Here is a 72,089-nt window from a genome sequence, read left to right as displayed (position 1 = left end):
ATTGGAGGCCTCCCAACCATAACATCATCTTCTAAAGAACCATTCAAGAAATCATGCTTTAATGCCAAGGCAGTAGAGATATATAGGACCCTGTGCATAGTCTTCGAAGAGAACGAAGAAGATTTTATTCTGGTGAGCTTCATGTATATGATCACCCAAATCTCCTCTTTTGGTGTGGAAATAATTTTTGATTTTTCATCTTACTTGGCAAATGAGATTCACCAGGGATTGGTGGGAATTGCAAAGGGCAAGGTGGAAAAGGTTTGGGGTCAGTACTCCTTATTGATGCATATGTTTCTTTTTAAAGGGGCCACTTATTTTGGTAAAGAAATGGTTTTAAATAGAGAACAAGAGGGGGCGGCACTGCCAGTCCAATTATGGAGTGCAGATATGACCTAGGAAGTAGAAAATGCTAGCTTTGTTAGATTTGATAGGCACTTTGCCTCCAAACTAAGATGCCTCATATTGAGTGATAATCCCAGAATCCCTAAGGTGTTAATGCACCTTGTTAGGCCTATGGACAAACCCCATAATCTAAAAGTTTCACATAATTGGGGAGATATTATCCCATATTCAGTCTCAACTGTCATCAGGGTCTATGGATTCAAAGGAACACCCCACTTGCTACCCTATCAAGTACCTATTGGATACAATTGATAATTGCATGATTGTCTTTGATGTTATACAAATGTCATATCAGTCATTAGACAGAGTCTACCGAGCTCAGAAGGTAAGTACAGCTGTTGACAGAGTTTACCGAGCTTGCAAGGTAAACAAAGGAAGTTCAGTGTTTACCGAGCTCACTCGGTAATCAAAGGATTTGTTGTCGAAAGACAGTGTTTACCAAACTCACTCGGTAAACAAAGGATATGAGATAGGTTGTCAGTATTTACCGAGTTGACTCGGTCATCAAAGAAAAGAAGCAGACAGTGTTAACCGAGATCAGTCGGTCATCGAAGAAAAGAAGCAGACAGTGTTAACCGAGCTCACTCAGTCATCAAAGGAAAGTCGGAGAAATCGGTGTTTACCGAGTTCACTCGGCGACTGAAGGATTTCACGAAATTCTCTGTATTAACCGAGCTCAGTCGGTTAACACAGGAATTATTTTATGTGCAGTATTTACCGAGTTAAGTCGGTCAGCGAAGGATTTCTCGAAGGTTAAGTAATTAAAATTAATTACTTTATGTAATGTATGAAGCTGACTTATAGCACAATTATTTATAATTGTAACTTGTATTTGAGCCGACTTGATAATCTGAAAGGTATATATGAAGGATCAAGTTGCGAATTCAAGTAAGAAGTATGAATGTGAAAAAGCGAGCAGATATGATTGAATATCTAATATGCGAATTATAAGGAAGGTCAGAGCAAGTTTTTGAAGGATCAGAGATGTAGAGTTGCATTTGATCAGAGAGGAACAGAACAAAAATCTGTATCAGCAAAAGATAAGTTGTATTTATTTCAGATCACTCATTGTTACTTTCTAACAATTGTAACAGTGTTTTCAAATCTCTTAACAGAGTGGGTTTAACAGCCTTTTGTAAAATCCTCTAACAAGGTGGCAATTCAGTTGAATTGATCTGAAGACCTCTTACAAGGCCACTCCTAACAGGGTGATTAAATCCTCTAACAGGGTCACACCTAACAGTGTGTTTTGTAACCTTTAACAGGGTTGGCTCCTAATAGGGCTCACTTCAGAAGAGTGAAAATTGGTGATTAGTTGCTGGTGGTTTTTCCCATATTGGGTTTCCACGTTAAATCTGGTGTCTCTTGTTTCTTGTGTTTTCAGTTTGATTATATGAGTATCAGCAATGAGTATTTCCTTTGACATCTTAAGGGACTTGTGGGAAAAGTTTTTGTAGTAACTGATTCACCACTCCCCTCTCAGTTACTCCATTCTCATTTCCAACAATTGGTATCAGAGCTTATTGATGCTTGCAGGAAAAGATTTCAAGGATCTAAGCCAAAGATCAAGATGTCTTACAAGAGAGAAATTCCAAGACTCAACAAAAATAACTTCTTTGCATGGCAAGGATTGATGAAACTTCATTTGGCTACTATTGGTGATACCGGACTGAAATATCTTGATGAAAAATACAAAGAACCTTCCGGCACATTATCTATCAATGATATTGCTGAAAAGAAGACTCATAACAATATGATGATAGACATTGCATCTGCACTAAGCTATGAAGAATTTGATGATATCAAGGATTGCCAAACCGCTTTTGACATGTGGAACAAGCTGAAAGAAATCTATGGAGGAGATGACAATGTGAAAAGAGCAAAAGCAGAAAGTCTAAGAGGACAATTTGACCAAATGAGAATGAGAGAGGATGAAAACATTGCAAAATATGTTGATAGAATCAAAGCATGTGTCAGTGCAATCAGGGCATCTGGAGGTGATATCAAAGAAGAGATGGTTATAAGCAAAGTTCTCAGAACCTTGCTTCCCATCTATGCAATCAGAGTTTCTGCAATTCAAGAAAGAAGGTGTGAAGCAAATCATAATATCAATTTGGAGGCTATAGTTGGAAGACTAACCGCATTTGAACTAGACAATTTTGACAACTATGTTCCAGCTTCCAAAAACACTGAATCAGCATTTGAGGCCAAACTTTCACTCAAAGATAGAGGCAAAAAGAAATTAGAGTCAGAAAGTGATGATGAATCAGACCAAAGTTCAGACAGTGATCTTGAAGTAATTGAAGATCTACTGGCAAAGAAATACTCCAGAGGCAGAGGAAAATATAAAGGTAAAGTTCCTCTAATCTGTTTTTCATGTGAAGAAATTGGTCATATTGCAGCTAGGTGCCCAAACAAGTAGAACAATGATGAAAAGAAGGGTCATAAATGGAATAGAAAGAAAGATTACAAATCATTCAAGAACAAAGGTAAGAAATCATGTTTCATGGCTGAAAATTCTAAGGATTCTGATAATAGTGAAGATGAAATTGTTTATATTGCTGTGAAAGATGATTCTGATAGTGATGAGGAAGATAAAATGGCTCTTATCTCTCATATAAGTATGAATGATACATGGATTATTGATAGTGGTTGCTCTCATCATATGACTGGTGATAAAACTAAGTTTGATCAGTTTGAAGATTATGATGGTGGCAGTGTAAGGTTTGGTAATAATGAACCTCGTTTCATAAAAGGAAGAGGAAGAATCTCTCTAACCAAAGAACTTATATGCAACAATGCCTATTGGGTTGAAGGACTTAAAAATAACTTGTTAAGTGTGGCACAGTTACTCAATACTGGATTTAAGGTGGAATTCATGCATGGAAAGGCAAGACTATTAAATGAGCAAGGAAAGCTGATAGGATCTGGCACACAAACTAAAGGTAACTTGTTCTACCTAGAACTTGGTGAATGTTCATGTTTTATTGCTCAAATTGAAGAAAGTTGGTTATGGCATAAGAGGTTGTGTCATGTCAATTTTGATAATCTGGTGAAGATAAGCAAATTCAAAAAGGTAAGAGGCATTCCTAATATAAAGAAACCTGAGGTCGGTTTATGCAAGAATTGTCAGATTGGTAAAATGGGAAAGACTAGTTTTAAAAGTAAAAGCTATCAGTCTGAAGATATATTAGAAATTGTGCATACTGATTTACGTGGACCCATTGGAATTGAAAGTTATACTGGAGAAAAGTTCTTCATTCTTTTTGTTGATGATTACTCAAGAATGATGACTGTTATGTATCTAAGGAATAAATCAGAAGCTTTTGAGAAATTCAAATGGTACTTGGCAAGAGTAGAAAAAGAAACAGGGAAAAGATTGAAATGCTTAAGGTCAGACAGAGGTGGTGAATTCATTTCACATGAGTTCAATAACTTCTGCATTGAAAGAGGAATTAAAAGACAAGTTTCAGCACCAGGAACTCCAGAACAAAATGGGATAGCTGAAAGAAGAAATAGATCCATTATGGATTGTGCAAGGACCCTAATGATTGAAAAGAACATTGCTATCAAATACTGGAAGGAAGCTATCAGCACTGCAGTTCATACCTTGAACCGAGTACAACTGAAAAAGGACTCATTCAAAACTCCCTATGAATTATGGTATGGCTACAAACCCAATGTAAGTTATCTGAAAGTATTTGGAAGCAAATGTTATATTCTGAAAGAATCTAGAAAAGGTAAATTTGATGTAAAAGGAGATGAAGGAATATTTCTAGGTTACTCTTGTAAAAGCAAAGCATATAGATGTTTAAATCTATCTACTCACAAGGTCATAGAAAGTGCACATGTGAAAGTTGATGAGTTTGCAGAGAAATCAGAAGAAGAAAGCAAGAAGGTTCCTGAAGACTACAGAAGATTTATTTACATTGAACCTGATACTATACCAAGTACTCCAGTTAATCAGGAATCCTCAACTCCCAAGTCATCAATGACCGAGTTGCAGGAAGTTCAAACCGAGACACAGGAAGTTTTTACCGAGCTAAAAGAATTCGAGTCACTTTCAGACTCTACCAAGCAAGTATCTACCAAGTCTGAATCTACCGAGCCAGAACAGCAAGAATATGAAGTACAAAGGGACAACAATGAAACTCATTCAAGAAGTAAAGAACCTGTGTTAGCTAAATATATTAGAAGGCATCATGCACCAGATCAGATCATTGGAGACAAATCTGAAGGAACTCTGACAAGAAGTAAGTTAAAAGGCACTTGTTTACTTGCTGATTTTGAACCCAAAAATATCAAAGATGCATTGGCAAATGATAATTGGATTGAGGCTATGAATGAAGAAATAGAATAGATAGAGAAAAACAAAACATGGACTCTTGTATCTAGACCCAAAGATAAGAATGTGATTGGAACAAAATGGGTATTCAGAAATAAACTAAATGAAGATGGAAAGGTATCAAGAAACAAAGCTAGACTAGTATGCAAAGGATATGCTCAAGAAGAAGGTATAGACTATGGAGAAACCTTTGCTCCTGTTGCAAGATTGGAAGGTGTAAGAACCTTACTTGCATATGCTGCTCACAAAGGATTCAAAGTTTATCAGATGGATGTCAAGTCAGCATTTCTCAATGGAATACTGGATGAAGAAGTTTACATTGAACAACCTGAAGGTTTTGTTGATCCAGATAAGAAGAACATGGTCTGCAAATTACACAAGGCACTATATGGTCTAAAACAAGCTCCTAGAGCATGGTATGAAAGATTGCATAACTATCTTATTCAGATTGGTTTTCAAAGGACTAATGATAACAGTAACTTGTATATAAAAGAAGGTCCAGATAATAAGATTGTTTTGGCAGAAATATTTGTAGATGACACTGTTTTCACAGGCAATGATGATCTATGCAAAGAATTTTCAGAACAAATGAACAAGGAGTTTGAGATGTCTATGTTTGGTGAGATTAAATTCTTTGTAGGTCTTCAAATCCAACAAAGTAAGAATGGCATCTTCATCACACAATCAAAATACATCAAGGAGATATTTAAAAAATTTGGTATGGAGGATTGTAAACCAGTTGTAACCCCTATGTGTACTGGATTAAAACTTACCAAGGAAGATGAATCCAAAAAAGTGGATCAAACACTGTATAGATCTATGATTGGAAAGTTGCAGTATGTAGTACATACTAGGCCAGATATTGCCCTTGCAGTCGGTATTGTAGCAAGATTTTCAGAAAAACCAAGAGAAACTCATATAATGGCAATCCAAAGAATAATGAGATATTTGAAAGGAACTGAAGATTATGGGTTATGGTATAAATTTGGAGGTAATTTGGATTTGAAAGTATTTACTGATGCTGATTGGGCAGGAAACCTTGATGACAGGAAAAGCACAAGTGGAGGAGCATTCTTTCTTGGAAAGAGATTGGTTTCTTGGACAAGCAAAAAGCAGAATTGTATATCCCAATCTATAGCAGAGGCAGAGTATGTTGCTGCAGCAGTAAATTGTTCAAATATTGTTTGGTTTAAGCAGTTATTGCAAGGAATGAGGATGGACATCAAAGAACCAGTTGTTATGTTCTGTGACAATACTAGTGCAATCAATATATCAAAGAATCCAGTGATGCACTCTAAGACCAAGTATATTGCAATCAAATATCATTTTGTCAGAGAATTAGTACAAGACAAGGAGATCAGATTGGAATATGTCAATTCAAAGGAACAAATTGCTGACATATTCACAAAGCCACTACCTAAGGATGCATTCTTGTATCTCAGAGGTAAGTTAGGGGTTACACCCCTATCCGAAATTCACTAAAAACAAGTTTTAGTGATGCATCAACACATACCAAAATGAAAATCTATCTGTTGATGCAGTCAAATCTGGAAGCTTTGCATATGAATCAGTACTAAAGGTACATTACAATTCATTTTACTTCTATTGTCTTTGGCATTTGTTGTCAAAGAGGGAGAGATTTACTTTACTGTCATATCTTTTTCAAATTTGTGTGAAAAAGAAAGTTCTTATGTAATTCCTTCACAGAGGGAGATTACTGAAAGAGGGAGAGTCTATCATCTTAGAGGGAGAATTGTTTTGATGAAACATTATGCTGATAAGGACTTGTTTTCAAATTTCATTTTGCTATGACATGTTGTGTTGCCATCAATGCCAAAGAGGGAGATTGTTGGATACAATTGATAATTGCATGATTGTCTTTGATGTTACACAAATGTCATATCAGTCATCAGACAGAGTCTACCGAGCTCAGAAGGTAAGTATAGCTGTTGACAGAGTTTACCGAGCTTGCAAGGTAAACAAAGGAAGTTCAGTGTTTACCGAGCTCACTCGGTAATCAAAGGATTTGTTGCCGAAAGACAGTGTTTACCGAACTCACTCGGTAAACAAAGGATATGAGATAGGTTGTCAGTATTTACCGAGTTGACTCGGTCATCGAAGAAAAGAAGCAGATAGTGTTAACTGAGATCACTTGGTCATCGAAGAAAAGAAGCAGACAGTGTTAACCGAGCTCACTCGGTCATCAAAGGAAAGTCGGAGAAATCGGTGTTTACCGAGTTCACTCGGCGACTGAAGGATTTCACGAAATTCTCTATATTAACCGAGCTCAGTCGGTTAACACAGGAATTATTTTCTGTGCAGTATTTACCGAGTTAAGTCGGTCAGCGAAGGATTTCTCGAAGGTTAAGTAATTAAAATTAATTACTTTATGTAATGTATGAAGCCAACTTATAGCACAATTATTTATAATTGTAACTTGTATTTGAGCCGACTTGATAATCTGAAAGGTATATATGAAGGATCAAGTTGCGAATTCAAGTAAGAAGTATGAATGTGAAAAAGCGAGCAGATATGATTGAATATCTAATATGCGAATTAAAAGGAAGGTCAGAGCAAGTTTTTGAAGGATCAGAGATGCAGAGTTGCATTTGATCAGAGAGGAACAGAACATAAATCTGTATCAGCAAAAGATAAGTTGTATTTATTTCAGATCACTCATTGTTACTTTCTAACAATTGTAACAGTGTTTTCAAATCTCTTAACAAAGTGGGTTTAACAGCCTTTTGTAAAATCCTCTAACAAGGTGGCAATTCAGTTGAATTGATCTGAAGACCTCTTACAAGGCCACTCCTAACAGGGTGATTAAATCCTCTAACAGGGTCACACCTAACAGTGTGTTTTGTAACCTTTAACAGGGTTGGCTCCTAACAGGGCTCACTTCAGAAGAGTGAAAATTGGTGACTAGTTGCTGGTGGTTTTTCCCATATTGGGTTTCCACGTTAAATCTGGTGTCTCTTGTTTCTTGTGTTTTCAGTTTGATTATATGAGTATCAGCAATGAGTATTTCCTTTGACATCTTAAGGGACTTGTGGGAAAAGTTTTTGTAGTAACTGATTCACCCCTCCCCTCTTAGTTACTCCATTCTCATTTCGAACAGTACCTTTAAAGGTAGGGATAGCTAAATTTTTGTGGCAGTTGGGAGGAGTGGAGGAGGCCTTTTTGCACAAAAGGGGGACAGGATCAATTTTTCCTACTTGTACTATAGCCCACCAGTTTGTGATAACTAAAGAAGGGTGGATCTTTCTCCACAAAATTTTGGATCAATATAAGATGGCAGTGTCTCACTCTAATTTTTGTGATACAAAAGGTTTCTTTAACTCTGCTCTTAGATTTAGAATCAAGCTTCATCCAGTTCAGCATGAATTCTATTTTCCTGAAGATATAATAAGAAATGAATATTCTCTCCATGAGCAAGAAATAAAGAAAGAAAAATGGAGAGTCTATTCAAAATTTTTGGAATTCATTAATTGTTTTGACAAAGATTACAGTCCTCTTAGTAATGTTGCAACCAATGCAGATAAGATAAATAATCTCACGAGTACTTTCTCTGAGATAATGGAAGTAATGAATGAGAAGAAACAACATTTTATTAATTCTTTTCCAGGTAAAGCCAGAAAAGTTATGAGAAAATTGGGTTTCACCCCCAACATTGGAATGGGTCCACTGGTGGTACGAAAGAAGACAGGATATACTATTGTTCGACAGCAGGTGCCCATTGTACACAAAGAAAAATAGATAGTTGAATCCACTATTACTATCCTGGAAGAAAGACCCCCTGAACCTTCTCCCAAAAGAAGAAGAATAATAAGGGAGGACGAATCCCCTGATGAAAGTTACTCACCTTCTCAAACCCCAATAAGAATTGAGGAAGAATAGCTCACCAATGAGCAATTTGAACAAATGGGGTCACAAGGAGAAATTTTTGTTACACAAGCAGAAATTGATGAAGGGAACCCCCAGGAACCTCCTGTGCCAAGTTTTGAATTAACTATAGCAGATTTTAGAGGAAGGGAATTGGACCCTATTTTGGAGCAAGCCAGTCAGCATTTTTTGTCTGATAACAATTTTGTAAGATCTAGGGCTTTCCATCAGTTTGCGCGGAGGGTAAACATGCACATTTTTGAGCAAAGGTGTAAGAATATGAAAACAGAACATCCAAAAATGGATGAGACCTCCATTCAAAATCAAATAAAGGAACAAATGGTGCAAGAGTTCCAAAATATAACCCCTGATGAGGGAAGACAGATGGTAAAAAATGCTAATGTTTTATTATTGCCCAATTGGGATATTGTTGATGCATTAATTTTTAATTCTGTTTCAAATAATTTAGGACTCTAGGATCTAAATAAAGAGGAATTCTTGGGTACAGCATTCAGCAATGATCAAGCTGCCCTTGTTATGTGGTCCCTGAGAAGAGGATCCAGAACTACTTCATCACAGCCTGATGATTCAGGACTAACAAGGAATATCATTGTAAGGAGAGCTGCTGATACTTCAAATGTACAGGCAGCCCACATGAATGTGGATTATTCTTAATTTGCCTTGGCTACTGCGGAAAGAGAAGAGAGGGAAATGATTGATATGCATAATAAATATGAAATAGTGGTGGATACTTATAACCAAGAGGTAAAAAGGAGAATTGAGTTGGAAAACAGGGTATCTCAATTAGAGAAGGTACTTGGAAAGAGGAAAGTGGGAGAATCCAGTACACTGAGAATTGCATATCCTCCACAGTCATCTGTGGGATTAACCCCTATTATTGAGATACCTGACACCCTTAAAAGACCCCAATTCTATACTGCAGAGGAATTTGAAGCAGAAAAAACCAAATTACATGAGTGGCAGATAGAATTTAGAAATCAACAAGAAGAGAAATGGAGGCAGGGTGTGACATATTTGAGAGATAAAATACAATGGTCAACTTTTTATGATCAGTTGACAAGGATTGTAACCCTCATGGATGAGTTGAATAAAGAAAAGGATGGACTAGATTCTCTTGCACAGAAATGGAGACAGAGAAATAATGATGTTACAATTATATTTATATCTACAGTCCAAATGCCTTATCATCAGGTTGAAAGGATTTTTGATTTATTGAATCAATTAGATAATTTTGAGAATAAAAGAGATTCTTTATAGAGAAAATTGATACTCTGTTTTTCAAAATATCTTGCTGAAAAATTCACCCTATTTCCTTGTGCTTTAGAATCTGTTGATATAGTAAAGGAAAAAGAAAAATGAAAAAAGTAAATGGATGAATTATTCGATAACAGAATAATAAACATCATCAGTGAGACTGGCCATTGGTTTTGGGCAAAGACAAATGAGGAGCTGGTAAAAGTACAATTATATTATGCTGCTATGAGAAAAGAATTCGATGATTTAGAGGAAAATACCAATTCTTTAATAAAGATACAAAGAGAAACCCTAAGTTTTGATTGGCCAAATGATGATACTTTTAATAGATGGAAAAATCAATTTAGTGAGCAGATGTCAGGAGACGATGACGAAGAAGATGTAAGAGTAATAGTTACTTTTGTAATCGGCAATGATGACATAGAAAATCCTCAGGTTAAAGTGAGTTTGCAGGTAACAGAAGATGATACATCACTTACAGACCTTGTGGGTATGTACTCTGAAGATGAAGAATGATTGTAAGATCAGATCACAACAACCAAGAAACATAATAGAAAGGGACCCGCCAAGAATTGTTGTTGTAATTAACCTTTCTATTATTTTTGTTTTTGTCTTTCTAAAGAAGGACAACTGTCACCTTCTTTAGCCTGAAGCTTGTTGCATCTCACACTATTTAAGTGAGATCCCAAGGCTAAAGAATGGTCCGAATTCTGTTTTTACTAAATATTGTGCTTAGTTCTATTTTTGGTCCAAACATTTTGAAAAGGAAGTTTGTAGTATACTTTTCTATCAAAATTTCTGAGATTTAGATGAATGTAGAAAGAACTGTGCTTCTTCTCTGAAGGTCTTTCTGGGTCTATTGTAAAGGATATACCATTTTCAAAGGAAATGAATACAAATTATGAACTGTCCCCATATTTGTTCTTTTCTGAATCTTGTCTCCTTTTAAATACTTAGCTACCTTGATGTTGTGTGAGTAAAAGCTTATGCAATTGATTGCAATATATTAAGGTTGTACATCCATTTGTTATTGTTGTTAATTCAATGGATTAAATAAAGGCTCTGATGAATGTGATGAGGTTGCTTAGGTGTTAAAAAGTATTTTTGAATGATAAATTTTGGTAAGAATTGCTGATAAGAATTTGTTGCAAAGCAACAAATTAGATCTAAGAATTTACTTGACTCTGAATCCCCAATGGATTAGGCACTGATCAAAAGTATTTCAGCCAAAAGAGAAGTATATTATGACTAGCTTTTTCAAACTACATCATAAAATCAATTTTTACTTATATTTCCTGTAAGATATTCAAAGTTGGCCAGTACTTTCCTGCATGGATTGTTTTAGCTTCATTTAGCCATTGCTGTTGGAAACATCTACAGAGCTATAGAAGATTTCTTGGCCATATCTGTTCAAGGGATGTGTTTATCAATTCGGTAAGATTTACGTATATGTTTGAGGATTTAGAGATGAGAATCAAAATGAAACTAAGAATAATTCTCATACAATTGTCCCATTTTTGAACCATCCCAGAGTACACCCGCCCTGGTTTTTACAGAGCCAAAAGAGTAGAAAATCGTCTAAGGTTTTGTTGGAGTTGGGTCCTAGTACTTTGCATATGCAAGTGATAATGAGAATTGGCTATTTTTTAGGTTGTGTATGTACTGATATCTAGGTATTAAGCCTTTTGTCGCTTAGTAGTTTTAGCACTGTTTTAACATCATAATAAAACACCAACAAAATAGCGACTCTGTTGGGGACTGTCTAACACATCTGTAAAAAGTACTGCAGTTGTCTTTAGTCTTACTGAGTATGTATGTGTCGTGTGATCTTTATTTTTCCTGTAGCTATAAGGGAATCTTTAGTGTCAAAACTTGAGGATTTAAAAAAGATATAACCCAAGTACCATTGCTACACACTGACGCATCCAGCTTATCCAAGTGTCTTATCTAACAAGCAAGAGTTGCAGTCTTACAACATCAGTGATTGGTCTGTCTGTGCCGTATTTTTGTTCCTACTTGTGTATTGTTTTTTTTCTGTCAGTAAGAGTGTTATTATATTTTCTCGAAAGAGGGTGGCGACTCAGTCAAGGTTTTGAAGCGAGTGCTTATTGTAACAAAAGAAGAATATGGCTGACAAGAGAAAGAACACAAGGGCTTACATGAGAGCCAATCCCGATGTATTAATGTATACTGATCTACCCCAAGGTGGTAGGAAGAACCAAAATAAGAAAAGAACAGATCCAAATCCTACTTGGAAGCCTAGAGGTAATGCCTCTGTAAATTTCCATTATCAACCAATAATAGCAAGAGAGTCATCTTCGCTTAGCTCTGAATCCAAAAATACAAGACTCTTAGGAGGTATTTTCAGTACCCCATTACTAGATCAGAGAGTTTTTCAAGACAAAGACGTATCTACTATGGGAATTGCTTCACTAAGACTAGAGCCTGTAGCAGATATAAATTGTAGGCTAGGATTTAGGAGTTCATCTGATAACCCTTTTAATCCCAGAGTAGCCCCGTATATGGAACCAAACCTTATAGATCTAGATGACCCTGCTAATTCCGAGGCAACCTCTGTTGATTCTAAACAAGTACAATCTGAAATAGGATTTTTGAAGAAATGGATTGCTGAGGAAGAAGGTAAACACATCCATCTTAAAAAGGAGAGGGAGCGAGCCACTTTGGATGCAATAATAGAAAGAGATACTCTGCTAAGAAGGATGGCTGCTTTGAAAGAGAAAAATAAAAAATTAGAAGAGAATACCCCCACTCTCCATCAGGACATCTTTAGAGATGTTGATAATCTAAGAGCTAAAGTTCAACAACAGGAGAAACACCTAAATCAAAGGCAAGAACCAATTATTGCTCAAGTTCAAGCTTATAAACCCATTCAAGTTGATCCAATAGAGCCCACTGGAACAGTTCCAGATAAAGGGAAAGGCAAGGCTATAGGAATCCAAATAAATGAGCCTCAAGCCATACCGAGAAAACCTATACAACCCTCCATATCTAAATTAGATCTAGATCTAGAGAAGGCTTGAAAGGAGAGGGAAGACCTTGCAAAAGAACTTGAGAAGGTTGAAAATGAAGCTCAGGCCGCAGAAACTAGAAGGAAAATCCAATTCATAAAGTCTAATTCTGCATTGAATTCATGGCCTAGTTTGTCTATCCCACCTACAAATCTTGCACCAGTTAGTGGTCCCATAATCCCAACTCAGAGAGTACCCCAATCTGCTCCTACCTCATCTTCCAATATTGGCACTCAAGTCCCATTTGTCCCACCACAGCTGTCCCAAGCTGCTCTCCTGAGTCAAGCTAATACAGCTAGTACCTCTAATGTTCCTGGTTTCCAGAAGAAACCTATATACCTCAAAAAATATAGACAAATATCATTTTCCAGTATTCCTGGTGCCCCCCATCCCATATCTTTTGATTTAAGGGATAAAGTGGTTAAGTTTTCTGGAACTAATGCTATTACTGGTGAAGAACATTTGAGAATTTTCATTGACATGCTCAATGATTATGAAGTTGAACATGAGGACATGATGATGAAATTATTTGTGCATTCACTCACAGAGGATGCAAGGGATTGGTTCAGGAGGTTGCCTGATGATAGTATTACTTCATGGAGTGATTTGGAGAAATTTTTCAAAGAACAATATGGGGACAATACTAATGCAGGATTCATGTTGAATGAGTTCAACAATATCAAGAAGAATCCAAATGAATCCACATTCGATTTCAATGTGAGATTTTAGAAGGGGATGTACAAACTATTTTAGTTTATGCGGTTAAATGAAGACGTCTGTCTCACAACCTATTTCAATGCTTTTGATAGCAAAATGGCCTACCAACTGAGAGATAAGGATCCTAAAACTTTAAGAGATGCCTATAGAGTTGCAGTGAATATAGAAAATAATAGAAAGGCCTCTGGCAAATTAGGGAGGAGGGATGATCCTAAGCTTTTCAATCCTAAGAATAATAATAAAAGGGAGGGTGACAAAACTCCCATAGAAAAAAAGCCTGTAGCACCTACTATAGGCCATGTTTTAGAAATGCTCAAGAAGATGAATCCCACTATTTTCAACAAGACAAATGTTACTGAGAGAGCCCCTATGAATAACAACAATTTCAATAAACAGCCTAGGATGCAGAATTACCCTTACACCACTCAGTGGAAAGATGGTAAACCAGTTCCCAACCAGACCCAAAATATGAAAGATAAGGGTACTCTAGACCCCCTGCAAAGGAACACTATAAATATGAATGATGATGTACCATGGTGCATTATATGCCAATCACCTCATTCTTCTGATTATTGTGTTGTTGCCCAGTCGTTCGCCCAAGCTCAAGGAGTGCAAGTAGAAGAAGAAACTGAAGAGAAAAACCATGATGATATAAGCTGCAATATGGTGAACACATCTGATGATTTGATAGATTCTGATTCAGAAGAACTTGAGAATGATGTTACTAGCCAGAGAATTACTTACCAGTTACATCATCAGCAAATATTTTCAAATGATGAAGAGAATGATACAGATAAGGTATGCAATACATTTTCTGACATAGGTCTCACAAACCTAAAAATCCCCTCCAAGGAGGAAATTGATAGAATTATAGCCGAGATGATTTCACAAGTCCATAGTAATTACAATTTGAGAAATAGAGCAATAAATAATGATGCAGGAAGGCCATCTAGTGTGTTCATCAAAGACACCACTCATAAGACAAATGATCAACACAAGAAAGTCAGTATAGATGTGCCTAAGATCAAAGAGAAAAAGGGTCAGAAATGGGAACCAAAGAAGAAGGTTCAATTTCAGATAGGTGAAGCAACAAAGATAGTAGTGCAACCAGAGAAATCAAAACCAGATGTTGTCAAGCAAAAAGTGGTGCCCACTACTCAAAAGACTCCGTTTCCAGGTACTATTGTAAAACCTACTGTGGTTGAACCTGTTGATATGATTGCCATGTTATCTCAAATTACTATGAAAGTACCCTTGTCTAAGATTTTTAGAATTGAAGAGCATAAGAATAAGGCTTTGTCATGGTTGGGTGGAATAGCAAACAACAATAGTATTGATGATCAAGCTGTAGCCCAACAGACCCCATTAATAATAGAGAAAAATGGTATTATATCCCAGATTCCTCAGATGTTTTTAGATGATTCAATAGTTGCGTTCATAGAAGATATTGATCCTTTTTTCCTTAGTCTAATCATAAAAGGGAAAACCTTGAAAAATTGTATGATAGACTCTGGAGCTTCCAACACTATAATGCCCTTCAAAGTAATGGAAGCCCTAGGATTGAAGGTGGATACTAAGCAAGGTAGATGCTGAGGGATGGATGCTAGAGAGGTTCCAGTAATAGGTACTATAAATGCCTTACCATTCAAACTGGCTGCATTTCCTGAGGTAGAATTAACCATGTCTGTCCTTGTGGTGGATATACCCCCACACTATGGGATGCTACTTTTCAGAAAATGGAGTGCTGCCATGGGGGGAAGCCTATAATGTGACCTTACTTATGCCACCTTCCATATAGGGGACAAAGCTATCAGGGTAAATAGGGAACCAAGGGTTAACCACATCTTAGGTGAAGAAATTGACAAAGATACCACTTGTTTCCTAGACACTGGGATTAATGCTTTCAGGGCTGAATTAATTATTCAAGAAGTGGAAAACTTGCCTGCTATCATTGAAAATGAGGTTGAATGTTGCATGAATTCACCAAAATTATGGACAATGTTCTTTGATGGGGCTAGTTCTAAAGAGGGTGCAGGGGTAGGTGTAGTCTTTGTGTCCCCTCAAAATAACACCTTCAGGTATTCATTCACCTTGAAGTTTGCCTGCACTAATAACATCGTTGAATATGAAGCATTGCTACTAGGACTCAAAGTGGCCACACACCACAAAATTAAGAAATTGTGTGTCATACGGGATTCTGAATTGATCATCTCTCAGATCAAAGGAACCTACTCCTCAAAAAATAGGAGATTAAAACAATATAGAAATGTAGTCTAGGATCAAATAGAATTCTTTGATGCATTTGGGATCTCATGGAGAGATAGGACCCAGAATAAAATGGCTGATCTTTTGGCCAATGTAGCTATCAAACCAAAAGAAATATCATTTGCAGGAATCTCCCAGATCGAGGTCCAAAACAAACCTTTTATACCTGACAACACTGAAAATTGGCAGGTGTTTGAAGATGACAAAGATATTAAAAATTTTTTGCTAAATGAAGACAAATACCATGGTCAGGAGATGGACTGCAATGGACTGATTGAAACCATAAATGGGAAAGAAACCATTTTTGGTCAAGAAATCATGCAATTAAAAACAAATAAGATGCCTAAGGGGTTGGTAGTCTTGGAGAATATTTTTGATAACCAAGACAGAGTAAAATCGGGAGTAAATGACCCCAAACCCCAAGAGCTAGAAGAAATGAATTTGGGAACGGATGAATTCCCTAAAAGGGTTTACATCGGCCAAGATCTGCCTATTCAAATCAGAAAAGCATTGATTGACCTACTTAGAAAGTACAGGCATGTTTTTGCTTGGTCATATGATGACCTTAAAGCTTACAGGGAGGACCTTTTCTAGCATGTCATACCGTTGAAGGAAAATGTAAAACCTTTTAGGCAAAAATAGAGGCCAATCAATCCTACCCTTGCCCCAAAAATGCAGGAAGAACTGACAAAACTGAGAGATGGTGGAATAATCAAACCAATTAGGCATTCCACTTGGGTTTCAAACCTTGTTCCTGTGAGAAAAAAGAATGGAGATATTAGGCTTTGTGTGGATTTTAGAAATCTAAACATTGCATCTCTAAAAGATAATTATGGCTTACCTAATATGGAAGCCATGTTACAACAAGTGACCGGTTCTGAATTGATGTCAATGATGGATGGCTTTTCTGGATATAATCAAGTTCTGGTAAAAGAAAGTGAACAGTTCAAAATAGCTTTCACAACCCCTTGGGGAACATATGTGTATGTAAGGATGCCTTTTGGCTTGATTAATGCAGGAGCTACTTTCCAAAGAGCCATGGATGTAGCATTTCATGAGTATATTGACAAATTTATGGTTGTGTACCAGGATGATCTTACAGCGTATTCTAACAAGGCTGAAGATCACTGCAAACACTTGGAAATTTTTTTTATAAAAGCCCTAGAATATGGGGTATCTTTAAACCCAAAGAAATGCTCATTTGGGGTCACAGAAGGAAAGTTATTAGGACACATAGTGTCTAAGGATGGGGTAAAAATAGACCCAGAAAGGGTAATAGCTATTGATAAAGTCCCCAAACCTAAAAATGTGAAAGGTATACAGTCCTTTTTTGGCCAAGTTAATTTTTTGAGGAGGTTTGTTACCAATTTCGCTGAAATTAGTAGACCCATTTCAAAAATGCTCAAGAAAGGAGCTGTTATAGATTGGAATGGTGAACCTTCACAGGCATTCCAAGATATAAAAACTGCAATAAAAAATGCTCCAGTGTTGAGGACCCCAGATTATGCAAAACCCATGCATATTTTTTTTTTGCATCATTCCATACTATAGCTGCAGTTTTATTATAGAAAAATCAAGAAGGGTATGAGCAGCCTATTGCCTTTTTTAGCAAATCCCTGCAGCATGCTGAGTTGAAGTATGATATAAATGAAAAACAAGCATATGCTTTGGTAAAGGCTGTAAAAGCATTCAAAAGTTATTTGGTAGGTGCTACTATTATTGCTTTTGTAGCTAGTGCTGCAGTTAAAGATATTTTCTCTCAACAGGAAGTGTCAGGAAGGAGATGTAGATGGATCAATAGAATCCAAGAATTTAACATTGATATGCAGATAACTAAGTTAGTAAGAGGTCAAGGTTTGGCCAAACTCATGGCCGAAACTAACCTAGAAGCTAATCAGATAAACCTAGTAAATGATGATCTCAGAGCTGACTTCTACGACATGGACCAGTGTGACTGGTACACCAATGTTATATACCACTTGCAACATATGGAAGTTCCTCTCCATCTGCTTGATAATGAAAAAAGTTATATTAAATTACAAGCCATCAGGTATGTAATTGTTCAAAATAACTTATGGTGGAGAAACTTTTAGGGAGTTCTGTTGAAATGTGTTGACAAAGAAAGGGCAAAAAAGATTTTGAAAGAAATGCATGCTGGAGTATGTGGAGGACACTACATGGCCAAAACTACTGCACATAAGATAATGAGAGCTGGTTTCTGGTGGCCTACTTTGTTCAAAGATGCTCAAGTTATGGTTAAGAAATGTGATCATTGTCAGAGATTTGCTAGAAAGCTGAAATTCTCAGGAAATACTCCACTGAAGCCAGTTGAAACTCAAGCACCTTTTCAACAATGGGGTCTGGACTTCATAGAAGAAATTTCTCCCAAGTCCAGCGCTGGCTATTCTTGGATTCTAGTTGCTACTGACTACTTTACAAAATGGGTAGAGGCTATCCCTACCAGAAATGCAACAAGTAAAGTGGTAAATAATTTCCTATTGAATAATATCATTTCCAGATTTGGTTGTCCACAGAGAATTGTCACAGATAATGCTATGTGTTTTAGGTCTGAGGAGTTCATCAAGTTTTGTGATAAATATGGAATGACAAGAACATCATCTGCTCCATATCATCCACAAGGGAATGGACAAGCTGAGTCCACAAATAAAAGCCTATTGAAAATCATTAAGAGAACCTTGGATGATAATAAAAGGGCATGGGACTCCAAGTTACAGTTGGCAATATGGGCTGATAGAGTAACTGTAAAGAAGGAAATTGGGGTGGCTCCATTTGATTTAGTGTATGGAATTCAAGCTAGAATGCCCCAGAACAACTTGATGGGATTATACAATTACATCCAGTCATATGATGAAGATACTACTGATGAAATGAAAGAAAGAATGGATGAATTGGTAGGATTGACCGAAGCCAGAAGAGAAGCATCTCTGAGGAATCAAAAGTTGCAGTTACAAGTCAAAACACTCTATGATAAAAGAATTGTAAACAAGAAATTTGAAAATGGAGACCTAGTCTTAATGTGGAATGCCAGAATTGAAGATAAAGGAAAACATGGCAAATTTGATCCCATTTGGTTAGGCCCATATCTCATTGAGAATGCTTGGGGTAAAGATTCTTACATAATCAAAGATATATTTGATAATATTCTTGAATTGCCAGTTCATGGACAGTTCTTGAAGAGGTATTTTTCTTGAAAAATACTTATTTTCTTCCATGAACAATAGTTTTAGGGTTTCCTATCGTCCTGTTTTCTATAAATCCTTGTACAGTCTGGGTTTTTTGTTTTTGTGTGTTTCTTTGTGCTCTCTGAAGAAGTTGTCACTTTACCAGATGTGTGGTTTGCTCTCCCATAGATTCTGAATCCTTGCATAGACTCAAGTAGTCTATCATCCCCAGACAGAGCCACTTTTGGTCTGACTTTTTGTGTAGTAAAAGTTTTCAGTTAAATCATAGAAAAGTCAAATGTTCTATGCCTAAGTGAAACATAGGGTTTTGGATAAATCATGCATAAGAAATAATCGTCATATAAACCCTATATCATCTCTATTCATAAATTGTCGGGCACGAAATTTTGAATTTTCAAAAGAGATGAATATGTTGTCATATTCCTTTTCCTTTCTCCCGGGTTACCTTTCTTCCTATTTGTCCCAACCGTCAGATCCGATTAGATCTACCGTTGGTATTACCTCGCTATGACGAGTTGCATGCTTATTAAGTATAGCGAGATAACAAGTATTGAGTATTTTAAGTAGTGGGACCGTAAAGTGAAGATGCGGCGATCGGAGATTTGCTTATTAAATGATTTATTGTGCAGGTACACTTTGCAAGTTACTGACCAAAAGGGATAGGGACCCACTAGAATATCTGACATCAGAGCCAGAATGATGGTTTTTTCGGATGTTCTGCCACCTCGCTATCAGAAAATTCAGACACTTCACCATTAGCGAAGTAGCGAGGCCACGTGAAAATCTGAAAATGATGACATTGCATCTTGCTTGTATCATAATTACACCAAGCGGTATGACAAGTCATAAATACCGTTGTCAGAATCAGTTTTAATTAACAGAAGTAATTACTAGGTAACCCTTGCATTTTTCAGCACAAAATCCTTTTAAGTGCCGGAGCTCGCCACCTCGCTATCGGAAAATTCAGACACTTCACCGTTAGCAAAGTAGCGAGGCCACGTGAAAATCTGAAAATGATGACATTGCATCTTGCTTGTATCATAATTACACCAGGTGGCATGACCAGTCATAAATACCATTGTCAGAATCAGTTTTAATTAATAGAAGTAATTACAGGGTAACCCTTGCATTTTTCGGCACGAAATCCTTTTAAGTGCCGGAGCTCGCTACCTCGCTATCAGAAAATTTAGGTGCTTCACCGTTAGCGAGTTAGCGAGGCCCCGTAAAGTGGTAAAAGATTGGCAAGATCTTTGATGACGTGGAATGACAGATGACTATGATAAATTTTGACATGTGCCAACTACGTAGAGATCCGATTCTCATTAATACCTATCTGACTGAATGTACAAAAAATCTTGAACGTTAGCTTGAAGTGGATCAACGGAGCTCGCTACCTCGCTATGACAAGTTGCATGCTTGTTAAGCCATGCGACATAGCAAATATAAATCAGGAGATTTTGTGTTTCTTCTCCACCTTTGATTTGGTAAGTGATCAATGGTTGTCGTCTCCTCGCTATGAAGAGTTGCAAGGGAGATAATTATAGCGACATAGCGAGTTGGGCCTGCCGCCTTCTTTCTTAAGAAGCCCTGTAGCATATCTTTTGATCATTTTTTGATCTGATCAATGATTGTCACCGCTTTGCCATGGCAAGGTGCTTGTTCTTTATGCATAACGAAGTAGCAACATGCTGACACGTGTTCTCTGTTGTCAGTGGGTCCAAATATAAGCGCCATCAAAAGAAAGAATTCTGTACGTGGCAAGTTCTTATTGAGTAAAATAACTGACATGGCAAATATAACTCCTAGTTGTTCTCTCTGTACTGCATGATCGTAGGATCTTTGAAGATCGACGATGCAGTTTTAAATGAAAAATGTAGTGCCACTCTCTGTATTAATTAGACAAGAAAGCTTCGTCCGTGAGGAAAAATAGAGTATAATACAGAGAGATTTCATCAGTTTCATTTCACGCGAGAAAAGATTTGGAGCCATTCTTGTGCAGAAGCCATTACTGAAAGAAAAGTGTGCCAAGGTTTGATAAAAAATTGTCAAGTTGTCTGTTTGCGAAAAATTTGCAGGAATACAGAGGAGAATTGAGACAGAATTCAAGTAAGTAAAACTACCATCATCTTCATGAGCTTTTAAGTTCTAAAAAGATAGCCCAAGATGCCTTCGAAGAAGGGATTTACAGGTGCAATAAACTACTTGGATAGAAATGTGCATGATGATTTGCTTGAGTTACTTCCTGAGTCTACTGTAGAAATAGTGCAAGTTAAGAGGTTAACCTCACTGAACCCTAGGCTAAGGATAGCTGATGGATTGTATGATAAGGGTAATTGGGTCTGGGATGCTCAAACTTCTCAAACTAGTTTGAGTTTATTCAAAAAATGGTTTGCGGAAAGGAAGTTATATGCCCCTCATGCCAATATATAGAATTTTGATCTTGGAAAGCTTGTTGTCCCCAGCGTGTTTATGGATTTTGACCTGCTTGAAGCTATAGCAAAAAACTATGACCAAGCCACTAAGGTAGTGAGAAGAATGGATGGTGAGGCTTTAGTTACCATCAGTCCCGAGGAGATTAGGAAGGTTTTCAGTCTAGGACCTCTCACCATCTATCATGTGCCCATTAATTTGGTAGAGTTAGAAAAGGAATATATATCCAAAAGGGATGTAGTTAGACAGGGTGCACTGAAAGCCCACATAGGCCGGATTGGAAGCCTCCCAACCATAACATCATCTTCTAAAGAACCATTCAAGAAATCATGCTTTAATGCCAGGGTAGTAGAGATATATAGGACCCTGTGCAGAGTCTTCGAAGAGGGCGAAGAAGATTTTATTCCACTGAGCTTCATGTATATGATCACCCAAATCTCCTCTTTTGGTGTGGAAATAATTTTTTATTTTGCATCTTACTTGGCAAATGAGATTCACCACGGATTGGTGGGGATTGCAAAGGGCAAGGTGGAAAAGGTTTGGGGTCAGTACTCCTTATTGATGCATATGTTTCTTTTTAAAGGGGCCACTTATTTTGGTAAAGAAATGGTTTTAAATAGAGAACAAGAGGGGGAGGCACTGCCAATCCAGTTATGGAGTGCAGATATGACCTGGGAAGCAGAAAATGCTAGCTTTGTTAGATTTGATAGGCACTTTGCCTCCAAACTAAGATGCCTCATATTGAGTGATAATCCCAGAATCCCTAAGGCATTAATGCACCTTGTTAGGCCTATGGACAAACCCCATAATCTAAAAGTTTCACATAATTGGGGAGATATTATCCCATATTCAGTCTCAACTGTCATCAGGGTCTATGGATTCAAAGGAACACCCCATGTGCTACCCTATCAGGTACCTTTAAAGGTAGGGATAGCTGAATTTTTGTGGCAGTTGGGAGGAGTGGAGGAGGCCTTTTTGCATAGAAGGGGGACAGGATCAATTTTTCCTACTTGTACTATAGCCCACCAGTTTGTGATAACTAAAGAAGGGTGGATCTTTCTCCAAAAATTTTTGGATCAATATAAGATGGCAGTGTCTCACTCTCGTTTTTGTGATACAGAAGGTTTCTTTAACTCTACTCTTAGATTTAGAATCAAGCTTCGTCCAGTTCAGCATGAATTCTATTTTCCTGAAGATATAATAAGAAATGAATATTCTCTCCATGAGCAAGAAATAAAGAAAGAAAAATGGAGAGTCTATTCAAAAGTTTTGAATTCATTTATTTTTTTGACAAAGATTACAGTCCTCTTAGTAATGCTGCAACCAATGCAGATAAGATAAATAAGCTCATGAGTACTTTCTCTGAGATAATGGAAGTAATGAATGAGAAGAAACATCATTTTATTAATTCTTTTCCAGATAAAGCTAGAGAAGTTATTAGAAAATTGGGTTTCACCCCCAACATTGGAATGGGTCCACTGGTGGTACGAAAGAAGATAGCATATACTATTGTTTGACAGCAGGTGCCCATTGTACACAAAGAAAAATAGATAGTTGAATCCACCAGTACTGTCTTGGAAGAAAGACCCCCTGAACCTTCTCCCAAAAGAAGAAGAATAATAAGGGAGGAAGAATCCCCTGATGAAAGTTACTCACCTTCTCAAACCCCAATAAGAATTGAGGAAGAACAGCTCACCAATGAGAAATTCGAACAAATGGGGTCACAAGGAGAAATTTTTGTTACACAAGCAGAAATTGATGAAGGGAACCCCCAGGAACCTCCTGTGCCAAGTTTTGAATTAACTATAGTAGATTTCAGAGGAAGGGAATTGGACCCTATTTTGGAAAAAGCCAGTTAGCATTTTTTGTCTGATAACAATTTTGTAAGATCTAGGGCTTTCCATCAGTTTGCGCGGAGGGTAAACATGCACATTTTTTAGCAAAGGTGTAAGAATATGAAAACAAAACATCCAGAAATGGATGAGACCTCCATTCAAAATCAAATAAAGGAACAAATGGTGCAAGAGTTCCAAAATATAACCCCTGATGAGGGAAGACAGATGGTAAAAAATGCTAATATTTTATTATTGCCCAATTGGGATATTGCTGACGCATTAATTTTTAATTCTGTTTCAAATAATTTAGGACTCTAGGATCCAAATAAAGAGAAATTCTTGGGTACAGCATTCAGCAATGATCAAGCTGCCCTTGTTATGTGGTCTCTGAGAAGAGGATCCAGAACTACTTCATCACAGCCTGATGATTCAGGACTAACAGGGAATATTATTATAAGGAGAGTTGCTGATACTTCAAATGTACAGGCAGCCCACATGAATGTGGATTATTCTAAATTTGCCTTGGCTACTACGGAAAGAGAAGAGAGGGAAATGATTGATATGCATAATAAATATGAAATAGTGGTGGATGCTTATAACCAAGAGGTAAAAAGGAGAATTGAGTTGGAAAACAGGGTATCTCAATTAGAGAAGGTACTTGTAAAGAGGAAAGTGGGAGAATCCAGTACACTGAGAATTGCATATCCTCCACAGTCATCTGTGGGATTAACCCCTATTATTGAGATACCTGACACCCCTGAAAGACCCCAATTCTATACTGCAGAGGAATTTGAAGCAAAAAAAACCAAATTACATGAGTGGCAGATAGAATTTAGAAATCAGCAAGAAGAGAAATGGAGGTAGGGTGTAACATATTTGAGGGATAAAATACAATGGTCAACTTTTTATGATCAGTTGACAAGGATTGTAACCCTCATGGATGAGTTGAATAAAGAAAAGGATGGACTAGATTCTCTTCCACAGAAATGGAGACAGAGAAATAATGATGTTACAATTATATGTATATCTACAGTCCAAATGCCTTATCATCAGGTTGAAAGGATTTTTGATTTATTGAATCAATTAGATAATTTTCAGAATAAAAGAGATTCTTTACAGAGAAAATTGATACTCTATTTTTCAAAATATCTTGCTGAAAAATTCACCCTATTTTCTTGTGCTTTAGAATCTGTGGATACAGTAAAGGAAAAAGAAAAATGGAAAAAGAAAATGGATGAATTATTCGATAACAGAATAATAAACATCATCAGTGAGACTGGCCATTGGTTTTGGGCAAAGAAAAATGAGGAGCTGGTAAAAGTACAATTATATTATGCTGCTATGAGAAAAGAATTCGATGATTTAGAGGAAAATGCCAATTCTTTAATAAAGATACAAAGAGATACCCTAAGTTTTGATTGGCCAGATGATGATACTTTTAATAGATGGAGAAATCAGTTTAGTGAGCAGATGTCAGGAGACGATGACGAAGAAGATGTAAGAGTAATAGTTACTTTTGTAATCGGCAATGATGACATAGAAAATTCTCAGGTTAAAGTGAGTTTGCAGGTAACAGAAGATGATACATCACTTACAGACCTTGTGGGTATGTACTCTAAAGATGAAGAATGATTGTAAGATCAGATCACAACAACCAAGAAACATAACAGAAAGGGACCGCCAAGAATTGTTGTTGTAATTAACCTTTCTATTTTTTTTGTTTTTGTCTTTCTAAAGAAGGACACCTGTCACCTTCTTTAGCCTGAAGCTTGTTGCATCTCACACTATTTAAGTGAGATCCCGAGGCTAAAGAATGGTCCAAATTCTATTTTTACTAAACATTGTGCTTAGTTCTATTTTTGGTCCAAACATTTTGGAAAGGAAGTTTGTAGTATACTTTTCTGTCAAAATTTCTGAGATATAGATGAATGTAGAAAGAACTGTGCTTCTTCTCTGAAGGTCTTTCTGGGTCTATTGTAAAGGATATACCATTTTCAAAGGAAATGAATACAAATTATGAATTGTCCCCATATCTATTCTTTTCTGAATCTTGTCTCCTTTTAAATACTTAGCTACCTTGATGTTGTGTGAGTAAAATCTTATGCAATTGATTGCAATATAGTAAGGCTGTACATCCATTTGTTATTGTTGTTAATTCAATGGATTAAATAAAGGCTCTAATGAATGTGATGAGGTTGCTTAGGTGTTAAAAAGGATTTTTGAATGATAAATTCTGGTAAGAATTGCTGATAAGAATTTGTTGCAAAGCAAAAAATTAGATCTAAGAATTTACTTGACTCTGAATCCCCAATGGATTAGGCACTGATCGAAAGTATTTCAGCCAAAAGAGAAGTATATTATGACTGGTTTTTTCAAAGTACATCATAAAATCAATTTTTACTTATATTTCTTGTAAGATATTCAAAGTTGGCCAGTACTTGCCTGCATGGATTGTTTTAGCTTCATTTAGCCATTGCTGTTGGAAATATCTGCAGAGCTATAGAAGATTTCTTGGCCATATCTGTTCAAGGGATGTGTTTATCAATTCGGTAAGATTTACGTATATGTTTGAGGATTTAGAGATGAGAATCAAAATGAAACTAAGAATAATTCTCATACAATTGTTCCATTTTTGAACCATCCCCGGGTACACCCGCCCTAGTTTTTATAGAGCCAAAAGAGTAGAAAACCGTCTAAGGTTTTGTTGGAGTTGGGTCCTAGTACTTTGCATATGCAAGTGATAATGATAATTGGCTATTCTTTAGGTTTTGTATGTACTGATATCTAGGTATTAAGCCTTTTGTCGCTTAGTAGTTTTAGCACTGTTTTAACATCATAATAAAACACCAACAAGGATTATCCCTCCAGACCAACTCATCCTTATTATTACTAGGGATCAAAAGCATTAAGCATAGTCATTATCGGTTTCAAGTCCTTGGAAATGAGGGAAAGGTCTCTCCAATCCTAACCAACCCTATAATTGCTTACTTTAAACCCATATAGCTTCGTGCATTCTTGCAACCATCTCTCAAAAACTGGGTTGCTAGAAAGTTGGCCTTGACATGACCACCTGTCAGACCAAAATTGAATATCCTCCCCATTGCCTAGTTTCCAAGAGACCCTTGCCTTAACCAGGTCCCTGGCCTTCAAGATACCATTCCAAATAGTCAACCCTTTAGGGATGTCCTTATTGAATAAAGTAAAATGAAGAGAGGGTCTTCTGAGGTATTTATTTTCGAGAATGTCTCTCCATTTACCAGTGTTATTGAAGATATGCTAGATTTGATTTACAAGAAGTGCCTTATTGAGATGGGTAAGATTTATAATGCCCAGACCTCCATACCTCTTACGGAGGCAGACCTTCTCCCAAGCAACAAGAGGGTACCATTTCTTTCCTTCAAATCTGGTCCGTAGAAAGTCTCTTTGGATTTTCTCCATTTTCTCTGCAAATTTCATAGAAATTCCAAAAAGGCTCAGAGGATAAATGGGAAGGTTTTGAAGAGTGAATTTGACTAGTAGACATTTCCCAACCTGGCTGAGAGAGGCACCTTTCCATTCTACCATCTTCTTGTTGAATCTGTCTAGAATACCATTCTAGAAAGAGTCAGGGGAAGAAGAGCCCAAGGGGAGTCCTAGATAGAATGAAGGGAGAGAGCCCACCCCACAACCAAGGATTTTGGCAATTTTCCTTTGTCTTACTTCAGGGGTGTTAACAAAGAAGGTCGAGCTTTTGTTCCAGTAAATTAGTTGACCAATCCCTCTGGAGTAAGTATCAGGAACCTCTTTCAAGGTCTTAGCTTCTTTCATAGAAGCTTCCCCCCCATTATAGTGTCATCCACAAATTGATGGTGAGTGAAGGGTTCATTTCTCAAAGAAGGCTTAATCCCTATAAGACTTCCATCAGACTTTTTATGTTCAATAAGCCTCCCAATGTAGTCAGCTAAAATAATGAAGAGGATAGGTGATAGGGGGTCTCCTTGCCTGAGAACTGTAGAAGGTTTAAAGAACTCAGAGGGGGCTCCATTAATCAGAATAGCAAGAGAGGAGGTAGACACCAATTGAGAAATGAGTTTACACACTTTATTGTCAAAACCAAAGGCCTAAAGGACCTTTCCAAGAAAGGACTAGTCCACCCGATTATAGGCTTTTGAAAGATCTAGTTTGAGCAACATACCTTCCCGCTTGGAAGCTTCTAAATAATGAATAACCTCATGAACCATTAGCACCGAGTCCAAGATTTGTCTCCTAGGAACAAAGCCTGATTGTTGCTGCAAAATGATTAGATGCAAGATTTTAAGCATTCTGGAAGTGAGAACTTTATAGATGATCTTGTAGAAAGAGTTGCACAAATTGATGGGCCTGAACTGGTCAAAAGAGTTAGCCCCTGGGGATTTAGGGATGAGAACCAAGAAGGTAGAATTAATCTCCTTAAGAATACTTCTAGCTCTAAAGAACTCTTGAACAACCTCAACCACATCCCCCATGACCATTGGCCAGTACATTTGGAAGAAAAAGGTGGGAAACCTATCCAGACCAGGTGATTTGTCACCAGGTAGGGAGAAAAGTGCCTCTCTAACTTCTAAAGCATTAGGAATAGCATACAGAAGTTTATTATGGTGGGGTTGAATAATCTAAGGAATATAAGAGATGATATCCTCTTGATCCACCTTGGAAAGTAGGGGGTCCTCGGAGAGAAGAGAAGAGAAGAAGGAGATCACTTCAACCAAGATAACTGGATCTTCAGACAACAACACCTGCCCCTTCCTAATTCCAGAGATCCTGTTGTTATCCCTATGTTTTCGAGTGGAGAGATGAAAGAACTTTGTGTTTCGGTCTCCATCCTTTAGCCATGAGATTTGATATTTTTGCCTCCAGAACTTTTCCTCCCTGCTGATGATGTTATGAAGATCAGACAGGATCAACAGCTTAGCATCCCTATTACTCTCATTATATCCTTCCTTTTGTATACTATCTTGGATGACAGATAGATTTTCTAACAACTCCTCCTTGTCATGGAAAATATGACCAAAATTAGACTTGTTCCAAATTTTTATCATCCTCTTCACATTTTTGAGCTTTCTAGTGACTCTGAACATGGCTGAGCCATCAACACCAATCCCCCACCATCTTTTGACATTATCCAATAGGTCAAGGTGAGTGGTCCACATTTTCTTGAACCTGAAAGGGAAATTCCTCTTGGGCTCAAGAGGGGATACCAAAAGAGAAGTGGGAGAGTGGTCAGAACCAACTCTAGAAAGTAGAGATAATCTATAGCTAAAAGAGTGTAACCAATCCGAGGAGATTAAAGGTCTGTCCAATCTGACCTGAATGCAATCCTGACCAGCTCTCTTGTTAGACCAAGTAAAGGTACCCCCTAAGAGCTCCAAATCCATTAGAGCTAGGTCATTGATGAAATTGGAAAGATCCTACTTGCTTTCCCAATCTAGGGGCAATCCTCCCATCTTCTCCTTGTCCTCGAGTGGAGAGTTGAAGTCTCCCATGATAATGCCTTTTTTAATGTCACTGGCTTGCACCAACTTTCCAACTTTGACCCAGTAATTTTTTCTATCTCTCTTGTTGTTGGGATCATAAATGTTCACTAAAAACTAGCATTCATTAATTTGCAAATGTTGTACTCTATAGAAAATGATGTTATCCTCATCATACTCGGGCACAATATTGAAATGTCTACTATTGAATAATAGCAGCAACCCTCTAGATGCTCCTTCTAAGTTTGAGGCAATTCCATTCATGTTGCTGTTGAATCTAATATTTTCTAGATTTTCTTTCTTCATTTTTATTTCTTGAATGAGAAATATATCAGGCCTATGATCCCTTATCATATTCCTTACAACTTCTTTCTTGTGGATTCCATTGAGTCCACGAATATTCCATGAGAGGATCTTCATGCTTTAATTGATGAGTAGGCTTCCTGGATGGTGCATTGCATTCCATCCATGATGTTTCTTCTTGCTTCCTCCTTCCTAATTTCATTCTTGTTTTTCCTTCCCACCGGGTTGGTTTTATGACCATGATCTGCCTTGGCCTTGCTTCTAGTTGAGCAGTAGAGGCAAGAGAGGGGTCCCAACTATTCTTCTTCTTTCTTCTTCTGACTTCTATCTAGGGTGGCTCTTCTTCTTCATTACATAAGTCAAACAAAGCATCTAGCCTGGCCAGTTGTTTTGATGTTGGATTATACAGTCGTTCTAAGATTCTATTCACTATTACAAGAGGTTCCCTACTAACCGGGTTTGTGGAGTTTTGAGATAATGGTTCCCCTTCCTTTTGTTCCTCCATAGAGCCTGAGATAGAGGAAAGGTTCAGATCAACCTCCTCAAAACTCTCAGGGATTTGAGAGTCCAAAATACTTGCCTCTTCGAGATTATCCTTGGATTCCTAAATTTGGGAAGGGTTGATTTTTTCCTTAGTTGTCTTATTCCCTTCTCCTTCTAGTGCTTCCACTACAACCTAGAGGTCCCAGGGTTCAGCTTGGAGGTCAGGAATAGAATCATTAGCTTTTTCTTCAACCTCTCCATTTTTCTTGACTTGCATTTCTTTCTTCTTCCAAGTCTTTTTGGGAGCATGAGCAGCTTTCTTCCCACTATGAGGGTGGGCCTTTCCCCCCATTCCCTTTCCTTTGAATAGAGGGTAGAATCTAGCCTTGTGGTCTACCTTCTTACAATGGAAGCACACAAAAGGCACACTTTCATAGTCAATCTTTTGGATTCTGCTTCCCAATTGAGATTGAAATTCAATAACTTGAGGCATATCCTGTCCTTCGATCACTCCTACACATATCCTTACATAGATAAGTCTCTTCTTTGCTACCGTTACAATATCAATGGAAAGAAGCTCTCCAAAAGACTTGGCAATGCCATCAAAGACATCCTCATGCCAGTATTCCATGGGCAATTCTAGGAGTCTAATCCATACTAGAGCCTAGGATAGAAAGTCATTATTCAAGTCTAGATCAGAAGACCATTTCTGCAAGATTAAAGTAGATCTCCCTAGAGACCAGTTCCCTGCGCACATGATTCTAGAAAAGTCTCCCGAGCAAGAAAACTCAAAAGTCATGAAACCTTTTTCCATTGCTGTCACCTCTACATGCCCCTTTAAATGCCATTTTTTTCTGGTAAAAACCCTCACAACATCAATGTTGGGCCTTGGCTCGACAAATTTTCCCACCAGGGTATTTGCCATACTGAGGATATTGTGGTCTATAATTTCTTGAGGAACTTCCAGAGCAAAGATACCCTTCTCCTTGTCTGATTTATCAATGACTTTTGAGAATGTCGACTTACCTGATGGTTTGACTCCAAATAGGTTCGACCAGTGCCCCTAGGCCCCAGGTGGCCCACCACCCAAGTGAAGGGGAGGAATCTTCTCACCTGGGTGAGGCATGAACTCACGTGGGTCCCCATCATTTGAAGCGTCCACATCATTCACCTTTGATTCCTACCCTACACCTGCAGATTGCCCCCCAACGCTCATGTTCTCCTGATTCTCACCTAGCTGCTAATTCAAAATCCCATTCCCACCTTGCTACTGATATGAAAACCCATTCTCGCTCACTCCGCATGCTCCAGTCATTTTGTTTAACTTAACCTTTTTTTGTCATTTTTTCATCAATGTTTCTTGCCCAATCTGCATCAATAAACACTTTCAAATCCATGTCACCTCCAAATTTGTACCATAATCCATAATCTTTAGTTCCTTTCAAGTATCTCATGATTCTTTTGATTGCCATCATGTGATTTTCTCTTGATTTAGCTAAGAATCTAGCTAGAATACCAATTGCAAGGGCAATATCAAGTATTTTATGAATTACATATTGTAACTTTTCAATCATAGATCTATACAATGTTTGATCTACCTCCTTTGATTCATCATCCTTGTTAAGCTTCAATCCAATACACATAGGAGTTCCAATTGGTTTACAATCCTCCATATGAAACTTTTTTAGTATCTCCTTGATGTATTTTGACTGAGTAATGTAGATACCACTCTTACTTTGCTGAATTTGAAGATCAACAAAGAATTTGATCTCACCAAACATAGACATTTCAAATTCCTTGTTGATTTGTTTTGAAAATTCTTTGCAAAGATCATCATTCCCTGTGAAAACAGTATCATCTACAAATATTTCTGCCAAAACAATTTTATTGTCTAGTCCTTCCTTGATGTACAAGCTACTATTATCATTAGTTCTCTGAAAGCCAATCTGAATAAGATATTTATGTAGTCTTTCATACGATGCTCTAGGGGCTTATTTCAGACCATATAATTCTTTGTGTAACTTGCAAACTATGTCCTTCTTGTATGGATCAACAAAACCTTCAGGCTATTCAATGTATACTTCTAGAATACCATTTAGAAATGTAGATTTGGCATGCGTCTGATATACTTTAAATCCTTTATGTGTAGTGTATGCAAGTAGGGTCCTAACTCATTCCAATCTTGCAATGAGAGAAGAAGTCTCTCCATAGTCTATTCCTTCTTCTTGAGAGTAACATTTGCATATTAGTCTAGCCTTGTTTATTGATACCTTACCATCTTCATTTAACTTATTTTTGAATACCCACTTAGTTCCAATCACATTTTTATCTTTAGGCCTGGGTACAATCATCCATGTTTTGTTTTTCTCTATTTTCTCTATTTCTTCATTCATAGCCTCTATCCAACTTTCATTTCCTAATTCATCTTTGACACTTCTAAGTTCAAAATCAGCAAGTAAACAAGTACCTTTCAACTTACTTCTTATCATAGTTCCTTCAAATTTTTCTCCAATGATCTGATCTAGTGCATGATGCCTCCTAACATACTTGGCTAATATAGGTTCCTTTCCTTTTGAATGCTTTGCACTTTCATCCTCTTGTACTTCATCTTTAGATTCTGGCTATTCTGGTTCGATAGATATTAGCTTAGGTCCTTCAAATTTGGTAGATATTGGCTTAGTAGCAATAGAATGGGACTCAAGTTCCTATAGCTTAGTTTGAACTTCTTGCAACTTGGTTACTGAAGACTTGAGAGTGGAAGATTCCTAATTGATAGGTGTAATTGGTATTGTGTCAGGCTCAATGAAAACAAATCTCTTGTAATCTTCAAGTTCCCTTTTATTCTCTTCTTCAGTCCTCTCTGCAAACTCATCAACTTTCACATGTGCACTCTCTATGACTTTGTGAGTAGACAAATTCAAACATCTATATGCTTTGCTTTTGCAAGAATTACCTAAAAATATTCATTCATCACCTTTCACGTCAAATTTTCCTTTTCTAAATTCTTTTAGAATGTAACATTTGCTTCCAAATACTTTTAGGTAACTCACATTAGGTTTATAGCCATACCACAACTCATAGGGGGTTTTGAATGAGTCCTTAGCTTCCTTCTAGTATTTGATAGCAATTTTTTTTTTCAATCATTAAGGTTCTTGCATAGTCCATGATAGATCTATTCCTTCTTTCAGCTATACCATTTTTCTTGGGAGTTCTAGGTCCTGATACCTGTCTTTTGATTCCCCTTTCAATGTAAAAGTTATTGAACTCATGGGAGATGAATTCATCACCTCTATCTAACCTCAAACATTTCAGTCTTTTACCTATTTTTTTTCTACTCTAGCCAAATACCACTTGAATTTTTCAAATGCTTCTAATTTCTCTCTTAAGTAAATGACAATCATCATTCTTGAGTAATCATCAACAAAAAGAATGAAGAACTTTTCTCCAATATAACTTTCAATTCCAATGGGTCCACACAAATTAGTATACACAATTTCTAAAATTTCTTCAAATTGATAGTTTTTACTTCTAAAGCTAGTTTTTCCCATCTTACCAATCTGAAAATTCTTGCATAGACCAACCTCAGGTTTCTTTATAGTAGGAATGCCTCTTACTTTTTTGAATTTTCTTATCTTCACTAGATTTTCAAAATTCACTTGACATAACCTTCTATGCCATAACCAACTTTCTTCAACTTGAGTAATAAAACATGAGTATTCACCAAGTTCAAGATAGAACAAGTTATCTTTTGTTTGGATACCAGATCCAATCAACTTTCCTTTTCCATCCAATAGTCTTTCTTTCCCATGCATGAATTCTACTTTAAATCCATTATTGAGTAGCTATACTACACTCAATAGATTGTGCTTTAGACCTTCTACCCAATAGGCAATTTTGCATACAAGCTCTTTAGTTAGTGAGATTCTTCATCTTCCTTTTATACAACAAGGTTCATTATTACCAAATCTCACACGACCACCATCATACTCTTCAAAATGTTCAAACTTAGTTTTATCACTAGTCATATGATGAGAGCAACCACTATCTATAATCCATGTATCATTTCTTAGTTTTATCACTAGTCATATGATGAGAGCAACCACCATCTATAATCCATGTATCATTTCTGCTCACATGAGAAATAAGTGCCATCTTGTCTTTCTCATCATCATCAGAATCATCTTTCATAGCAATCTAAACAATTTCATCTTCACCAATGTTAGAATCCTTAGAATCTTTAGCCATAAAACATGTCCTTTTACCTTTGTCCTTGAATGATTTGAAAACTTTCTTGCCATTCCACTTGTTTTCTTTCTTCTCATCCTTGATTTTCTTGTTTGGGCACCTAGCAGCAATATGACCAATTTCCTCACATGAAAAATAGATTAGAGGAACTTGACCTTTATATTTTCCTTTGCCTCTAGAATATTTTCTTGCTAGTAGAGCTTCAATCACCTCAAGATCACTGTTTGAACTCTGTTCTGATTCATCTTCACTTTCTGACTGAGATTCCTTTAACTTTTTACCTTTCTCTTTGAGTGAAAGTTTGGCTTCAAATATTGATTCAATGTTCTTGGAAGCTGGAACATATTTGTCATAATTGTGTAGCTCAAATGCAGTTAATCTTCCTACTATGGCCTCTAAATTTATCTTATGATTTGCTTCACATCTTCTTTTCTAAATTGAAAAAACTCTAATTACATAAATAGGAAGTAATGTCCTAAGAACCTTACTTATGACTATTTCCTCCTTGATATCTCCTCTAGAAGCTTTGATTGCATTAACACTTGCTTTGACTCTTTCAACATACTTTGCAATGTTTTTATCTTCTCGCATTCTCATTTGATCAAATTGACCTCTTAAACTGTCTACTTTAGCTCTCTTCACATTGCCATCACCTCCATAGATGTCTTTTAGTCTATTCTATATTTCAAATGTTGTTTTGCAATCCTTGACATCATCAAATTCTTCATAGCTTAGAGCAAATGCAATGTCTATCATAATGGTGTTATGAGTCTTTTTCTCAGCAATGTCATTGACAGATAGAGTGCCAGAAGGTGTCACATATTCTTCATTAATATATTTCAATCATGTATCTCCAATGGAAGCTAGATGGAGTCTCATGAGACCTTGCCATGCTGAAAACTTATCTCTGTTAAGCCTTGGAATCTCCCTCTTGTAAGACATCCTAATCTTTAGCTTAGATCCTTGAAATATTTTCCTACAAGCACCAAATGCTCTAATACCAATTGTTGGAAATATAGAAGTAACTGAGAGGCGGGGGGGGGGTGAATCAGTTACCAAAAAAAAATTTCAATAGACCCTTTAGATGTCTTAAAACACAAAATGTTGCAACTCGGTAGCCACACAGAAAAATACTATAACTCGGTAGATGATCATGTTAACTTATTTAGCCTTCACAAAGATTTAACATGCATGCATAAAAGAAATAAAATAAACACAAGAGACACTAGATTTAATGTGGAAACTCAATATGGGAAAAACCACCAAGTAACTAGTTACCAATTTCTATTCTTCTGAAGTGAGCTTTGTTAGGAGCCAACCTGGTTAAAGGTTACAAAAGACACTATTATGTGTGACTCTGTTAGAGGATTTAATCACCTTGTTAGGAGTGGCCTTACTAGAAGTCTTTAGAACAATTCAACTAAACTCTCACCTTGTTAGAGGATTTGTAAAATGGCTATTAAACCAACTTTGTTAAGAGATATTGATATCACGGCTACAATAATGAAAAAGTAGCAATGAGGTGATCTGAATGAGATGCAACTTATCTTTTCTGATATAGATCTCTTATCTACTTCAATAGATCCTCACTAATCAAATACAAATTTGCTACTCTTTAGGATATCTGATCCTTGCAAATTTCGCTCACACTTTCCTCTTCAACACACTTGCATAGTCACTCACATATTTACACTTGAATTCACAACTTGACCTTTTATTTATACCTTACAAATTTGTCAAGTTGGCTACATTACAAGTACATTAACTAATAATTATCACACCAGTCGGCTAAAAATATTACATTAAAATAATAAACTTTATTTCATAGAACAATGAAATCCTTCATTGGCTGACCCAGCTTGGTAAACATTGCTTCAGAAATAATTTCTTGAGTTAACCAACTGAGACTTGGTAAACACTGCAAATCCTACAAAATCCTTTTGCTGTTGAGTGAACTCGACAATAACTGAATTTTCTTCACTGACCTTGTGAGCTCAATAAGAACTGCATTCCCTTTGCTGACCTTGCCAACTTGGTAAGAACTATATTCTGACACTGAATTTCTTTTGCCAACCATGAAAGTTTGGTAACAACTATCTACACAAGATAAAATCTGAGAATGTTTGGTATACACTGTATGACTTCCTGCTAACCAACTGAACTCGATACACTTTGTCTGATAACTGATATGACATTTTTGTAACATCAAAGACAACACAAAATTGAATAATTGTATCTAACAATAATGAAACTATCCTCACACCAAGGATGACATGTCAAATGAAGGCATAAATCATAGCTTTACCAAAAACTCTAATAGTCCTAAAGATGCAACCATCTCCACACACCATGAAGATAACCAAGAACCCCATGAGTTCTCATGATATAACCATCTTCACACACCATGAAGTTAACAAGTTTACCATGAAAATTTCAAAGATGCTTCTACAACAAAAAGATCTAAGACAAATCTTCAACATCTACAAACACTCAATAAATATATCAATGTTAGGAACTCCCATTCAACTGTGGTATCGAGTAACCCATTGTAGTGCCTGCCCCTAGGTCACATTTTTGTTGTCATTGTTGAACTCTTTTAGAGTTAGTTTTATATTGATGGTTAGTAACATTGTTATGAGATTATCAGATATTGTGCTATGGATTCAGTTGATATGTGATGAGATCACTTAGACTTTACATTTCATGTATGCATGATGATTATTACATTATTTTTAGTTATTGAAGGTGATTAGATTAAATGGTTTATTATCATATGTGTTTTCTTATGGATACTTACCCCATACTTGCATGTGTATGGTGTGCATGTTTGCTCTTATGTATGGCGTGTCTGATGTGGTTAAGGAAGGGAGTCGTAGTCACTTTCTAGTCGGGATCTACACGATGCACCACTTCCTTCCATTACTTGTTTAGCTTAGTGTATATATTGTGCTTGTACATGCATGGTTTTTATGTAGGTTGCAGGTACCGGGTATCGACTTCTCTGAATTGCCAGGATGAGCGTACCTTATCACACTATCTCAATGATAAGAGAGGGGAGATAAATTCTCAAGTCCAAATCCCAACCCTTTGAGCCATTTGTCCTACTTAAAAAATTAGGACAAGTATCTGAGTTGAGTACCCTCCGAATGCGTTAGATGACGTAATTTGCGATATAAACCCTTGGTTTGATTTTGTACGTATTTTGGCTATGATGGATTTTCATATTTTATTCCTTGTGAGTCTTTGGAGTATTTTTTATTAATTAAGCCTAATTAAAAGATTTAATTAATGGTTTAATTTAATGAAAAATTAATATGATTTTTAATATTTATTTTATTTAATTAATTAGAAAATTAATTAAATAAAATAATTAAATTTGAAAATAAAAGCTATAAGTTTAAATTTGGAATGTGGCAATATTTATTTTAATAATAATATATTTAGAGTTCATTTTCAAATAAACGACTAAATAATATTATTATTAAAGTTAATAAATATTTTAGCAATTAAGTTTTGGAAAATAAAATTTAAAAGTGAAAAATATATTAAAATTATTAAAAGATTCTAGATTTCATGTGATTAAAATATAAATATATTAAGATTGAAAAGTGGAATTATTAAAGTTAGTGCATGAGATTTAATAAATAAATAAATTAAATTGGAAAGAGTAAAGTAAATATTATATTAATGATTGTGCATTATTTTAATATTTAAGAGTTTGCAAATTTTTCAGAGTTGTCATGTAGACAACACAAGAGTTTGCACTCTAAGAATGCACTAGTTGTCTACACTTAGGAGTTAGCATTTTATTTGAGCACATGGTGTCTACAACCTTATGACTTATCTAGAAGGTTGAAGAAGAATCATGCTTGGTTGTCATGTTTATCTTCTAGTTGTTTCTAGACACATTCTGGATGCATCTTAGAGGCCTTTAAATAGAGGCTCTCCTAGTGTGTTTGGTCAAGCTACAAGCAAAAATGGAAGCTTCAAGCTTCAAAGCTTACATGTATTGGAGAGGCTCTTATACTCATTGGTTTTCTACTTGCTTCTATGCTTCTTCTAGCACTTCTAGTCACTTGGAGGTTTTCAGTTGGCTTGGGTCTTGGTGGAATTGTGAATCTTGGAGAAGGAAGGGATTTTCTATGGACTTCTGAGGCATGGCAAATTAGCATTAGTGTCTAGGTGCACTCGTTATTTTTGCATACCTCTTTACACTCTTTCTCTTCCTGTCTTCATCATGTTTATTAAATGTGTCTGATTATATTCCATGAATGAATCTTCAATTTTGAAATTGAAATCTGGATATGCTATTTGGTTGAGAAGAAAAAATTAGAAAATCTTAGATCCATTTAAGGAGGAAATTAGATCTAAATGGGTTTGAGTTTGAATTAGAATCAAATTGATAAATAAATTTGAAAAGGGTTTCTAAATCTATAGTCAACCTATTAGAGAAATCTATGGTTAAATTTAGAGAACAATTATTCTAAAGAGAAAATTCTTAATTTAAAGAATTTTAAAGCTCTTCTTATTTAAAGTTATATATATATATCTGTGTTCTCTTTCTAAAATATATATAAAATCTACAAACTTTTATATATAAATATATATATAAGTACATATGTATATTTATATATTTCCATCACTGTGATACTAATTTATAATATATATATATACACACACACACACACACACACACACACACACACACACACACTAACACACACACACACACACACATATATGTATATAATCACAGTGGAAACTCTTTGTATTAAAACTGAAATCGCAATTGTTAAAACGTTTACAAAAAATATATAATAAAATCATTTTAGTTGAGGAGGGGCGGGATTACCCACCCTATACCCCCCTTTGTCTCATGTGTCGACGGGTACTGCGGTCGAGGGTACCTGCATACTGTAGGGTACCCGTGACAGACCCCTTCTACTACAAAGATGGTAGGGGCATTTTTAATAGAGCCTGCATTGTATTTCAAGCACAACCATGCCGGCCAATGATTGAATATCGCTTGTAAATTGTTTAATACAATAATGATATATGGTGGGTACAACATTTCGAAAACCCGTGGTTGCATTCTCCATATGTATTGCAAGTTTATAATGATTAAATTATATATATATATATATATATAAACATATATATATGAATATATATATATATGTAAATATATATGTATATATATATATATATATATAAGATTTAATTATAGTAAACATAAGAATATATATATAGATTGATTATTTTATAAATGTTACTTCATGATGGATAATTGTTAAATATGAAATAACGATTTAACAATAACTTGTCAATTATTGTTAGTCGAAAAGAAACATTGAATTAATTTTATTTAATGTATACTAAATAGTTTAGAGATGGTAATTAAATATTACGAGATGATTCTAAATTAAGAAACTTAAATTTTAATGATATTGGACAATGGGTCATTGTTACATTTTGACCGTGTTATAACTTAGCTACATTTTGAATTATTGTTATGATTAATACGTTATGTAACTTAATGATATAACTTAATGGCGTTTAGAGTTAGTAAAATGTTAGCTAATGAAGCTTATGTAAAGGACTCTCTAAATGGATTATTTATAGATGGGTTTACTATTTATTAATGTTTGTTGGGTCTAACAAACTATTAATAAATAATAGTATAAATGGTTAATTCGATTAGAGTTAATCTAGAAGAGATTATTTAAAGATTAAAGTTTCGTAAAAGATAATAATTTTTGGATTTGGATTATAATTAATTTTAATCAATTGATATTCATCGAGTTGATATTATAACTATGATATTAATAATAAAGTTGTGTGATAGAGTCTTATTTGAATGATTATTGACAATACTAATTCGTTGAGGAAATATTAGTATTCATTAAATAAGGTCATTATAGTTTTTCTATAACTTGTTATTAAATAATAATAAGCCGTTATTAAACTATTAATATGAATATTAGAGAATTGAGTTATAGTTGACTTTTAACTTACAAAATTATAGTTAGTTATTAGTCAATTGATATTCATTGGAACATTGCCTTGGATATGTAATTATTAATTAGAGTTAATTAGATTTAATTAATAATTAAGAGACGTAATAAAGATTTATTTGATATCGATTCCTCTAGCAAAATTGTAAAGTATTTACATAGAAGTTGACAAGTCGTACTCTCATGGCTTGAATAATAACTTTAGATATTTTAATGGTGAAGACTTAGTAATATTTAATTGAAAACTATTAGAATGTTAACAGGTCATGGATTGTGTACCTATGTTAATTGATTGATCTAATTGATCATTTTAATAAAGTTATAATCTTCCTATTTGAAGATTGATAATTGGCTCTTTTATAAATGAATAATAATCCTTTAATTATGTTGAAATGTAGAAGTAACATTAAGGAAGAGTTATTCAATTTGTAATATGGATCTTAGCAAATAAAGCTAATGATTTAATGAGTAAATATTTATCCTTAAGTTATTCTTAGGATAATGCTATCGGAGAACAAATGGGTTGACTTGTAGGTCAAATGATGAAACTTAAGACACTTGAAGTATACTTGCAAATAGAAAATTGGAAACCCCTACACTGAATTCAACTATGTGATATTAGTAAACTGAAACATGTGTTTGCATCGTGTATTCTCTATGCTTCTTGTTTTGGGTTTTTCGGTTGACTAGTGTTGACTAGTCCTAGGTTGTTATCAGAGGCTCGAAGGTTATGAGATGTGTTGGCATGTTGATCTTATTTTGTCTCGATCTTTATAAGCCCAACCATGGTAATGTGATCGTATGCTATATAAAATGTTTGTATTTACTGATTGTTATTGTTCATCAGTCTTCATGTGTGAAGCTGAGATATATGTGTATGAGACACTTGAGCTAATCATTTTTGAGTCACTGATCAGTTATCCTTGGATTACTTTCTAGTCGCTATGATGGGACTGAAATGTTGATTTATTTCTTGATGATGTCATGACATGTTTGACTCAACCATTTTGGAGTCTTTGATTAGTATGATTTTGAGATATTCTTGGTTGCTTGTTGAGAACCAATGGATATGGTGATTTATTTTGAAATATATTTTGGTTATTGAGAACCAATGGATACTTATGATTATCAGTGATGCCTTCAGTTGCCAATAGAGAATTGTTGTGATCATGATTTTCTATGGATTCTTTTCTAGATGCTCATGGAGATTTGATGATTCTTATCTTGGAGATTTGATGATTCTTATTATGGATATTTGATGATTTTTTTTTATGGATTTTCTTTATAGTCACTTGTACAGGACTATGGTGATTTTATGATTCCATGAGCTTAGGGTAGGTAATCTACTTGTAGTGTCGAGATGTGGCTTGCAATGGGGGTCAGGGCCCTAAGTGGCTGCCAGGGTAACTCATTGTAAGTTTGGTTAATAAGTGATAACATTTACACACTAAATGGGGATTAAATGAACCTAAAAAGATAATTGTTTTGGTTCTTGCCCATACCTTGAGTGCTTGTACAAACTAGGATGGGAGTAGAGAGAACGCAAGGTTGTGACCTTGCATTTCGTAGTATGCCTCGTTAGTATGAAAGGATACTAGTGGCCACATGAGATTAGTATGGACTCGTCGAGTTTAGCTAATTTCCAGGGTAACTTGTACATGATAAATGCGATGACACTTTCACCCTTGCATAGTATGTTTCCTACATGTCATTGTTGTGCCTCTGGGAATTAGATGTCAATTTTGTGTGATGGAACCTTTGAGTTAGTATACTTTTAGGATTTCTGGACTTATAGAGATTTGTGCTTTGTGGTTTTGATATCCCATTTGGGACTTGAGATTATCTCCTCAGCATGGTGGGAGTGGACCACTTAGGTTCCATGTGGTCGGGTGGTAGTGTTTTTCCACTCTTATCATTTGAGATCCATCCAAGACACCTCGGTTGGAGTATTCTTGATTGGTATTTATCTTCATTCTGTTCTTGGAGCATTATGATAGATGATATACCTTATGATGGATGTATTTACTGGTATGTTTCTTATATTGATGATTTGCATATGTTAGTTGATGATATATTATGCTTTACTTTGCATGTTAGTAGGATGTTTTTAGGAGTGACATTCCTACTATGTTAATACCAATGATCTCTTCGGTGCTTTGGAATGTTATGCACGGAGGGATGGCTAGGATCCACAATGGTCTAATGATGCTATTTACGGTTGGGAGGAACTATGCACTTAATTATTTATGTTTTTGATATATGGTTATCTTTTATGATGGATGTTTATATCTTCTATGATGATGTATCATGTATGGTTTATGGTTTCATTTATGTTATTGCATCATAGATTAAAGTTAGATGATGTACTTTATTTACATGGATGTTTATTCTTTTAAGCTTTTCATACCTTGTGACATGTACAATGGATGATTGAGCTATTCTAAAATGTAATTACAAAAAGACACTTGTTATTGTTTAAATACATTGGATGTATCATTATTATTTTATGTGGATGTAGTACTAGTTGGTATTGTTAATAGTTATGATTATATGTAATTCAATGTTAAGGGGTCTTTAAAGAATGTAATCTGTTATGTATGTTATGTTTACTTGATTTGTTGCTATTGCTTCCATTACTATGTATAAGTTGTGAATGGTTTATCTTTCATGTATATATAAAAAAAAATTGTTTGCTAAACTTAGTGAAATTCTTTGGATCTCTTGGCAGGGCATTACATTTGGTATCAGATCCTGATTTTCAACATTGGGAGCTCTAGGTATATTTGAATGTCACTAGTCATTAACTAGTTGAACAAAATGAAAACTTTGAACTATCATGTGTATCTCTTTCAAACTGAAAACTTGAAACTTATTCTAGTTGCAAAACATGTATCTTTTATCTATGATTTAAGGTAGTATGCCCTTGATTATCCTTGAAAGCATTAAGTTTCTCTTGTTTAGAATGTATTAGGGGATCTATTTTAGTAGTTGTTAAAAGAATGAATATTGGATCGATATGGTTTTTGGTTTACCACTAAACCAGAATCATATTGCTCTAAGTGTATTGTAGTATTCTCAATGGAATCATATCCTCCTATAGGGGGGAAAACGGTTCAATGGGATGTGCACAGTGAGTTTTTCAGTAATATCATTCATGTAGGCTTCCAAGAGTAAGCCTAATCCAAGGGGGGGTGAATGTAGTTCCTGCTCCTAGGTCGCATTTTTGTTGTCACTGTTGAACTCTTTTAGGGTTAGTTTTATGTTGATGGTTAGTAACATTGTTATGAGATAATCAGATATTGTGCTATGGATTCAGTTGATATGTGATGAGATCACTTAGACTTTACATTTCATGTATGCATGATATTACATTATTTTCAGTTATTGAGGGTGATTAGATTAGATGGTTTATTATCATATGTGTTTTCTTATGGATACTTACCCCATACTTGCATGTGTATGGTGTGCGTGTTTGCTCTTATGTATGGCATGTCTGATGTGGTTAAGGAAGGGAGTCGTAGTCACCTGCTAGTCGGGATCTACATGATGCACCACTTCCTGTCATTGCCTGTTTAGCTTAGTGTATATATTGTGCTTGTACATGCATGGTTTTTATGCAGGTTGTAGGTACCGGGTATCGACTTTCCTAAATTGCTAGGATAAGTGTACCCTATCACACTATCTCAATGATAAGAGAGGGGAGATAAATTTCAAGTCCAAATCCCAACCCTTTGAGCCATTTGTCCTACTTGGAAAATTAGGACAAGTATCTGAGTTGAGTACCCTTTGAATGCATTAGATGACATAATTCATGACATAAACCCTTGGTTTGATTTTGTATGTATTTTGGCTATGATGGATTTTCGTATTTTATTCCTTGTGAGTCTTTGGAGTATTTTCTATTAATTAAGCCTAATTAAAATATTTAATTAATGGTTTAATTTAATGGAAAATTAATATGATATTTTAATATTTATTTAATTTAATTAATTAGAAAATTAATTAAATAAAATAATTAAATTCGAAAATAAAAGCTATAAGTTTAAATTTGGAATGTCGCAATATTTATTTCAATAATAATATATTTAAAGTTCATTTTTAAATAAATGACTAAATAATATTATTATTAAATCTAATAAATATTTTAGCAATTAATTTTTCAAAAATGAAATTTAAAAGTGGAAAATATATTAAAATTATTAAAAGATTCTAGATTTCATGTGATTAAAATATAAATATATTAAGATTGAAAAGTGGAATTATTAAAGTTAGTGCATGAGATTTAATAAATAAATAAATTAAATTAGAAAGAGTAAAGTAAATATTATATTAATGATTGTGCATTATTTTAATATTTAGGAGTTTGCAAATTCTCGAGAGTTGTCATGTAGACAACACAGGAGTTTGCACTCTAAGAATGCACTAGTTGTCTACACTTAGGAGTTAGCATTTTATTTGAGCACATGGTGTCTACAACCTTATGAATTATCTAGAAAGTTGGAGAAGACTCATGCTTGGTTGTCATGCTTATCTTCTAGTTATTTCTAGACACATTCTGGATGCATCTTAGAGGCCTTTAAATAGAGGCTCTCTTAGTGTGTTTGGTCAAGCTACAAGCTACAAATAAAAATGGAAGCTTCAAGCTTCAAAGCTTACATGCATTGGAGAGGCTCTTATACTCATTGGTTTTCTACTTGTTTCTATGCTCCTTCTAGCACTTCTAGTCACTTGGAAGTTTTTGGTTGGCTTGGGTCTTGGTGGAATTGCGAATCTTGGAGAAGGAAAGGATTTTCTATGGACTTCTGAGGCATGGAAAATTAGCATCAGTGTCCAGGCACACTCATGATTTTCACTCTTTCTCTTCCTGTCTTTATTATGTCTGTTATATGTGTCTGATTATATTCCATGAATGAATCTTCAATTTTGAATTTGAAATCTGGATATGCTATTTGGTTGAGAAGAAAACATTAGAAAATCCTAGATCCATTTAAGGAGGAAATTAGATCTAAACGGGTTTGGGTTTGAATTAGAATCAAATTGATAAATAAATTTGAAAAGGGTTTCTAAATCTATAGTCAACCTATTAGAGAAATCTATGGTTAAATTTACAGAACAATTATTCTAAAGAGAAAATTCTTAATTTAAAAAATTTGAAAGCTCTTCTTATGTAAAGTTATATATATATATATATATATTTGTGTTCTCTTTCTAAAATATATATAAAATTTGCATACTTTTATATATAAATATATATATAAGTACATATTTATATTTATATATTTCCATCGATGTGATACTGATTTATAATTTGTATATATATATATATATATATATATATACATTATAAATGTATATATCTATACATATATACATGTATATATATATAGATATACAAATACACACATATATATATACATATATATATGTATATAATCGCAGTGGAAACTCTTTGTATTAAAATCGAAATCAAAATTGTTAAAATGTTTATAAAAAATATATATATAATAAAATCATTTTAGTTGAGGAGGGGTGGGATTACCCACCCTGTACCCCCCTTTGCCTCATGTGCCGGCGGGTACTGCGGCTGCAGGGTACCCACGACAAACCCCTTCTACTGTCGAGATGGCAGCGACATTTATAATAGAGCCTGTGCTATATTTCAGGCACGACCTTCATGATATGCCATCCAGCGATTGAATATCACTTGTAAATTATTTAATACAATAATGATATATGGTGGGTACAACATTTCGAAAACCCACGCTTGCATTTCCCATATGTATTGCAAGTTTATAATGATTAAATTATATATATATATATATATATATATATATATATATATATATATATATATATATATATATATTGATGGGGACACCACCCAAGCTCAGAATGGATACAACAGAAAAGGGGAAATTATATTAACTAGAAAAATAAGCTAGTACAAATAGTACAGAGAAAATAAACTTCAAAACATGCCCTAAGGGCTTACAATAGCATAATTCTGGAGATAATTTCTCCTTTCAGTACCTCCTCTCTAACTCCATTCCGAACTGCCTTTTACAATGCCAAAAATCTCCTTAAATAGACCCCAAAGGGTTAAGGACTAGGAGTACATTCTAGAAAGTGCTAGTAGGCATCCACCGACCAAATAGAAGGCTCCAAAAGCTACGTTAGAAGTTGATGCAAATCTAGAAGAATCCAGAAATGGTAACCAAACTTCTGGGAGGCATAACTTTTGAACCGTAGCTTTGATTGATGAACCATTTACATTTCTGGAAAGCTCTCAAAGTGCTCTATAGCCCTATGGACCAGCTTCACTCGTCCCTCAATTTTTGGCCCTTTTTGAGGTCATTTAATGCCCCTAACATGACTTTGAAGAATTCTTAGGAGGTCTCCAAAACCCAAAAAATTATAATAACTTTCAAACCATGGGGCCTTTTGACCTGATTCTTTTTTTGGAATGCTCTAAATTACAATTACATTCATCTGGCCAATTTACACCTCCTAGTTCACCAAAATGATGGCTTAATTACATGCTCCTATTTTTTTGAGATTTACCCGAACATTGATAGTGGAACTGTGAGAGTTGGAACCTTTATTTGACCCAAATGGGTATCAAGAAATGAAAACACATAAAATAGAAACTAAGTCTAAGTACATTTTTTTTGGTGATACAGGATTGCCCTTATACCTCTAGATGCTCCTGCATCAGACACCCAGGGTAGATTGAAAAGTGACCCTGTCAATTTATGAAAGGTAGAGGAAATCCAAAATGGGAAACCTCAGCTGCTGAAATCCAAGTTGAGTCTTCTATCAGTCATCCTTTCCGCTTGACCAAATACTCTTCATAGTGCCTATTTCTGGTACTCCTACCCACACGATGATCTAGAATGTCTTCTATCTCCTCCTTCTTTGAAGTAGGAATTGGACATGGCTCTAACACCAGCTCCTCATTTGCACCATCATCATGATACTCTGTTAAGTCTATGTTGAAAATAGGAGAAATGTGAATACCATCTGGCAACTCCACCTCATATGCATTTCCTGAGTCATATTTCTTCAAAATTTTGCAAGGGCCAAATTTCTTCATTTTAAACTTGTTGTAAGTACCAGCTAGAAATATTTCTTTTCATAAGTGCACTATGACTAAATCCCCTACTTGGAATTCCTTATGTCTTCTCCTTTGATCAGCCCTAGCTTTATACTCTTGATTTATCTTGGCAATGTGTGTCTGAACCTCCTCATGTAGACACTTGATATGTTCAGCAAATTTCTCAGCTTCAGCACTTGTCCTCTCTCCTTGTTCTATCTTTCTCAATTCTGGTGCAGTCCTTGGGCCAATTCCATATACAATTTGGAATGGTTATTTACCTGTACTCCTATTTACAGAGTTATTGTAAGCAAACTCTACCTGTGGTAGAATCAAATCCCATCCCTTTGGCTTATCCCCAACTAAACATCTTAGCAAATTGCCCAGACTTTTGTTTACCACTTCTATTTGGCTGTCAGTTTGTGGGTGATGTGTGAAACTGAATTTTAGGTTGTTCTCAGCTTCTTCCATAATTTCCTCTAGAAATACCTCGCAAATTTAGTATCTCTGCTAGAAACTATACTCCTTGGGAGACCATGTAGTCTCACCACCTCTCTGAAAAATAAGTCTGTAATTTGGACAACATCATGAGTTTTGTGGCATGGAATGAAATGTGCCATTTTGGAGAACCTATCAACCACCACAAATACTGAGTCATTACCCCTTTGTGTCCTTGGCAATCCAAGAACAAAATCCATAATTATGTCCTCCCATAGCTTTGATGGAACAGGCAATGGCTAATACAACCCAGTATTGTGGCTAAATCCCTTGGCAACTTGACAAACCTGGCAACTCTGTACAAACTTCTTCACATCCTGTGAAATCTAAGGCCAAAAATAATATTCTCTAAGAATGGCAATGGTCTTATCTCGAGCAAAATGTCCTGCCATCCCTCCACTTTGTTTCTCCTTAATCAGATTTTCCCTCATGGAACTCTTTGGAATGCACAATTGACTACCCTTGAACAACATGCCATCCTGAATCAAATAGTCTAACCACTTGGTTCTATCTACAGAAATAGGCTCTTTACAAGCTTTCCATGCTTCAGAAAAATCAGGATCCTCAAGATATAGATTCTTGAGTTCATCAAACCCAACTACTTCAACCTACATTACTGTAAGCAACAATTATCTCCTACTTAGTGCATCTGCAACCCTATTAGATTTTCAGCTTCTATGCTTCAAAACAAATGTATAGCTCTGCAAGAACTCTACCCACTTCATATGCCTCTAATTCAATTTACCTTGGCTATTTAGGTACTGTAATGCCTAATGATCAGTATACAAAAAAAATTCCTTTGGCAATAAATAATGCCTCCATTTCTTTAAGGCCTGAACTATTGCATAGAACTCTTGATCATAAACAGAATACTTCTTCTTTGCATCATTCAATTTTTCACTAAAATATGCAATAGGCTTACCTTCTTGGCTTAATAAAACCCCAATAGCACTACCACTAGCATCACAATCCACCTGGAACACCTTTCTAAAATCTGGAAGTGCCAACACAGGTTGTTCTATTACCTTCTTCTTCAGCAATTCAGAACTTCTCACAGCTGCTGTTGTGAGGCCTTGCCCCAACCCATCGTAGTATAGTGATACATTACTCTTATTTTTGTTATCCGTGACTCGAGATGTCGAGACATTATCTAATGCTTAGAACATATTTTATTATTTCATGTTGTGTGATGTTATTTCTAGATATATTTGATGATTGTCATTTAATGTTCATGTATATGTATGTTGACAAAATCAGTAGATGTAGGATTGAGATTTGATTTACGATATTTCAAATGGTTAAGAATTATGAAGGGAGAAGAAACTTTATTAATGTATGTTTTAAATTATGAAAAATTCTGATACATATATGTTTATATACATGTGATTTTACAGGACTACTGATGTGTGCAATGAGTGTGCAGATATTTAGCTGAGAAACCCTACGGAGGAACAAAACTGATCTCCATGTGCTAAAATTTGGAAACCCTATTGTTCGTAATTATGCTCTTTCAGTGTCGCTTGACACTCGTAAAATGTTTATGTGCTTAATTTTCTAGTTAGAATTGTTAGATGGACCTATTTTATTCCTAGATTTTATTTTGTCTCTAAACCTCTTTCCTAAGGCTTTTAACATGTTTTTATTCTAACCAAAGGGTATGGGTATGGGTTAGGGGTCTTTTCCAACCCCTAAGCCCCTAGCTTTGACTTTTGAGGGCACTCAAAAAGTCCCTTTTTGCCTTTGTGCCAAAATTGCAAGTGGTTTTCATGAGTTGTCTTACCCCACCTCCTTTTAGGGTTTAACCATGGTGTAGGTTGAGTTAGGAGTTTCTAGAGTGGCTAGTGGGTGGAAATAGTTATTGCTCCTTTTGGGTGGTTGAGTTGGAGGCTTATTTAGAGGCCTTCCTTGGTCTAGTGGGGGGGGTTACCCAATCTCTACATTTAAAGAGGTTTTCTTGAAGCTTGAAGGAAGGAGGGATACTCTACTCAAACTGGTTCATTGCCATTACCTCTTTGTGAAGGTAGGAAACTCCCATCACCCTTATTCAGTTTTTATGTTTTGTTTCATGTTCTTTTTACCTTGTTGTTGTTTTACTGTTGTATGGTTGTGGGTATGTTGGGAAGATTTGTAAACCATTTCTTTTGGGTTATTTTCCTTCTTGTTATGTTTGAAATTTTGAGTTTTCCTTGCATGGGTGTTTTGGTATTACTCACCCTAGGAGAGGGCAGAAGTGACCAATTTTGGGAGAGGTCTGTTTAGTTGGACTCCAACCTTTGTAGAGTCTCTTCACAGGATGAGAAGAGGGATAAAGGGTAGGGTGTTATGGGCCCCTACCCGTCAACACAAACCTGGTATGAGTATGGCACGTTAAATGGAAGAATGGAAGTTCTTGGTTATTGGCCCCGATTGGGCATCTAAAAATTGGCGTTGTACTTGACTTCTCCAATTGGAAGAATCCACCTCTCCCTAGTCTTGATTCATTGTGAATCCTATTGTGTAAACCATGTATGATTATGCATGCTTGATGTTCTTTTGGCTCTGCTTGGTTGTCACCCGATCAGTTATTGATTTCCTCCATGGTTCTTGAAATGAGATTCAGAAAATATTACAAACTCCTTGATTATGATCATGAAGAAAATTGGATAAAATTTTTGTAAATGGGGATTGATATCCTATGAATTTTTTTTTTAAAAAACCTCATTGTATATGGCAACGAAGCCGAGTTTTCTTCCTGGTTCTTTCTCGGCTGAGCCTTGAATCAGGATTACCAATAAAATTGGTGTTTGAGCATACTTGGTTATCATGTGATTCAATTATGATTTAAATTTAGATATATGCACATCAAAATAGGATGGAATTGATGTTGATTAAATTTGGCAAAAATCTTAAGGTTTCTTGTATGATTGAAAATGAAAGTTACGATCTTGCATGTAGATTCAGTTTTCATGATGATTTAAATCAAATAACTATTGCATGATTGAACAAAACGAATAATTCAAATCTTTTAGTATATTAAGTTTTAACAAGTCCTTATGAATTTGCTTTGAAAAGAAAAAGAAAAATCCCCTCTTGATTAATATATCAATTTCAAAGTTTATACTTAGAAAAATAAAGCAAAAAAAAAAGTATTCCAAGAGAGTGAAAACTCTCTGGATTTTGTATGAAGGAGCAATTTAATCCCACCTCTTTGCAACAGAGAATCTAAAGATTCCCTCATTATACCTTTTTTTTTTTTTTAAATTAAGTTTTAAAATTAAAAAAAAACAATATTGAAATATCCTATTCTACCTAATAATCTTTTTGTCTTAATTTCTTCCCATCTTCCCATGGGCGTTACTTTTGGGCAATGCAAAAAAAAATATAAACAAAATGATATCTTTAAAGTTTTAGTGGCAAGTCAAGATGTACTAGGGGGGTGTGATGTCACCCTGCCCCCCACCCCCCCATGTCCCATCACCTCCTTCACTGTCTATTTGGGCATTCATCTTTTTGTGGGGGTAAAGAATTAAGATTTGTTAGCAAGCAAGTTTCTTTCTTTTTCCTTCACCTACCGCCTGGGTCGCATGAGAGGACTGGGAGGGGAGTGCTATGTCAGTGCCTCCCTTGGGCAGAGCGCTGTCCCAAGGACAGCGCTTGGGAAGCGCTTGCCCAAGGGTAGGGTAGGCATAGGGGTGTAGGGGAAGACAGTTAGTAGGGTAGGATTAATGTTAGAGTTAAGTTTAGTTAAGATATTTTAGTGTTAAGTTGGTTTAGTTTAGTTTTAGTATGTCTGTTAGTTTATGTAATTTATTTTGTTTTGGGTAATTATTAGTATATTAGTTTCTTGAATTTATATTTTAGTTAAATTAAGTTAGTAGAAGTTAAGAATTAGTTTAAAATGATGTTTCTTTTAGTTAATTGTAGTATTAGATTTATTGGTATTAATATTAAGTTTTAGATTTAGTTAGTGTTAGTTTTAATTATTTAGTTGTTTTATTAGGGTTGTTTAAATTTTAAATTTTATATATATATTTTATGTAGTTATATTAGTATTAACATGTTTTATTACTTATCATTATACTAATTGTGGAGTGAGTCAAGCTAGATGTTGAATAATTTAGTTGATTAACTTAGTTTTAATTACTAAGTAATAGTTTTAATTAGTAGTTTTAAATTCGTGTTAGTGTAGGATAAGATTAGTATATTTTTAAGTTACTTATCAATTATGTTTGTTTAATTGTTAATTGTTTTAAGTTATTTGTTTTAAAATTTAATATAAATTTAGTAGTAATTTTATACATTTAAAGTTTTAGAAACTTATTGTGATCTATTATCTTGCTTTATTATGTTAGTATATGTTAGACAAAGAGAAAATGATAAATCATTTTTCTTTATCAACTAGTCATATTTAAGTGTAATTTATATTGTTAATATCTTTAGAAATGTTTAATTCTTAATAGTATTATGGGTTTAAATAAAATTGAGATTTGAGTGAAGTTCATTAAAGTATATACATATATGTATAGGTAGACGCAATATTCCTTTTAATAAGTCCTTGTTTAGATATTTCAATTTATTTTAACCGTTCTCATTTAGATTGTTATTTAAATAATTTTAGAATGTTGTTGTGAAGTTAACACAATAACGTGACTATGATTGATATCAATCTTATAAAAAAAGATTAAAAATCTTAATGATGTAATCATCCTCATGTTTACAATCTTAAGATGTAATGTAGAGAACCTGTACTAAAACTATTATCAATCATTTCAAACCTAGGGCATGTTTAATTATTAATTCAAAATTGTGTGTGTGTTTTTGCCTTCAAGTTTTGGGCATGACAGCTGTAGTCCATTTGAACTCTTTTCTATCCCCTCTTATTGTATTAGTTAGGGGTGCACATATGCCACTAAAATATTTAATAAACTTCCTATAAAAACTAACAAGACCATGAAATGATCTTACCTTAGTAGCAGACCTTGGAGTAGGCCATTCCAAGATGGCTTTTACCTTCTTTGGATCCATTTTGAGATCTTCAGGTGATATAACAAACCCCAAATAGACTAACTCCCTTTTTGCAAAGATACACTTCTTTAGATTAATTAACAGTTTCTCTTCCCTTAGCCTTTCAAGGACACTATGAATATGCAATAAATTTTCTTCCAAAGTCTTGCTGAAAATTAAAATATCATCCAAATAAACAATAACAAATTTTCCCAAGAACTTCTTAAGTACCTCATTCATGAGCCGCATGAAGGTGCTCGGAGCGTTCATCAATCCAAAGGGCATGACTAACCACTCATAAAGACCCTCCTTGGTCTTGAAGGCTATTTTCCACTCATCTCCTTCTCGAATCCCTATCTAGTGATAACCACTCTTGAGATCTATCTTTGTGAAGTACTGAGCTCCACTCAAGCAGTTCATAAGATCATCCATCCTTGGCAAAGGAAACTGGTACTTGATAGTTATCCTATTTATAGCTCGAGAGTCTGTACACATCCTCCACTCTCCATCCTTCTTTGGTGTGAGTACTGCACATGGACTTAGGCTCTCCCGAATCAAGCACTTCCTTAATAGCTCCTGAACCTGTCTATTTAGCTCCTCTATTTCAGTAGGAGTCATCCTGTGAGCAGCCTTGTTAGGAAAACTAGCTCCTGAAATCAGATCTATCTGATGACTGATTTGCCTTACTAGGGGCAATCCTTTTGGAACATTATCAGAGATAATATCTCCAAACTCACCTAGTAAATCTAAAATTTCAAGTGGTATTTCACTACTACCTTCTTTATCTTTCCTAGGAATCAAAGCATAGCACATACGCTGATGTTTCACGCCATCTAAAAACTTTCTTCCATCAACAAGACAAAACCTACCACTGCAACATATCTTTTCACCTTCCTTTCTCATGGGCTTTAGTTTGTGGCAAACTCCATCCTTTGTTAGAGAGTATGTGTTTGCATGACCATGATGTACTGCATGTCTATCAAATTGTCATGGTCTACCCAACAATAGATGACAAACATCCATTCAAATAATATCATAGAGAACTTCATCATGGTAGCCCCCAATTTTGAATTTCACTAAACATTGTTCACTTACTAGGACTTTATGATCGTCTTTCACCCAAGCAATCCCATAGGGCTGGGGATGTCTCTCCCTCTTGAGCTTTAGCTTAGAGACCATCTCCTCTGACACCAAGTTATCTATGCTACCACCATCAATGATCACATCACAACATTTATCCTCACACTTGCATCTAGTATGAAACAAAATCCTCCTTTTTCCTGGTTCTATCTCACCACTTAGTAGGACCCTTTCATTTACCAAGGTCTCTCCTCTTTCTGCATCTTCTGAATGTGATGATTGTGCATCCTCATCCACATGAGCAACCCTAGCTTGACCCTTAGCCCTTCTATCTATCCTTCCTTGTTGTTGAGGGCATTCAAAGGCACGATGACCTTCTTCATTGCAATGGAAATAGGTACCATGAAAGCCTCCTCTTCCTTATCCATGTCCTCTACCTCTTCCTCTCTGATTTCCAAAGTCTTGATCACAAGAGCGGTTGAAACCCTCATTCCTCTAGTTCCTGCTAGTACCCACATCTTCATTTCTCTTTTGGGTTTCATTGCGGCCTCTAGATGACCTACCGCTTCCCCTTCCTCCTTGATCGCACCCTCTTTGTCTTCTTTCAAACCTTTTTTTCAGCTTCTCTTCAACTCGTAGGGCAAACTGGTATGCCTCTTCAACGCTTGTCATTCTTACCAGACTTAATTCCTCCTAGATGCTAGGTCGCAACCCACTGATATAATGAGCAACCTTCTCCTTATTTTCTTCTGCATGCCCTGCTCTAATCAAGAGTTGGTAAAACTCCTTTGTATATTCTTGGACTAATCTTCCTGCTTGCTTTAACCCATACATCTTTTTAAAAAAATCAAGCTTGTAGTCCACAGGAATGAACTGCTTCTTCAATTTGTCCACCATGCAATCCCACCTTGTGATCTTCTCCTTTCCTCTTTTGTTTCTTTCCAATTGAACCTCTTGCCACCAGATTTTGGCATGGCCTTTCAGTTTGGCCTTTGCAACTTAACCCTATCTGGGTCCTTGATATCCTCATACTCAAAGTATTCTTCCAGTTCATTGATCCAATCGATCAACTCATCTGGTTTTAGATTTCCTGAAAATACACCCACTTTAATTGTAGGTCTTTTCTCAAACTTAGTAATGGCCCTAAAAAGCCTTTCCTCTACATGATTCAAAACTTCCCCATCAAATTCACCTTCTGGTCCAATTTCATCTTCTTAATTTTCATTCTCACTTTCATCACCTGCGGCCACAGTTGTTCCTCTACAGAGCTCCTCCTGCAATGCTTGTACCTACCTTTGGAGGGCTCTAACCTCCTAAGGATTAATAGCTCTAGCCCTTTCGCCACGCTCTCTTCATGGAGGCATCTTCTAACTTGAACCCACAACCACACATTCATGGTGCAAGCTACCTCACAGTCAGCGCTTTGTCTACACACTTAGGAAAACCAACTCTGATACCACTTGATGGGGACACCACCCAAGCTCAGAATGGACACAATAGAAAAGGGGAAATTATATTAACTGAGAAAATAAGCTAGTACAAATAGTACAGAGAAAATAAACTTCAAAACATGCCCTAAGGGCTTACAATAGCATAATTCTGGAGATAATTTCTCCTTTCAGTACCTCTTCTCTAACTGCACTCTGAACTGCCTTTTACAATGCCATAAAACTCCTTAAATAGACCCTAGAGGGTTAAGGACTAGGAGTACATTCTAGAAAGTGCTAGTAGGCATCCACTAACCAAATAGAAGGCTCTAGAAGCTGCATTAGAAGTTGGCACAAATCTAGAAGAATCCAAAAATGGTAACCGAACTATCGGGAGGCATAACTTTTGAACTGTAGCTCCGATTGACAAACCGTTTACATTTTCAGAAAGCTCTCAAAGCACTCTATAGCCCTATGGACTAGCTTCACTCACCTCCCATTTTTTGGCCCTTTTAAAGGTCATTTAATGCCCCTAACCTGACTTTGAAGCATTCTTAGGAGGTCTCCAAAACTCAAAAAATTGCAATAACTTTCAAACTGTGGGGCCTTTTGACCTGGTTCTTTTTCTCGAATGCTCTAAATTAAAATTACATTCATCTGGCCAATTTACACCTCCTAGTTCACCAAAATGATGGCTTAATTACATGCTCCTATTTTTTTGAGATTTACACAAACACTGATAGTGGAACTATGAGAGTTGGAACTTTTATTTGACCCAAATGGGTATCCAGAAATAAAAACACATGAAATAGAAACTAAGTCTAAGTACATTTTTTTTGGTGACACAGGATTACCCTTATACCTCTGGATGTATATATATATATATATATATATATATATATATATATATATCGATTATTTTATAAATGTTACTTCATGATGGATAATTGTTAAATATGAAATAAGGATTTAACAATAACTTGTCAATTATTGTTAGTCGAAAAGAAACATTGAATCAATTTTATTTAATGTATATTAAATAGTTTAGAGATGGTAATTTAATATTACAAGATGATTTTAAATTAAGAAACTTAAATTTTAATGATATTGGACAATGGGTCATTGTTACATTTTGACCTTGTTATAACTTAGCTACATTTTGAATTATTGTTATGATTAATATGTTATGTAACTTAATAATATAACTTAATGGCATTTAGAGTTAGTAAAATGTTAGCTAATGAAGCTTATGTAAAGGACTCTCTAAATTGATTATTTATAGATGGGTTTACTATTTATTAATGTTTGTTGGGTCTAACAAACTCTTAATAAATAATAGTATAAATGGTTAATTCGATTAGAGTTAATCTAGAAGAGATTATTTAACAATTAAAGTTTTATAAAAGATAATAATTTTTGGATTTGGATTATAATTGATTTTAATCAATTGATATTCATCGAGTTGATATTATAACTATGATATTAATAATTCAGTTGTGCGATAAAGTCTTATTTGAATGATTATTGACAATACGAATTCATTAAGGAAATATTAGTATTCATTAAATGAGGTTATTATAGTTTTCCTATAACTTGCTATTACATAATAATAAGCCATTATTGAACTATTAATGTGAATATTAGAGAATTGAGTTATAGTTGACTTTTAACTTACAAAATTAGAGTTAGTTATTAGTCAACTGATATTCATTGAAACAGTGCCTTGGATGTGTAATTATTAATTAGAGTTAATTAGATTTAATTAATAATTAAGAGCTGTAATAAAGATTTATTTGATATCGATTCTTCTAGCGAATTTGTAAAGTATTTACATCGAAGTTGACAAGTTGTACTCTCATGGCTTGAATAATAACTTTAGATATTTTAATGGTGAAAACTTATTAATATTTAATTGAAAACTATTAGAATGTTAATAGGTCATGGATTGTGTACCTATGTTAATTGATTGATCTAATTGATCATTTTAATAAAGTTATAATCTTCCTATTCGAAGATTGATAATTGGTTCTTTTATAAATGAATAATGATCCTTTGATTATGTTGAAATGTAGAAGTAACATTAAGGAAGAGTTAGTCAATTTGTAATATGGATCTTAGCAAATAAAGCTAATGATTTAATGAGCAAATATTTATCCTTAAGTTATTCTTAGAATAATGCTATCGGAGAACAAATGGGTTGACTTGTAGGTCAAATGATGAAACTTAAGACACTTGAAGTATACTTGCAAACAAAAAATTGGAAACCCCTACACTGAATTCAACTATGTGATATTAGTAAACCAAAACATGTGTTTGCATTGTATATTCTCTATGCTTCTTGTTTTGGGTTTTTGGGTTGACTAGTGTTGACTAGTCCTAGGTTGTTACGAAAGGCTCGGGGGTTATGAGATGTGTTGGCATGTTAATCTTATTTGGTCTCGATCTTTATAAGCCCAACCATGGTAATGTGATCGTATGCTCTATGAAATATTTGTATTTACTGATTGTTATTGTTCATCATTCTTCATGTGTGAAGCTGAGATGTATGTGTATGAGACACTTGAGCTAATCATTTTTGAGTCACTGATCAGTTATCCTTGGATTACTTTCTTGTCACCATGATGGGACTGAAATGTTGATTTATTTCTTGATAATGTTATGTTGTGACATGTTTGACTCAACCATTTTGGTGTCTTCGATCAGTATGATTTTGAGATATTCTTGGTTGCTTGTTGAGAACCAATGGATGTGGTGATTTATTTTGAGATATAGTTTGGTTATTGAGAACCAATGGATACTTATGATTATCAGTGATGCCTTCAGTTGCCTATAGAGAACTATTGTGGTCATGATTTTCTATGGATGCTTTTCTAGATGCTCATGGAGATTTGATGATTCTTATCTTGGAGATTTGATGATTCTTATTATGGATATTTGATGCTTATATTGTAGATATTTGATGATTTTTTTTATGGATTTTTTTTATAGTCACTTGTATAGGACTGTGGTGATTTTATGATTCCATGAGCTTAGGGTAGGTAATCTACTTGTAGTGTTGAGATGTGGCTTGCAATGGGGGCCAGGGCCCTAAGTGGCTACCAAGGTAACTCATTGTAAGTTTGGTTAATAAGTGATAACATTTTTACATTAAATGGGGATTAAATGAACCTAAAAAGATAATTGTTTTGGTTCTCACCCATGCCTTGAGTGCTTGTACAGACTAGGATGAGAGTAGAGAGAATGCAAGGTGTCAACCTTGTATTCCGTAGTATGCCTCATTAGTATGAGAGGATACTAGTGGCCACATGAGATCAGTATGGACCCGTGGAGTTTAGCTAACTGCCAGGGTAACTTGTACGTGATAAATGCGATGACACTTTCTCGCTTGCATAGTAGGTTTCCTACATGTCATTGTTGTGCCTCTGAGAATTAGATGCCAATTTTGTGTGATGGAACCTTTGGGTTGGTATACTTTTATGATTCTTGCACTTATAGAGATTTGTGCTTTGTGGTTTTTATATCCCATTTGGGACTTGAGATTATCTCCTCAACATGGTGGGAGTGGACCACTTAGGTTCCACGTGGTCGGGTGGTAGTGTTTTTCCACTCTTATCATTTGAGATTTGTCCAAGACACCATGGCTGGAGTATTCTTGATTGGTATTTATCTTCATTCTATTCTTGGAGCATTATGATAGATGATATACCTTATGATGGATGTATTTATTTTTTATGTTTCTTATATTGATGATTTGCATATGTTAGTTGATGATATATTATACTTTACTTTGCATGTTAGTAGGATGTTTTTAGGAGTGACATTCCTACTATGTTAATACCGATGATCTCTTTGGTGCTTTGGAATGTTACGCATAGAGGGATGGCTAAGATCCGCGATGTTCTAATGATGCTATTTATAGTTGGGAGGAACTATGCACTTAATTATTTATGTTTGTGATACATGGTTATCTTTTATGATGGATGTTTATATCTTCTATGATGATGTATCATATATGGTTTATGGTTTCATTTATGTTATTGCACCATGGATTAAAGTTAGATGATGTACTTTATTTACATGGATGTTTATTATTTTAATCTTTTCATACCTTGTAACATGTACAGTGGATGATTGAGCTAATCTAAAATGTAATTACAAAAGGACACTTGTATATTGTTTAAATACATTGGATGTATCATTATTATTTTATTGGATGTTGTACTAGTTGGTATTGTTAATAGTTATGATTAGATGTAATTAAACATTAAGGGATCTTTAAAGAATGTAATCTATTATGTATGTTATGTTTACTTGATTTGTTGCTATTGCTTCTGTTACTATGTATAAGTTGTGAATGGTTTATCTTCCATGTATATTAAAAAAAAAATTGTTTGCTAAACTTAGTGAAATTATTTGGATCCCTTCGTGGGGCATTACACCCATGGCATCATAAAAACCATCTCCTACATGAAGATCCTCTAAGTCTACACTAACACAACCAAAGCGCTAGTACCAATTGAAACCAAGATCTCTAAACCAAGAAGATACAAACCAAACTAGGAACTAATTATGCATTGTCACCTCATCACTATCACAAGCTCCCACTAAATTGTGTTTTCAATCTATCCATGACATCATGATGAAAAACCATCCTCTAACCATGAGAATTAACCAAGGCATCAAACCATCAAAGAACTCAAAGTGCACATCATGAGCTCCTCAAAAGAAACCAAATAACCATGTTACTCAACCAAGAAGATATACCACGATAACCAAATTAGAAATCCAAGCCAATGAACATCAAGGATGTACTTGTATGCAAGAAAACCTAACTTGTCGAGAGCATGCATAAACATGAAAATGTAATGACCTATTTTAGAGCCATTTGATTTTTATACCTAATTGTGCATATATTTTATCTTTTTTCCTTCTTGATATCCTTTCCAATGCCTTTTATATCCTATATATATATATGTGTGTGTGTGTGTGTATCCGAGTGACATGTCCTTTCATTATTAAAATTAAATATATTAATAAGATAACTATATTATATATTATTATAAATATGATTATAAATTATATAAAATGTATTCCTTGTAATTAATAATACTATTAATAGTAATTAAGATATATTTGTCAATAGTTGATATATGTGTATGTATACTAATTATTTATATTCAATAATATAGTATTTTAATATCTATAATATATAGAAGTATATATATTTATTTATTATATACATGTATAGTTATATGATAATATTTATGGTATATGTATAATTTATATTTTTAAATTTATCTACATTATTAATCTTTTTAATAATATATAATACTTATTTATTATTATATATAAAAATGGGGATATCACAGTCCTCCCCTCTTGAATTTTCTTGTCCTCAAGTAATTGATTTGATCCTTGTTAATTCATAGTCTGGATTCATTCTCTTTCCTGCATATTTGTTAGATACTTGCAAAGTAAATATGTTAGTATATAATAGCATTTATAAGAACAAAGTAGACACATTAATGCATGAAGATGTGATGCAAACATGATGTAGACACATGAATGCAGGGAGACTCAAAGAAGACACAAATAAAACACATTGATGCATGAAGAAACGATGTAGACACATAGTATACATGTTAAAACCTTGCTTATAAATTGAAATGAGAAAAAGTAAGGAAATGTTTTAACACCTTGATCGTGAATGTCATACTCCTTTCTCTTGTCTCAAAATCAAAAGTTAGATTGGAAATGCATATTTTCTATAGCTAGTTCTATAATAGAGTGTATCATTCCATAGTGGATGGTAGATTTACTGCGGCTTTGAGTTTGGACACGCTCAACTTAGGGCTCCCTCAGACCTTAGTACATATTGGGATTCATTTTGCCCCAATGCAATCGATTTACTCCTCCCCCTGTACACACTCCCTACTCACTAGGAACATGCTTAATTTTGATGTGGATAGAAGATTTACCATGGCTCTAAGTTTGGACACACTTAGCTTGGGGCTCCCTCAGATTTTAAGATCCATATTCAGATTCTCGCACCCCAATGTGACCGATTTACTCCTCACCCTATGCACACTCCCTATCCATTATGTAATAGGTCACAAATATTTTGAATAATGTCCTTTATTAGATTGAAATGAATTTCTATACACTTTACTTATAGTTTTTATCTTTCAATTTAGGCAAAAAATTAAAACATGTTACCCAAAACATTAAGCCCGTATATTTATTCCAATCATTGATAACTTTATCGATAATTATCATACATTTTTAAAGTATAAATATAATTCAAAATTAGTAAAATTAATTTATTTCTTTCAAACAAATAACTAACAAATAACATGTCATATTAATTGAAATATAAGAAAAATCCATTATATATACTTACCTCATATCATGAGCATACCTTTTCTTTTTACTAAATGTTTAATATTTCTTGGCTCATGTGTTGTATGTCTTTGGTAGTTGACTGTGATATCCCCATTTTGATATATAATAATAAATAAGTATTATATATTATTAAAAAGATTAATAATGTAGATAAATTTAAAAAATATAAATTATATATATACCATAAATATTATCATATAACTATATGTGTGTATATATATGTATATGTATATGTATATGTATATGTATATGTATAGGTATATGTATATGTATATGTATATGCATATGTATATGTATACTTCTATATATTTTAGATATTAAAATACTATATTATTCAATTAATATACATACACATAAATCAACTATTGATAAATATATCTTAATTACTACTAATAGTATTATTAATTTCAAGGAATATGATTTATATAATTTACAATCATATTTATAATAATATATATATAGTTATCTTATTAATATATTTAATTTTAATAATGAAAGGACATGTCACTTGGACACACACACACACATAGGATATAGAAGGCATTGGAAAGGATATCAAGAAGGAAAAAAAGATAAAATATACGCACAATTAGGTATAAAAATCAAATGGCTCTAAAATGGGTAATGACCCATTTTAGAGCCATTTGATTTTTATACCTAATTGTGTGTATATTTTATCTTTTTTTCCTTCTTGATATCCTTTCCAATGCCTTCTATATCCTATGTGTGTGTGTGTGTGTGTGTGTGTGTGTGTGTGTGTGTGTGTGTGTGTGTGTGTGTGTGTGTGTGTGTGTGTGTGTGTGTGTGTGTATCCAAGTGACATGTCCTTTCATTATTAAAATTAAATATATTAATAAGATGGTTATATTATATATTATTATAAATATGATTATAAATTATATAAATCATATTCCTTGAAATTAATAATACTATTAATAGTAATTAAGATATATTTTTCAATAGTTGATTTATGTGTATGTATATTAATTATTTATATTCAATAATATAGTATTTTAATATATATATATATATATATATATATATATATATATATATATATATATATATATATATATATATATATATATATATATATATATATATATATAGTTATATGATAATATTTATGGTATATATAATTTATATTTTTTAATTTATCTACATTATTAATCTTTTTAATAATATATAATACTTATTTATTATTATATATCAAAATGGGGATATCACAAAAAATGTTAGTTGCATACATATATCAAATATTCAAAAGAAAATGAAACACAACCAATACTATACTTTATTTTTACAACTCAATGCAATAAAAAAGAAATATCATCATGCAACCTCAAAGCAACTCAACAAGGGTGCCTATAAGAGGCCTTGTTGGTGTGCTCAAGTGTGAGGGATGTGAATATTCTCTCCAAAAAAAAACTATTTGAATCTCAATGTAATAAAAATGTAATACAAAATAAGTGAATCTAGACTAAATGGGTGGAGAATTCCTTCAAGAAATGGTTATGAGTGAGCTAGTCCTCAAAGGATTCTAGGATGTGAAATGAAATGAAAAGAACCAAACTAATAACAAGAATCTATATGAAAGATGTATGTTAGTATCAAACATGCAAATCAGTAAAACTGTAATGCCTCACCAAGGGATCCAAAAGAATTAACCTAAAGTTTCACTAAGTTTGGTAGCATTTTTTTTTTGAAACATGAAAGTTAAACATTCACAAAATACACATAATAGTGGAAGCAATAACAACATTCAACTAAAAGTATACATAAACATACATAACAAGTTACATTCCTTAAGGATCCCTTAACATTGAATCACATTTAAATTAACTAATATTAATTTCATCTAATACCACATCCACATGAAGTAATAATGAGAAGTACAATGTTCTTAAACAATATACATTTGTTCCAAATGCCCCTTAGTAAATTAGTTTTCAGAATGGTCAATCATCCACTGTACATGCCACAAGGTATGAAAGACTTAAAGTAATATACATAAGTGAAAATAAAGTACATCATCCTATTTTAATCCATGATGCAAGTGCAATAAAGTAAATGATACCATATTCCATACATGATACATCATCATAGAAGATATAAACATCCATTGTAAAAGGTATCCATACATCATAAACACAACTAACTAAGTGCATGGTTCCTCCCAACTGTAAATAGCATCATTAGACCATCATGGGCCCTAGCCATCCCTCCGTGCATAACATCCCAGGTCATGAAAGAGATCATCGATATTATCATAGTAGGAATGTCACTCTGAAAACATACTACATCATATACAGAAAGAAATCTAACATGCTATAATAGATGCATAAAAAATCTAATCATGAAAAATAAGGCATAAGATAAGTAAATAACATCATCTATCATATGCTAATAATCAATATAAGGATACATGTACATCATCATAATCCAAGAATAGAATGAAGATAAATGCCAACAAAGAATGCTTCATCCACGGTGTCTTAGATGGATCTCAAATGGTAAGAGTGAAAAGCACTACCACATGACATCATCAAGATCAAATAAACACTTTAGTCCCACCAAGGCGACTGTAAAGTTATCCAAATACAATTGATCAATGACTCAAAAGTGGTTACATAAATCACAACTTACACAAGAAGACTGGAAACAATATCAATCAATAAACAACACACCATAGAGCATGCCATCTCATAACAATGGTTGGGTTTTAAAAAGATCAAGATCAAAAGAAATCATCATGACATCACAAATCATAACCCCTAAGCCTCTAGTAGATGTCCTATAACTAGTCAACAATATAGTCAACCCAAAATCCCAAAATAGATAGCATAGAGAAAAAAAAATGCAAGCACATGTTTTTGGTTTCGTTAAAATAACTTAGTTGAGTTAAATATGGGGTTCTCAGTTTTGTTTAAGAGTTAAATATCAAGTGAAGAAAATTGTACGTTCTCCTAACCCATGTATTTGTTTTTTATAGATCAAAGTTTTCCCCCATAACTTATTGAATCAATTTCTCTATACTACTTAGGAAATAATTATTCTTTTAAAATCATATATTTCATTTTCAAATAACTCAATTTATAATATTAATTAATTTATAAAAAACATACCCTTAACACTTAATTAATCTAATTTTATTAAAAATTAATTTATATCTATAAGATATCATTAACAAATTAAATAATAATAAAAAATAAAAAATTGTTAAAATATAATAATTAAGATTTATTAATATATAACAATTAACAATCAATATTTAAAAATTGTTAATATTTATTAACAATAATTATTATTAACACACATTAAAAAAAAAAAAAAAAAAAAAAACATAATTAAACTCTTACCTGCGCGGTACGTAGTACCTGCTATTGCAGGTCTGTGCTGACAATGGGTATAGAGTACCCCTGTCGTCGCAGTACCTATGATGACAAGCTCTCTGCCACCCATAGGGGTAAAGGTGTATGGGTTCGTCCCTCCCTCAATTTTTTTTTAATATAAATGTTTACAATAAATGATTCAGAATTATATATATATATACTTTTAAAATATTTTCAATAATGATTCAAAATTTTATATATATATATATATATATATCTATATATATATATATATATATATATATATATATATTTTAAAATTTTTTCAATAACGCATGTAGAATATATATATATATATATCAAGATCAAATCAAATGCATGATTACAATGTATCCCTTTCTAGATTCAGCTATTTAATCCTTCTAGGGGAGAGGACCTGTAATACCCCAAAATTGGCTCATTGCCATGATCACCAATTCTAGTCTATTTGGATAAATTCTAAGACCTATTCTAATAGGCAATTCTCATTCTACTACTCGCTACTTGACTTAATTGTCAAATGCTTAAAACCCTAATCTGCAGTAATCAAACTCTTTATTTAATTCCTATAGTATTGACTCATATTAGTCATATTAAACCTATCAATTAAGATTTAATTTAATTATTAAGTACTTATACTTTAACTAAATTAAATCGTCACCTAAGGCTAATGTACTAAGGAATTAAAAATATTTAATTTAATAAGTATGCTCACTTTAATTAATTGAATGTGATTATTCAATTAAATGAAAAAGACATTTATGAGGTCATATCTCATTTTATTAAATTAAATAATATCTTCAAAATCTTCTCTTCAGTTCCAAAACGGAAACTCTGAGTGAACTATCTCTTGAAAAGGAATTAAATCAGTTAACTCCTTATTCCACACATGAAAAGCTCAGTTAACTCTCCTTTCTTAAGGAAGTTTCCATTTTAACTGAATCTTGCTTCAATCCTAACTGTTGATTGAAATTGATCTCAACCATTGGAATATTTTAGGAAAATCTATTTAAGAGACACTCATTTCTTCATTTTAGGAGGATGAATTGAAGGAGCATCAAATTGCTGCTGCATTTTACACTCATCTAGCTTTAAGATATTCTCATATATTTCCATTCTTAGCTTAATGTCATCTAAATTTAATATGCATATATTTAGTATAATTTATTTTACATGTTTTTAGATTAAAAATGCATATTTCATTCTAGATTAATCTGCATACTTATATAGACTAATTGCATTCCAAAATCCTTCATTCTTAGAGGGTCTACTTGCCTACACCTCAAATCTGAGGACATTAATTAGGCAAAATCCTTCTAGATAGAAGGTGACAAGTTGCTCTATTGGTTCTTCTTGGACGAACTATTCCATGTTTATTCCAGGATGATTCCATAGGTAAAGACTATGTCGAAGTGTCTGTGAGGTTCAAAGGCCCACATTTTATAGGTACATTTCTAGTGCCCACCGTGGGGCCGAGAAAATCAATTTCTCAGGCCTTTTTTGCACTTTTTAAATCAGTTTTCAAGCTCTACCCATACAGTCCTATGCAGGTTCAGGAATCTTCATGCAAGATAATCCATTTTCTCGTGAGGATTCTAAATCTTCGTGTGAAAATTATTTCCAGTTCACACGAGAAAGTTCCTGTGTGTGCAAAATTTTGCATGGCATCTTGTTCTTCAATGGACTATAAAAATATTTTGCATGGCTTTGCTAGAGATCTTGCACAAGATATTGTAACAACAGCCTCTGTTTCAAGCATTTTTACTTTTTAATTTTATTAACATACTTTTCTTGGGATCTGTATTGCTTTGTTTCTCTAGTTTTTTGTAGCTTAACTATTGTCTGCAGGATGATTTGTCAAAGATTCCTTATACAACCCACTCAAACATGGACTAATGGTTTTCTTGTAGGATGATTGCCAAAGATATGTTTGATGAAGACTAATTTTCAAACCCACAAAAAATTGTGTTTTCTTTTTCTAGTTTTTCAAACTAGTCCAATTAGGGGCTTGTGAACTTCCTAGGGTGCAAGACAGAAGAATAGGGGATTATGCTCTTCACCACTTGGAGGTCATGACCAAGGGTGAATCAAAAAACTAGACGCTTGTAAAAGATGGTATTCTGAAGAAGGCAAGAAACTTAGTGGTTCTCTAGCATGGGTCTTTTCTATGAAGGGGTGATGGTTTCCTTTTAGAGAATCAACATCTTGAGAAAAGACAAGTCTGGATTGATTAAGCTAAGTCAATAATTAATATGTTATGTGTGTTTGGGTGAGGAAATAAGGTAGAGGATTATGCTCTTTCCCCTTGAGGGAAAGCAATAACTCTGACCCTTAAATCCAGACCACCAATCTGTATCAATCCTTTAGAGGGCCTACTGGAGTGATCCAACCTCTGAGAATGACCCAAGTGAGCACACTCCTTTTGCTAAAGATTCCAACTCACAATAATCAAGATGCTTTGTAGAGTGAAAGACTCAAAAACTAGATTAATTTATTTCCCTTAATTCTTGATATTGCATATCAAGGGGAAGCTTTTTCTATGCACTGGTCAGCACTGGCCCCTGGCTTGCTAAGCAAGTAGTGTGCACTTTCAGATGTTTGTGTGGGCTGTTGGTCTCAACTTCACTTGTGGAGTCACTAGGAAATAATACGAATTGAAGCCAAGTAAAAACCTTGTAGTCAGAAGCCACCTAGTTCACCTCTGAAAGGGGGCATAATCTTTGTGCAAGGAGGGGGAAGAATCTCTTTTGTAGAACCATAGGCATGCTATTGGATCTTTGAAGGTGGTATACACACTCATCCCCTACCACAAGGGCACTTGTTCAATGTATACTATTGATTCCTTTGAATATACCAAAAACACGGGCACCCTTTAGGGGGTGACATAGCTGTGTGAGGTACACACATGCACATAAGATGTGGGACAAAGGTTTTTCCTTCTCTACCAATTTTTGTTTCTAGGGATAAAAATGTGTTTGTTATCGAGTCTTAAACAAGTCTAAAACTATCTGCAACAAACAAAGGTCAAGACTCCCCTATCTTGTCAAGTTGCTTTGCCCTCGACAAGATTGTTTTCGAATACTTGCTTGCTCCCCACTGTCTTGTTCAAACACCTTGCCTTGATTGAATCCTTAAACATTGTCCAAATATCTTACTAGATCAACCTTGTTGTCTATCCAATCAAATCTGTCTAATAAATCTACCCAATCTTCCTAAACGATCTAAAAATCCCTTCAAAACCAAATGTTGTTGTTAAATTGGTCTACCTTCTCATGCGAAAACATTTTAGTCTCATGCGAGATCATTTTTTCCAGAAACCTTTTTCATGTGGTTCTTTCTAAGTTCTTGTGTGATCTATAAAACTTTCTTGTGTGAAATTGAACCACTGTCATGAGTCTTCGTGTAGCTCGTTGAACTTCTTCGTGCGGGTCGTAGAGAATCTTCATGCGAGATCCTACTCTAAAAACTACGTCCTCTGTCCAGTCAGCTTCCTACACTAAGTTGTCCTTTTCTGTCTGTGCACAATCCTAGATAGTGACATTTAGCTAAACCAAAGATTTTTTATCTGCATTTCAACTAGTCTTGTCTTTTACTTCTCAGGATTCTTGTTCCTTAAATGCTTGTCATACCCTGTGTCACATTGGTCATAATCTCTAGTTGTTCTAGCCTTTAAATTTAGACCATTTGTGCCTTAGTGGACAACATTCTTGCTATTATCTTATCCTTTTTAAGACTTAGTCTTAGTGCAGTCCTTGTCCAGGTTCTTGCTTCTTGTCCTTGTCTATAACTTTCGCAACCAGGAGCGGCAACGTGTTTTATCCTATTAGACTTAGGCGAGGTTGTGCTAGGGGTCATAATCATGGCAGAGGTTTCTTACATTTTGTTACATAATCTATATCTAGTTTGGCTAGTTAGGCATCTTCATGATATCCCTCACTTGCTAGGTCACCTCAAATTCAGTGAACATTTTCCATAAACTTGCAACAAGTTAGGAATCCTTTGTGTTGGTGTTTAAAAATGTTACCCATTTCCAATTACCCTGATGAGAATATGACACATCTAGGGGCAGCTAACTCCCATTATCAACACATCCATTCAGACACCAGGCCAACTATAAGGCATGACCCTTCTTCTACTTCAGGCTCTGCAAAACCTAGGTGGGTGAACCTCTAGATTCCTTATATGGTACCAGTTGTCAAAGCATACACTGAATCTAATACAAAGCAGATAGAAACCCTTATTTCTCCTAATAAATTATGAAATAACGTATATCTACAGTAGCTAAATGCAAAACAATGAAATTCATAAGCTAAGTGAGGGCATTTTGTTTATAGCTCTTCAACATGAAAGGGAAATTCATTTGATTAAAGATGTTGATTCAACAAAACCTCAAAAATGCAACAGTATAACCAGTGATCCTATAAATGATCAGTGCCTAATCCATTGGGCAATTCCATGAATTTAAAACATACATTTGTGACATCAGGACATATCTCATATACCCAGACATCAGATCTATCCAACCACCTTGTGATTCAGACATCAATGTTCATTCAGGTCTCATTCTCACAAAATATCCTTCTCAAACAACCAGTAACCTTGTTTAAACATATCGAGCATTTACTTGGCCCTTTGGTCCAACAGAAAGATACATTAAACATACAACCTGAAAGGGATGCAAATGGGTCTCAAATCTTTGTTCCAAAACCACATAAGACTTACAGATTGTTGAGACAGGAGACAAGAACTAGAAATAAACTAGTGAGATTTTTGCTCATATGTATTCATTTCCTTGAAACTATACATTCAGATGCATAAGATTAAAACATGAAACAACCTAATATCTCACAACTATCTATATTATCTCTACAATGTTTTTCACATGAGAGTTCTGCTGAAGAAAATGGTGTCACAGTCATGGAAACATGTCAAAATACTGGAACTAATGGTCTCACAGTGAAAAAACTGGGATCCCAAATGGTATCACAGCAATGAACTTTTTTTTTCCCAGAAACTGGAACCAACTAGTTTCTCAGTGACAAAAACTGGAACCCTTTCAATGGAAGCAAGAAAGAAAGATATAGAAGAGATAGAATTCCTGGATCTGTTCTGAAGATGACAAGTGTCCACTTGAAATTCAATCCTCTGTAACTGAATAACTTCTTCCTTCCATCTCCCCATTCTGATTTTATTTTGTTTCATCATTAATCTATAACAAACTCGCAAAATATCTTTGCCTAATGATGAAAACCCTTTACTTGCCAAAATATCTGATTTCCCCATGAAAAAGCCAGTGAAAATGAGTTTTTACTGAGTAAATCAGAACAAATTCGACCCTAACTGCATTTCCATTTCCTTCTACTGATATCTAGGTCATTATCTTGAACAAAAACAAATCTGAACTTCCTGGTATGAATATGGTTGCACATTAAGTACCTGATAGAAAACCTCGTGTAGCTTAAACTAACTGATACCTATGCAAAAACTGACTCCAGAATTGGAAAGTTCGTCTTCTCCCAATTTCGGCGATATATAACACTTCATATTTTGGTTACTGAAAGCGCCTGAAATTGCCATTTGAAAATGTCCCCTTTGGCTAAAAGTTCATGCCTGCACTTCTTTGAATTTAAATTTCGCAAAATTTAAATATTTCATAAAGTTTAAAACTTTACAAAATGAAACTCCTTTTATTTAAGAAGTAAAAACTGCATGCCAATGTTATGAGAAAATGATAATAAAATATTTAATTTTTTATTACTCTTTACATTTTCCTTGCTCCTTAAAACTGTAGTCAAACCTCTGTTGACCGATGCCACGTGTCCCCTCTTGATTCACTCAGGCTTGCACCATCCGCCACATGGCACCTTCTCATTCACCAACTTGTTGCTAGGCAGGACCCGCTTAGCATTCTAACTCTTGCTGGATTTTGGGGTTTTCCGGTGACCTCGCTACCTTGCTAGCCAAAAATTCTCACCACTTTCTGGTGGCGAGGTAGCGAGTCGCTGGGTTTTGGACCTTTTCGACAACTTACCTCCTGCTGACGTCATTAAGTTTTATATGCGAGTTTGTTCAAAATTATTACCGATCACCTTCATAGCTCAGCACCCGAGTTGGACCCACCACGCACGGCCACAGTCTTGACTTTCAAAGGCCCATCTCTTAATTCACATTGCATTGTGTGTTGCATAGTATTTAAAAACTATATTTTCCCCTTCCACAGTAAATGTGGGATTAATTGGTATCGTTTATTTCCCCTCCATTCTCTGCGTGAATGATCTTTTTGTATGATGGTGGCTTGTTACTGATGAGATACGCCTCTTTGTTTTATGCATGGGTAGTCTTTATACTTTTTCATGCGTGGAGTATTTCCTTCAATGCACTTGGCACAATCTACCCATTGCACTTTGACTAGCATCTTGTCCTCCTTTAACTGGCATAGATGGTGCCTTTTACATTGGCGTCTCATGTTTAGCGCTTGACTGCGGCTTACTTGTGGTTTGAAAATGTGAATCCTTTGCATAATCTTCCTGGCATAGATACTCTCTAATTTGCACTGTGGCTGCTTTCATATTGAATTCTGACTGCAGGGAGCCGTTAGAGATAAGATGGCTGGGAAGGTTTTACATGCATTTGCGGAATGTATGGATAGGAACCAGCAGAAGACTTGCATGTGTTGGCATCAATTTATTTCAAAAACACCTTTTATTGTCTAACGTAGGGCTTCCATTCTTTGATGTTTATTTCTCACAAGACTGCCGACTTCCCTTGTCACTAATTTCAATGCTCCTCTATCTTGAAGCTGCGAGTTCTCTGCACATTGGCATCTTTTAATATTCAGTCAACAGCATATTAATTCTGAAGAAATCACCATCGCAACCAAGACTAGTAAAGAGTACGTTGACAAGCTCTAAATCAAGATGGACGCCGTTATTTTTAACAAAATGAACAAGCTCCCTGTTGCATGCTGTGGAGCTGCCTTTTATGTGGCGTGGGGTTTCTTTTTTAATCAGCGCCCTTGGACATTGGGCGTGAGTGCTCCTTAAGTGCGGGCTACTTCCTTTTACATATCACTGCCTCTACAGCTTGGCTCAGTGTGGAGAGTCCGTTTCAAATCAAAACATTGGTCTCTACATTTTCATAGCCGAAACCTCCTCCTTTAACTGGCCGGCCCCCTTTGGAAAACGTGGGCACTTTAACTTATTCTAGCAGCTCTTTCTTTTCATCTCCCTACTGCTTTTAATGAAGACGGGTCCTCCATCTTTATACACTGCCATTTACTCCACAGCTGCCTAATCTGCCTTCTTTAGTGTGGACC

Source organism: Cupressus sempervirens, chromosome 7, assembly GCF_028749045.1.
Source record: "Cupressus sempervirens isolate cs-2001-9-10 chromosome 7, ASM2874904v1, whole genome shotgun sequence".
NCBI classification, from domain to species: domain Eukaryota; kingdom Viridiplantae; phylum Streptophyta; class Pinopsida; order Cupressales; family Cupressaceae; genus Cupressus; species Cupressus sempervirens.
The sequence above is the reverse complement of the archived record's forward strand: the minus strand, read 5'-3'. Positions refer to the sequence as shown.